The 72,089-nt window shown below is 34.1% G+C and overlaps 1 pseudogene; it reads right to left on the bottom strand.

The window, feature by feature from the left end:
* Positions 1-14,627: 14,627 nt before the first annotated feature.
* LOC149545597 (protein CTR9 homolog pseudogene) lies at positions 14,628-29,532 on the bottom strand (annotated as a pseudogene).
* Positions 29,533-72,089: the final 42,557 nt, after the last annotated feature.

Here is a 72,089-nt window from a genome sequence, read left to right as displayed (position 1 = left end):
CCTTGTGGTGAATCAAAAATCTTGACCCTTGAGAGTGGATCCAATCTGTGGTAGTAATCCTTTAGAAGGCTTCCTCTCAGACAACCTAAGTGGAATGACCCAAGTGGGGACAAAAAAATTACCTACATCTTCTAACCCACTATAAATTCAAGGCTATCAAGAACAAAAAACCTTGGTATACATAGTGTTTTTCTTTACTTAGTGTGATCACTTATGGGATGTCGACCATAAGGAGATTACTAGGAAAGAATGCTTAAGGTGCTCTTGTGACCACGAGCTTTGTTACCTAGCACAAGGTGGGGTGTCCCTTAATTGAGTGCAAGAGGAAAATTATGAATGAAATCCCTTTCTAAACATCCTAGGTTAGTATCTACCCTATTTTGCTGCTCAAGTTCTTGGTGCAAGGATCAATCGTAGTGGACTACCTAGATCATCCAAAGATTTTACACTCACCATATGTGTTCCTTTGGTTGTGCTTATGGAACTTCAATGACAAAGCCAATATCTCTTGTCGGAAACCACTTGGTGTGAGCTAAACGAGCATCAAGTGTGGGCCAAGTGTTTGAGTAATGAACTGTCACTTTTAGGTAGATATTTCTTAATGTGTTCTCGAATGTTTTAGACCTATGGAAATCTTTTGAACATACACATGACAATAGTTCTAGGGCTTTATTTTAAGACCTCACATGTGCTTGTATCATGCAAGATTATTTTGTCTCTTGCTTGATTGTTTGAAGACTACTCCATGTGTCACTATCTTGCTTGGAAAGAAATTTCTTTTGAACATTAAACTTGCTATGCTATCAACTATTGTCGAAGTTTGTCAACCAAGTGAAAGTGTCAAGTCTTAACATTCTTCTTTTGTTTCTTTCTAAGGGGAGTTGCATCATTTTATTTTATTTTTCTATGTCTCTAGTGCTTGAACATGCTTAAAGTGGCTCTTTGGTCTTAGTTCTCTTGGTCTTTCTATCTTCATGGTCTATGTCCTCTTGCTAGTTATCTTTTTGCTGAAATGGTTACCTTGATTTCTTGAGTATATTCTTGGGTTGGTAAAGTTGTTCACTTCTCACCCCACTTGCTCTATATACTTGACTATTTGGCTTCTTGCCTAGATCTTGACTTGAGCCACTAGTGTTGTAAGTTTCTTGGACACTTTCTTGACAAGTCAATTTACTCTGTCTTTGCTATTTTTGCAAGTGAACACTCTACCTCTCTAGTTTTGACATCAAGTTATCTTGTTTCACCTTCTTAGCTTGCTCTAGTCTCCTTCATGCTTGATTATCTACCTACCAGTATGGCATTCAAATCTTGTGCTACCAAACCTTAACCAAATCTAGATTATCATGATATCCTCCATGTCACTAAAGAGTTTCAAGATCTATATGCATAATAAAAAGAACTAGAAGAGACAAATGATCTTTCTTACCTTCATTTCTCTAAGCATATGATAGAAATGAAGTCTAAACTTGAGAAAAGATTAGAGGAGAATATGTTATTATTAAATGAATCTCCCTTGAGACATTTATGTACACATGGTTCATATTCTTCAACGTCTACATATTCTACTCCAAGACATCATTTGTCTTCATCTTCTAGATCTAAAGACCTCCTTAGAGAGAAAGAAAATGATACTTCCTTTAAGCCTATTCCAAGCTATCATGATGGACCTATCTTTGACCAAGACAATGATGAAGACATGGATGGATACTATTCACTTGAGAAACAACAAAAGGAATCTAGACATACTTTTGATAGAATTTTTGATCCCTTGGAAGATTCTTATGATGACACTTTACAAGCACTTCTTGGCACCAAGCTCATCATGTTACCTAAGTCTAGCTCATATGGAAACCCATTCTTGGATATCTATTGTGCTTATCATTGACATAATGAGAATAGTACTTCAGATTGCATTGAGCTAAAACATAAAATCAAAGGTATTATTGATAATGGGATTATTGGTACCTCCAATGACTCATGTAATGAGGATACTTTTCTTGAGAAAGATTATACTAATGAACCAATGTCTAGTGATGGTTTCCTTGATACCTCCACTTCTTCCAACACTCATTCACCTCCCAACACATCAAATATTTTCAACATGCCTCTATCAAATAAAGAAACTAATGCTTTTCACATACACTATTCTTATCCTCAAGGGCTACCTCTAAAAGAAAATCAAGCTAACCTTCACTTGGCTGCTATATTTTTCCATGATACCAATCCTAAAGATCAAAGCAATACTCCATTCACTCTTCATTCTCCCTTGTCATTAGAAGTGGCTCCATGTCAAGAGGACTCCTAAAAAGAAAAACTATAAATGTAAAGAAAGATCAAGATCAAGCACCCTTTCATCTCCTTTGAAATTTCACCCCTCTATATCCTATGTCTTTTCCATCCCACAAGTATGATGAGGATAACACTTCCATTATCTCCCTTGAGCTTACTGAAAATTATGAGAAAAGTTCTCTTCCTATGCTATCCAAAGCTACTTGTCAAGATAAAAGTGTCCCCTCATGTTTTACTTCTCCATATCCACTTCAAAAAAATTCTCAAGCTTTAAGTGATCCTATTAAAAATGTTGTTCCTATCAAAGCTACTCATGAGTCTATTGATGGCTTTCACTATGTTGCTCACTCTAAAGATGTTGATATCCCTTTTCACTATCCATTTGTATATACAAAGTATATCTTTGGTCCTTATCCATCAAAGCTAAAGCCATCAAACCTTTCATCTATACTGGGACCTTATGTTTCTTCATATCCTATATTTTCCACTCCTAGCTCTCCCATCATACCTGAATATCAACAAAGATACTCATCCTTGATGAATTTTCACCCATCTATCCATCTAAACCAGTCATATAAACCTTATTCATCCACAAATCCCAAGTCTTTTGGAAGTGAGAATAAACATAAGAATCCATTGAAAAATGAATATCACTATGTCCCATCTAAATGACATGTGAATGCTAAGAAGGAAAATGCGCAAAAGAGACCACAAAGGTTCACTATTAAAACATATAAATCAAAGAAAGTATGGGTTCCTAAGCCCATTATTGAAGAAATATGCTCTAAATTATCCAAAGAAAAATCTAAAGCTATATGGATTCTCGAGTCTCTTTTGAAAGACTAGAATATTGAAAATACTTCAAAGTTGACATTAAAGCTTCCAAAGCCTTCCATTCCATCTTCTTCCAAAAATCTTCCTAAAAATATTCCAAAGCCTTCCACTCCACTTTTTTCCAAATATCTTTTACCACCTCAACATATTGCATCGATGATTATTCCATCATTCTAATACTCTTCAAGGTGTGTGTCAATGTTGATCTTGTCCAATATTCCAGCTACCCTCATGAAATCCTCTAAAGCTTACGCTTACTTTCTATTTACAAACTCTTATCCTCCATATACTCTTCCTACTACCATTTCTCTTTCATCACCCTATTGACATCTTTGAGCATACCTTTCTATGGTCTTGGCTTATCATGACTTCTCTTTCCTATAGGAGCACTATCTACATTCAAACAACTTGAGCTTTTTCTAAAAATTCAAAAAAAGAGAAGATAAACATTTTTTTTTTAAAGGTGTCCTTGTGAAAACCATGGTGAAAACAACTTCTTGTGGCACCCTGGTAGCAAAAGTAAAAAGAAATAAATTCATCCTAGGATGAAAATCACTTCTTGCGGCACCTTGGATAAGTACCATGATGAAAACTTGGTAAACATGCATCATGCATAATTCTTCCATCATCCATCTATCTCCTTTTCTCTCTTCTTCTTTGATCTTGACATTGTTGAGCTATCCTTGTGTATTGGATATCTTATCCATGAGATTCTCTATTATGATTTCTCATTCATTCATATCCTTCATATCTAGCTTTAATCTTATTGCTCTATTGCATTGCCATCTTATCTAGTTGACCCCTTGGTCTTGATCACAATGGAGAAAAAAATGGTTCTCATAGGTCTCTTGGCATGCCTCTTTTAGACTACAAACTTCATGCTATCTCACTTATTGGATTCCATTACTTATCCCATGTATTATCTTAGTTAGTGGCTTCCATTGCTTATCCTATATTTTATCTTGCTCATTGCTTTTATTGCTATCCAAAACCTTATTCATTCGGCTATCTTTTCCTAGCTTTGGTACTCTTGAGGATCACTATCACTCACTTCATATTCATTGCCTATCCATCTCTATCTATCCACTAGCTTCCTACTCCATATTATACACTTTGCTAGACATTGGGAGAAAATGATGTGATCTTTTTTTAGAACTAGTAATCTCTAAATCATTCTAAAAAGTCCAAACACTTCATATATGATGTTGAAAAAAATCCTAAAAATCAAAAAATGTCCTTAAGAAATAATCATCTTAGTGAAAACCTAGCAATAGGTACTTTTATATATCACCCAAAAAATAAAAAATATCTTTAAAAAAAAAAAAAGGAAAAGTCTTGAAAAAAATTTGCCAAGTGGTGAAAACCTAGAAATAGGCACTACTTGAGACCCTTGCACCTATGTCTATTAGTCTCAATCACCCATTTGCTACACACTTCCTAGCTTGGGATTGTTTCTTGTCCTCATCTTGGGGGCACAACTATTTAGCCTATTTGAGGTCTCCTTGTGCATTAGGGTTTCTTTGGCAACTCACAAATTAGTTTTTCTCAACACTACTCCCCCAACATGACATCAAGTGTTTCTCAATACTTAACTTAGATGATTTACCTATAGTCTCTGACATTGCAATATTTCTCATTATTAGAATCAAGTCTTGAAGAAATGGTCAAGTGACTTATACACATGCACTTAAACACTTAAATGACTAAGCTATGGTAATCCTTATCTACTTTTTGTAATGTCTATGATGATATGTTCCCTCCCTAATAGTCTTTCAAGGATGTCATTGACTAGAATACTGGGGGCATGGGGCATGTTTTCTTGATGTATGCTTGTGGGTATACTTTATTTGTCTATAGTGTTTTAAGCATTCATGCTTGTCCTATTTGACATGTTGACTTATAAATGTATCATCCTTGACTATTTTGCAAGACCACACTTAGGGGTTATCCTAGTACTTATGCCTTGATACAAGTGTAATCTTGCTTTATTAAACTTAGGGAGTCTAATTGCATTACCCATCTTGACCTATATGTCTTTGATGCTTAAGTTGGATTCCCACATCTCTATCTGACATAGATCATATCCATATCCTCATAGATTTCATTCTAGGTTCATTCTAGCTTATCTTTGAATTTTGCATGTTGAGAAAGCTCTCTTCTTTATCTTTCATGGACTTGTATGCTAACTACATTCATCCTTCTCTTGTGTCTTCTTGATCTTATCTCTTCTTTCCAATTTCTCTCTTCTTTTCCATTTTACTTTATCATCTATGCTTTTGACCTATACTTTTTAATCTTGACATCTTGGATCAATTTTTGAGATTGAAAGAAAAATTTGAGCTCATCTTGCTAGTCAAAATTTCTTCTTGCTTTTATGTAGTTGGCTGACCTATTGAGGCTTAATCTTTGAATCTTTTTGGGGCAATCACCATTTCTTCATTTCTTCATCATTTCTACACTCTTCCACTCTTTACTTCATTTCTATTTCATCTTATTTCATCTGTCTTCTTTCTTTGACCTAATTCTTATGCTTTATCTTTCTTGGTCAAAGTTAGTCAAACTGGGGCATACCTTCATTTCTTGGTGGTCACTCTTTGGTCTTAATCTCTTATCTATCATCATGAACTTTTTTTATTCTAAATTGATCAAATCTCTCTTATTTATGCATCTCCTCTATCTCATTTTTATTTCAATTTTGAGGGGGCATGAATATTCTATCATTGGTGCAAATTGCTTTCATCTACAACTATCTATTTTCTCTTGATCTATCTTCTTTTCTTCATGTTAGTACTCTTCTTGAGTTCTGATATTGTCTCTATCCTAGTGTTTAGAACTATCACTATCATACTTGCTATCTCTTTTTTGATTTCATTCTTCATAATTAGATCTCTCTATGTTTTGATGCCTACTTGGATTATATATTCTTTGACATCATGTGTTCCTAGATTGATCACACATTAGTCAAAGAGGGGAAAATATAATCATCTAGACTATAAGCCCCCTTTCTAGCAATTTTCCATAATTTATCTAATGGTTATTTTTGATCAAATCCTCAAAAATATATTTATTCGATTATAACCTATGGTATGACAACTTTATCCCACATTCATATTCAATTAAAAGAATATTTCCACCTTTTAATTAAATAAAATCCTCCACTCATCTCTTATCCTAATTGTGCACACATAAAGTATTATTCCTATTTTAGAAATAAATAAAAAATGCATTTTTGTCTACACATGAATGCACAATTTTCTATGTGACATGAATCTTTTATTTTTAAAATAGCTTTAATTGTCCTCCACACATTTCAAACCCTCTTAAAAGTCAACCATTAATTATGATTGGTTGAGATGCTTGTGCACATGGATCACTCAAGATGTATTATGCTCCCTTTATTATTCCTCTTTTGCCTCTTAATCTCTACTATCCATTTTTCTTTAAAAGGGAGGGCTCTCTCCTCATTCAAAAAATCTTAGTCTCTCATACTATTATTATGCTATAGGTTTTCTTGGTGATTTTGGAGAATTGGAGCATTCTTACATTTTAGTTTAGCTCTCATTCTACTTATAGTATGGCATACTTTTTAGCTTAGTTTCATTTATTCTTTAGCTTAGTTCTCTTTGTTAGCTTGCATTTCATTTAGAATAGCCTGCATTCACATTGTATTTTATTCTAAATTCCTTGATATTGGCACTTTTGTCTCTACTCTTTGAATCTCTCATTCTATGGTGCACCTGGCAAGGGTTCCATAGTTTGGTTCTTTTGAGAGCCACCATCTCATAGCCTTTGCATGTCATAGATAGAGCATTATAAGTCAACTCTTGAGATTCCATCTTCCATGGGTTCTCTCAACAATAATGGTTTATAGAAGTGTGACACTTTTATGCACACAATGCTCTGTCAACATCCAAGTTGTTGGGCCACATCACCACTGTGACATGACAACACTCCAACTAGGCACTGCCACATCTGCAGACCTCCACACTAGGAAAGACACATTGATCATCCACATGTACATTTTGTATGCCCAAGAAGGGGCCACCAAGCCTATCCTTACTACTAATGTCACCTACTGATGTCAAAATCCATATTGCCATTTCACCCATGGAGGCCTTTTTCCGCTAACATCATCCAATCACATGATTAAATTTGATGGCCATTGACTGCCACTAGTACGCTAGATTGCAATTGCACAAAAATCATTTGGATGTCAAATTTAACCTCACAATTTGCTGATTAGACCCTTCTCTAGATTCAATTTTGATTTGACAAGCTAACTTTGGGAGGCCATATCTTAGTCATCCAGACTCCAAATTAGGTGCAATTTTTTTAAATTTTGGCTATAATTTCCTATATTTTTTAATGGTATTATTATTTTCTAGTTTTGGTGCAAGAATTTGTCAAAAATTTCAATGTTTGGTGATTGTACCTATCTAATCCTACATTTTGCAACTTCAAATACTTTGTACATGCTCATATGGACACATAAAGAGGTTCCATTTTTTTTGAAAGTGAATAAATTTTTTGTCTACTTTCTAGATCTACAATCAGATTATAGGCTTGTGTGGACAAAAAAACCACTTTTAGAAATAGGTCCTTTCTTTGCATTGTTATTCTTGAAAATTGTTGTATTTCTGAGCTACATTGTTTAGTTCCAAATTTGAACTATAAAAGAAGGTTGTAAATAGGAAAATTTGAAGTCCACTTTTGTCCATTTTGACAAGTGGCCTATTGTAATCGCACTAAGTATATAGTGCCAAATCATGCATTAGGGGGGTGCATAGATGTATTGAACTCATGGAGTTTTGTTTCACATGTTAGTTTTGTGTTTGATCAAGGTTGACAGAGAGGAACTATTAGAAATGGAGTGTCTTGATAATTGATCATCTAAGAAGAGAGCATAAGGAAGTACTTCCTTATCTATGTTCAAAAGAACTACCCTCTGATGATCAAATACCAATAAAAATAATTATGTTAGTCATTTATTTTAGTATCAATGCTTATTGCTTTAATGTCATTAACAAGTTTGCTGATCCTTATGACATTTGGATGGCTCTTTGAAAATCATATGGAGATCCAATAGTTCCTTCATTTTTAGAGGACATTCTACCTCCAATCACTTCAGTTATGGTACCTTCAACTCCAGATGAGATCCTATCTCCTAATGCTCCTATTGCTTCTACTAATCTAGTTCTAGCCACAGATGCTCTAGATTTAGTGTAGTAGAATATTCCATGTATTTCTACTTTAGCTTCATGGGATGACTTCCTTCTAAACCTTCTAGGGCTTTTTGTGGAGTCTTACACTGAAGATGTGAGAGAAATCATTGATGACATCAATCTTCTCTTTGTTGTAGAGACTTCTTCTTCACTTGTTGCAAGGGTACACTCTGACCCTCAACTACTTAAGCTTTCTTTTGAGAATGACATGATTTTGGATAGCTCTTTACAAAAATTAGAGGATAACTCTTTCACTTTAGAGGAGACATCCTAGTCTTTGGAGATTGTATTTCAGTTTCCTCAAATATCATATCTTTCGAGGATTCTTCCTACTAGTTGGGGAGTATTCTCTACTAAACTTATGGAACTATTTCTCCCTACAAGGAGGAAAATCATTCAACTTTCATTGTGTAGCTTCTTCAATCATCAAGGAGCTTCTATCATGGGTGTGCATACATTATTGAGGGAAGGCAACATTGCTTCTCTTCCTATATCTTCCTATCAAGATACCTCATCATTTTGGAAGTTGATTCAGTTTCATACGTGGACATGTTACCTTGCTTGTCATCTTATTTTGGGCATCCACCAGATTGGTTTGTGGCATCTTCATTCATCAAGGACTTGTCAACATATGAGAAGACTTTAGAGGCAACATTCCTATCCATAGTGGGAATCATATTTGCACCTATACTTGGTGTATCTTCTTCGTAAAGGGAAAAATGTTTTTTTGTAGACATTGGATTGTCTTTTGTCTTCAAGTACTTATCATTATGAGATCCTTCACTAAGGGGGGGATTTCATCAAGGGATTCTCTATTGTATATGAATTATGTATGTCATAATGGGGGGTGGGGTGGGTCTTGATTACTCCATCCATACATGCATCTTTATTTATTGTACTTATCTCTCTTTTTGGGGGAGCATTTTTCCCATGAGGTTTTCCCTCTTTCTCTATTTTTAGAGAGATTGTATTACATTACATTTGTACTTGGGTACCTAACATGGCCTAATAGTTGGGACCCATTATGCATTTCATCATAGCTTTTGTGAGCTTTTCATTCCCCTAAGCTGCACTTAAGTGTTGGAATATTCAAATGTGGAAAGAGTACTTATGGGGGGGGGGGGTGAATTAGAAGTACTAAAATTTTTCCTATAAAACTTTTATGTGGAAATAAATTGCATGCATGTAAATACATTAAGTAAACATGAAACTAACACATTCATCAATAACATATAACACTTGAAATTGGTAACCCAGAAACCCTCCAGGAATAAGAAGGTAAAACTAGGGTGGGGATGATACCCACAAAAATTACTATAGCAATATTGTTTAACCACCTCTGATGGTTTTCTCTGTTAAAGGCCTGCCCTGTTAAAGGCTTTACACTGTGTCAATAGTGACCTGGTTAGAGGATTTACAAACACTTAACATGAAGTGTCACCCTGTTAAAGGATTTAATCACCTATCTCTAGGATCAATGAAATAGCTGTTAAGCTAACCTATCACCATAGGATTTCCATGCTAATACAATGGCTAAAAAGTATTAGGTAAAATGAACCTGATAGTTTACAATCCTTGATTGCTAAATGCTAGCTCTGTTCTGCTTCATCTGATCTTGATCCTTTGTGATCTGATATCTTTCACTTCTGAAAATAGTATATCAACCACTCTATATCTTCTCCTCTATATCATCATCTTCATCATCTCCTTCTCTATCATATCATCTGTATGAGATATCATCTTCCTTATAAATACATTTGAGGATTTAGGGTTAGGTCTGGATCTACGATCCATATTCAATCTTCATTTCCGCTTAATACTTATCTTTTGCTGATTGGTTGCATGCCTTTATCATTTTTCTTATTGGCTGCATGCAAATTACATAGGAAATATAAAAGATTCGATCTAATCATTAAATCCTTCGAGATTTCCTTATGTCGGCTGTAAAGACTATTTTCATCATAGTTTGTGCGATTCCAAACTCTTATGCTGATATCCTAGATTAGTCAGCTCCTGAAATATTTCTGTTGCTCGGCACATGCTGTTCTATTGAGTTACTCGGCACTTACACAAAACTGTGTTACTTGGCATCTAAACTTTACTCAGCACTTACACTTTACTCGGCACCTACACTTTACTCGGCATTTACACTTTACTTGGCACCTACACTTTACTCGGCACCTGAAGATCACTCGGCATATATTGCACTCGGCACCTATTCTTGATCTTGGTTAAGTGTATTGACACTCAGTTGTCAAATTTATTCTTTAAGCTAACAATCTCCCCCTTTGACATGAGTGGCAAAAACACTTAACCCATGTGACTCAGTAATTAATCCTTCATTCAAACTTTGCTTCCCAAAATTTGCTTTCTCCCCCAAAATTCCAAAATTTGCTTATCTCTGCTATCTCCCTGTCAAAATTTCAAAATTGGCTATCTCTGCTATCTCCCCTTTTATTATACTTACTCCCCCTTTTATTATACTTATCATTTCATTCCTGTACTCAACTTCTTTCTTTAATTACTTATTCTCCCCCTTTTTTGACACTTATGTCAAGGGTCTTTACAATGAAATGCCATATTTGGCCAAAAATGTGCTATTTACTTCAAGGAGTATCTTCAGAGCTGCATCCCAATTTGCTAATGCGACATCTAATGTCTTATGTTGGATGGCAATCTTTGCTGCTAGGTGTACAAGTCCATCAAATGAAGAAAGATTGGGGTCTTTCCTGAGGACTATCTCTACATTTATTTGTTCCTTATGAAGTAATCCCAAATGAGGAGTAATTGATGATTTCATTTGTATCAATTTGGCTTTTGTGGTCGCCTCCTCTGCTGCCAAAATGGCTAGCTCTCTTTGTGTGTGAAGCGATTGGAAAAAATGCTTCTCACTCTGAGCTGGATCTGTAGGGAGTTGCATACTAGAATTTTTCAGATTGCTTTCCAAACTCATTATTTTCTGGCTAGTGTCTTGTGTGAATGTTGAAAAATCACACAACTTTTTGTACAAGGAAAAGATGTTTCCTAGCACAATTTTAACTGTTGTAACTTTCTTTGCCAGTTCTTCTTGTGCTAGTGCTATATCACTGGATATTTTACTGTTTACTTTTCCTTGGAACTTCTTTTTTGACCATTCAAGTAATTTTACATTTGTTTCCTGGTCTTCATTAGTCACCTGGTCAACTATATCAGAAAGTTGTTCCATGATTAGTCTTGACTCATCTGGAGATTGTAAGAAAAAATGTTCCGTGAATATGTCCTTAATTTCATTCAATATACGCTTATGCTTGTATTCCTTTCTTAGTGCTTCTTTTCTCCTTCTTTTGTTTAGTGCACTTTGAATTTTGTTAATCTTTTCTTCTGTAAGAGTGCTAGATTCATAATATGGGATTTTAATTTCTTCATCAAGCTCAAGAACTCCATAGTGAAGTCTCCTGACTACTTTTGATGAACTTGAGCCTGGTGTTCTGATTTTTAGCTGTAATCCATCTGTGTTTGAGATCCTTGTCAATTAGTACATTTTTCTTCAAGTCTATTTGCAAGATTCCTTTTGTCATTTTCCATCATGACCTTATCATCAACTACTCTTTTCTTTTGTTTTGTAATTTCACATATCATTATGGCCTATGATTCATGTTCCATCTTGAGAGATCTAATCTCTTCTGCTTGAATTTTGTTTTTCTCCATCAGTTCTGCTATTGCTGCATCAAACTCTTTGGTATCTCCGTTGGAAAATATGTTGGTGGTATCAATTTTCTTGTAGTGTATATCATTCTCAGCTATGGCCAGATCTTTCCTTTTTTTTAATGAGTTTCTCAAATTGATCCTAAATTCCTCCAAGCTATGCAGAGCAAGTTACACATCTATCACCTGATTTTCAATGATCTTTCCAAGTTTGAAAGCTTCCATCTCTAGATCTTTTCCTCCAAGATGTTAAACTTTTTCTTATGAGAACCTAGTAACGCTCTGATACCAATTGTTGGAATATTCAAATGTGGAAAGAGTACTTATGAGAGGGGGGGGGGTGAATCAGAAGAACTAAAATTTGTCCTATAAAACTTTTATGTGGAAATAAATTGCATTCATGTAAATACATTAAGTAAACATGAAACTAACACATGCATCAATAACACATAAAACCTGAAATTGGTAACCCAGAAAACCTCCAGGAATAAGAAGGTAAAACTAGGGTGCGGATGATACCCACAAAAATTACTGCAGCAATATTGTTTAACCACCTCTGATGGTTTGCCCTATTAAAGGCCTGCCCTATTAAAGGCTTTACACTGTGTCAATAGTGACCTGGTTAGAGGATTTACAAACACTTAACATGAAGTGTCACCCTGTTAAACGATTTAATCACCTATCTCTAGGATCAATGAAATAGCTGATAAGCTAGCCTATCACCATAGGATTTCCATGCTAATACAATGGCTAGAAAGTATTAGGTAAAATGAACCTGATAGTTTACAATCCTTGATTGCTGAATGCTGGCTCTGTTCTACTTTGTCTGATCTTGATCCTTTGTGATCTGATATCTTTCACTTCTGAAAATAGTATATCAACCACTCTATATCTTCTCCTCTATATCATCATCTTCATCATCTCCTTCTCTATCATATCATCTCTATGAGATATCGTCTTCCTTATAAAGACATTCGAGGATTTAGGGTTAGGTCTGGATCTACGATCCATATTCAATCTTCATTTTTGCTTAATACTTATCTTTTGCTGATTGGTTGCATGCCTTTATCATTTTTCTTATTGGTTGCATGCAAATTACATAGGAAATATAAAAGATTCGATCTGATCATTAAATCCTTCGAGATTTCCTTATGTCGGCCGTAAAGACTGTTTTCATCATAGTTTGTGCAATTCCAAACTCTTATGCTAATATCCTAGATTAGTCAGCTCCTGAAATATTTCTATTGCTCAGCACATGCTGTTCAACTGAGTTACTCGGCACTTACACAAAACTATGTTACTCGGCATCTAAACTTTACTCGACACTTACACTTTACTCAGCACCTACACTTTACTCGACATTTACACTTTACTTGGCACCTACACTTTACTTGGCACTTGAAGATCACTCGGCATCTATTGCACTCGGCACCTATTCTTGATCTTGGTTAAGTGTATTGACACTCAGTTGTCAAATTTATTCTTTAAGCTAACATTAAGTAGGGGTGTTAGTGCAAACAATCAATTAAAATTTACACTTTACTTAACTTAGGATAAATGAATTATTTTATTAGTTAGACACCTAGTAGTATGTGTACTCATATGAGTTTTCATGTTGACAACACAAAAGTTAGCAACTCTATTTTAGCAGATGGTGTCTATAACACAAGAGTTTGCATAATCAACTAAGTTTTCATGTAGATAATGTTAGAGTAAATAATTAATTATTAATTATTTATTCTATTTACTTAAGCTTACTTAGGTAAATGCATTTATTTAATATTTAGTATTTAATGCATGTAGTGGTTAGTTGATGACAACACGGGAGTTTGTTCCCTTCTAGCATGTTCCACCTTTTTATGGATATGTGCGGAGTTGTCATCCTTATCTTCTACCACCTTTCAGCTTGTTCTACAGGCTTCCATGAGGTCTTTATAAGTGACCTCTCCCTATTTGTATTTTCATAACATTATCACTTCTTATTGTAAATACATTTTCATTGTGTTTGCATTCATGTGGTCTCTCATGTCCGTTTAGGGTTTTTCGCTTGCTCCATGCTCTTTCTCTCTTTGGCTTGTCTTTGACAGGTTTTTGTATGCAGGTGATCTTGGGTGTCTTCAGAGTTGGCTTTTCTCAACTCCAACATGGTATCAGAGCCTTCCTACTGCTGCTTCATTGAAGAAATTTTGAAGCCGTGATTTGGAGTCAAAAACCCTAGTTTGTTTGTGCAATTTTTCTTCAAATCGAAGGATCAGCATTTTTTTGGAGCACTTTGGGCCCAAATGGACATCACCATTAGATCCGGAAGGCCGTTTGTAGTCAAAATTCATATAAAACTTGCATTTTTGGAGACAGAGCTCTGGGAGGGAAAAATTTTTTTGGTTGCAGGCACTTCTGTATGGATGTACGGATGATTTGGCATTTTAAAAAATAATTTTTTTTTATAAGGCTACCCATTGAGTAGCCACCGTCATGCCACCATGGCTTAGCCCCCATGCCATCCGCAGCCCATTGTAGAGCGCCGTTAGTAGACCTGCAGTGCTCGACCTCCGCTTTGACCGGGCAGAACCACTGTTTGCCGCTGCTGGTAACCGCAGCTCAATCTTCGCCTGACAGCGCCAGCTCCACCGCTGCCGTAGGTTCTTGAACCTTGGCCTCAGATGCTGCGCCACTCACCACCAGTGGCACCTCCTCCTCCCGGTGGCACATCTTTAGATCTCTGTCTGCCGCTCTACTTTGCGTTAGCGCCACTCGCGTCAGCAACAGTTCAGTCATCCAGTCAGTGCCTGTCTAGCTTAGCCCGCCAACTCTGCCTTCTAATCAATGTCTGACACATGGATCAACATCCCTGTCAGTTTTTCTACACCTCGTGCCCAGTCAGCAGTCTCCAGCAGGTGCCTCGTCAGCGCCAGTCTATGCATGACACGTGGCATGGGCGCCACGTGGCACATTGCCACGTGGCCCTGCCACATCATCTGCCTGCCACATGGCCTCTATTTTTTTTGCGATGGCTGATGAGCTATCAAATTTAATGGCATGGATTGCTGATGTCATCATGACATCATCCTACATCAGCACCTTCTTGCACCTCTCCTAGGATTATTTTGGACCTACCTTCAATTTTTTGGCCATAACTTTTGCATACGGAGGTATTTTTCTGATCCAAAAGAAGCACCAAAAAGCTGGTTCCGAGACGAATATTTTTTTGTAGGTATTTTTAGTTTTTGATGCTTTTTAATTGCCTTTTGTTCTATTGAAATCTGAAGTCCTATTTTTGACTCCGGCATGCATATCTTTTGCATCCCATGTCAGTTTTTTGAAAACTTTATATTTTTGGAAAGCTAGTTCTATCACCTTTTTAGAAATGTAGTCCTTGTCCTTAGTTTTTGTCCTTTGCTCTATCTATCATAGTTTTGGTGTTTTAGCTCTATGGTGGATATTTTGAGTGTTTTAGGCCGGAGGATCATTTTTCTGGCATGGATTCTCTTGTTTTTTGCTATACTTTCTTTTATTGCAGCTCTTTTTCAGTTCTAGTCATTGTAGCTATCATTTTGAAGCACTTTTTTGTTTTACACTGAGATAAAGTGCCACTTTTGCATTTTGAGGATCATGAACGTTGTTTTGAGTCAGTTGTACTTGCACTATTTTCATAAAGCACCATGGGGGGATTATTGTTTGCTGTTGTCATCATTATCTTCTACCACCTTCTAGCTTGTTCTACAAGCTTCCATGAGGTCTTTATAAGTGACATCTCCCTCTTTGTATTTTCATAACATTATCACTTCTTATTGTAAATACATTTTCATTGTGTTTGCATTCATGTGGTCTCTCATGTCCGTTTAGGGTTTTTCCCTTGCTCCATGCTCTTTCTCTCTTTGGCTTCTCTTTGACAGGTTTTCGCATGTAGGTGATCTTGGGCGTCTTCAGAGTTGGCTTTTCTCAACTCCAACAGATAACATATTTGTTTGCACTCTAATTAAGAACATGGTGTCTACAACATAATTTTATGTGACACACCTATGTAGGCTTATTCTCTCATCATCACACTAACTCCTATTCTCAATGGAGGATAATCCACTCTTGGTAGACATGTGCTTAGTTGTGAGGCTTATCATTTTTCTAACTCTTAATCATTCTAGAGGCCTTAGGCCTTTATGAATAGGAACTTCTAGTATACTTGTACATCAATCAATACACCAATTCATCTATTATTGAATGGTCTAATATCCAGAGATAATTAGATACTCATTCTCATATTGTTATTCTAATCATACATTATTTGGTCCATAATGTGCTAGTCTTGTGCTTCTTGATCTTGGCTTCATTTTTCTCTAAGGAAAATTCTTCATCGTATCATAGCTATACCAAATCCTTACAATTTGGACCTATTTTTTGATGCTTGTCCATCAAAATTATGACTCCAAAATATCAAAAACTAATGTCAAAAGTTCAATGAACAAGATGGGTGTCGATATATTGATGACACAATCTGTCCAAAATTATTTCCATCATTGTCACATGGTGGTATCACACAACTAGTTTAGAAGATCAAACTATCAATGACCATGAGAGATTGTTTGATGGGTATTCCACATCATCAACGATCGCATGCATCAAACTATTCAAAACCTAGAGAGATGCTTAGATAGGTTTGTCATACTCCCAATAGTAGGATGTTTCAGAATAGAGATTACTTATAGAGATGCTTTGGCGGGTTTCTTATACTGTCAACAACTTTAAATGTGAAAATAGCAACGATACTTAGAGTTTTAAAAAAAAATAGTGCAACAGCAAGAAGAATTAGACATCATTTTTTAATCATGGCTTGTATATTTAGTTTAAGCACATTGGTTTTTCCATTTATGAAGAGCTTCTATTGATAAATGAAAGGTTGCATGAAGAAGAGTTGTAACCCAAAATCATACTCCATCTAGAAATATTAAAGGACAATGTTAATCATTCCAAAGAATCATTGATTACTTAGACCTTCTTATACATCCAATACTGAATAGTTTTGAACACATTTTCAATGTAGAATGTCAATCATCAATATATGTGAACAATGCACATGCTAGCAATAAATTACAAGATTGAGTTAGAGAACTATGACAACATGTGTCCATTTATATCAAATCATATCAAAGAGGGCTTTGAATATGAAAGCATTTTTAAAAAATGATAGTGGCAAGTTACTTCTTAGGGTCATTCCATGACAAATAATCATATGTTTTCATGACATAGAACATGACCATTGTGGAAAATAGAAAAGAAACATCATTATATATCACTTCCATTGGTTATGACAATTACTACAATAAATTAATGATGCACACTTTTTGCATACTAACAAAGGCATACTATTTTCTTCACAACCTGTAGAATTCTTGACCTTTTTCTCTCAATATGGACATGACTTTTTCTATGACAAACTTTAAGGAGCTTGGAGAGAATAGGGATCTCAAGGTTTCTGTTTAATTTTTGGTAAAATAAGGATGGTAATAATCAAAACTTGGAAGAAACTCTTGGTATCAAATAAATAAACTGTATGGTCTATGGTGCCTATGCTCTCATACCCCTCCAATCTTGAAGTCATCTTTCATCCTATGATCTACATTCATTCACCTTCATTTGACTTATACAGATTCATAGCTTGTACTTGTAGAGAGTCTCATAAGATATTGACGATAACAAAGATAGTATAAGAAACCTGAAGCCATTAAACTTAGAAGATTAATATACCTTAATATTGACAATGAAATACTTTCTCATCCTTGGTGGATAAGTGCGATACACAATCTCTTGTGAGAGTACCTCCATGTCTGCATACAACTTATAAAGAAAGCAACATGTTGTAATTCATAGTACTTATGTTAAAGCCATTTTAAGGCATTCACTTGGAAACTTCTATGTTCACCCACTTAAATTAAGTATCATGTTGGAGATTTCAAAGTTTGAGCATCCCCATGATCTAAAATAATGACAATTTCAAGAATCCTTTCATATTCTCTACTTAAGAAGGCCAACCACGTGAAGGTGGAAGCTCATTTGGCCTACCCCAACGCCCCCCCCCCCCCCTATAATCACTCTAAATTCCCCATTAACAACTAAGTAAATTATAATCACATAACATATATTAACATGACATACAATTAATTAATATATATAAACATTCACCAATAATTTGTGAACACATCAATCATTATATTCACATAACATTCATTAACATGACATATAATTCATTAATGCCTATAAACATTCATCAATAATTCATGAACACATCAAGCATTATAATCACATAACAATATTCAATAAAGTGGCATAAAATTCATCAACATTCATCATCATAAAAATCCATTAATAAGAAACATTCATAAATATCCATCAACACATACATCATCAAACAAGGTTTTTAACATTCATTTCTTCTTTTCTTTTTTCTTTCTTTGAAGATAAAGGCTAATAGGCACATCCTGACTATCTTCGGCATCTTGTGGCTCTTGTGGTTTTGATCTTATTGTCGGTGTTTTGAAAAGCTATAGGTTTCAAATTATGCTGATGAGAAGCTAACTCCCATCTTTAACATATCATTTCATACATAGGGCCAACTATAACGCTTGACCCTTCATCTACTTTAGGCTCTACAAAAACTAGGTGGGTGGACCTAGGATTCAATTAATATGGTACCGGTACAAAACATATCCCTCAATCTATTAAGTAGATTTAACCCTTATATCTCCTAATACTTCTGTAATAACACAGATTTGCAGTAGGAAATTGCAATTCTATGATATTCACAAGCTAAGTGAGGGTATTCTACTATAGCTCTTGAACATAAAATATAAAGATGATTTGAATTTGATTTGATTTTTTTTGGGTGGGGAAAGTAGATGAAAACCAATTATAGACAACAAGCTAATGATCTTGTAGCTAATTAGTGCTTGATCCATTGGGCAAATCCATAAATCTCTCTTATGCATTTTGGATATCCTAGGCACATATCCTATGCCAAGACTCTAGATCTATCCATTTACCTTGTAAATGGATATCAATGTATATTCTAAATCTCATTCTTACTTGAAATACTTCTCAATAAACCTGCAACCCTATTGATTTCCCTAACACATTTACATAACTCCTTGCATTATAAGAAATAAGGAAATAACATATAGCCTTTGGGGACTGCAATTATGACCTAGGCTCTTTGTTTAAAGATCATAAAACATTGCAAATCACTGATAAAGGAGACAAGATCTAAAATGAATCTCAACACCTATTGTTCTTTGTATTGATTTCCTTAAAATAATACATGAAAATGCATGAAATTGACTAACAAGATACCTAATGAATAAGACTGTACAATAACATATGTTGTCATACAAGAGATAAAATAGTTGAAATGAGAAATTGATGGAATGGGAAGGGGGTATCGTAGCCAAAGAAAAGCTTCATGGTCTAGAACTAGCACATCCCATATCTTCCCATTCAGACTTCATCAATTCCAGAACCAATTCTGCTAAATGTTTTTGTTCTAGAATTTTCAATATTTTCCAACCCTTTACAATGGATGAGAGAAATAAGATATAGACAAGGGGTGAATTCCAAGATCTAATCTGAAGAAAAAATGTGTCCATTTCAAATTCCATCCCTTGTAGTAAAAAGAATCTCTCTAATCTCTCTCCCCTTTGATCAAATTTGGTTTTCATTAGTATTCTATAACTGATCCGAAAAATGTCTCTGTTGAATGATGAAAATTTTTGTCACCAAAATTTGAACTACATAATAAAATGCTAGTAAAAATTTGGCTTTAAACTGAATGAATGTGATCAAAATTGACCCCAACTACATTCTTACCACGTTTTACCAATCCTATAACTGCATTTTCAATTTTAGCTCATTTCATTGAGAAGGCCCCAAATTTTACTTTTATGCCTATAACTTGAACTAGTGAGCACCTATGCAAAAACTAACCTCATAATTGGAAAGTTCGTCTTCTATGAATTCTAGCGATATATAATATTTCTATATTTACCTCTTGGAAACCCCAAGTTGATCTGAAAAAATATCCCCTACTATATGGCTCAGGGCTGCACTTCTAAATTTTTAAAAAACTTAAAAATTCTAAAATTTTAACTTTAGAAAATAATCCTTTTGCAATTAAAAATTTTTGTAAATGATTTTCTAATAAAATGATTAAAAATCATTTTTAAATCATCTTTATTTTTGCTTCACTTTGAATTTTGGGTTGGAACCTAGTTTGATTGGATGCCATGTGTTGCTTTGTGATTGGTTGACCTCTGTTAGACTACCATGTCACCTCTTGCATGCACCCACCACATCATCATCTTTCATGACCCACTACCATGTTGCAGCTTGGCTCTTGCCTACATTTTTGAATGTCTGTGCATCTTAGTAATGTAGGAAAGCACCCACCCTAGCATGCACCACGTGGTATAACCTGATGCATCTGATCATTTGAGCTTCCATTGATCTCATGCTGCCACTTGTCAATATTTGATTCACTGCCAAGTTCCACATCACTTTACTATGTAGGTATGCCATGTCACCTTTGAGTAGGGCTTGCTGACATGTGTCATCGAGGCACTTTCTCGCATTATTTAAACCTCGCACAACTTTTTTTTGTGGGAATGTACCTAGCACTCAATCTTCCACATGGTAGAATCCTATGCCTTAGCATTTTTCCTTGCCACATCATCACGTGCATTGGGTTGTTCAAAATTTTGCTATGGTGGTCTCCATTTGGCATCCATCTATGCACTTTGTTATTGGGCCCCACACATGAGCTTGGCTTTCACAAAAGCTCCTTGTCTTTAAGACATGTTATGATGCATGTTGAATAGTATTTAAAGAAAAAACAATCCCTATATGAGCAATGTGGGACATATGGTTTATGTGGTTTCCCTCTTCCTCTGGCTGATTTTTTTTTCTTCTCGCTGTGGAGATTGTGGGTGTTTTTCTTTGATTCCAATCCCTATAACTCCTCTCCGCATGGTCCTGAGTGTAAAGGAAACTCATGAAAGGATTCAACACAAGGTTTTTTTTCAAATTGGAGATGTATATTCCCACATAAGGAAGTAAAAAATGGCAACAATCACTATGATTTATTTACTTGTAGAGCTTAACTATTGTGAGAATTTGAAGGATGATGTGGAAGCTGCATATTCAAATGAGAATAATCATGTGAAGAATGCTTTAATGATTTCTATGGAAGCTTATAGGGGGGGAGCGAAAGATTTATTGGCCTTTGCAAACTTCCTTGGTAACATAATAGTGAGCCCCATTAATTTATTTCATTCAGGCAATAACTAAGCCTATCAAATGAGTCTAGAAGCTGAATATCAAGTTCTATCAATATTGGACTGGCCCATATTTCTAGAAGTGTATTGTTTTCCCTATTTTTTGTTGTGCATTGCTTTCCCCAGAGTAGTTGCATCCCCTTGCACAACTTCCACAACTTGGCGTGAGTTTCTTTTGGCCTACAACTTTCACCCTCTACATCAAAAGTTTCTTCCAATTCATCATCAGAAACATCCTCATCTCTGAACTCTTATTCTAGCAACTTTAGCTAAGCTCTTAACTATATTAGAGAGGAAAAGAGATAAGGAAAAGGTGGAACCCTTAGGCATGTGCCAAATGCATTTTCTTTTGAGCTGTCTTGTAACTTCAGGAGTGCATTTGCTTCAGCTAGGATCTTAGATGCAAAACAAAATAACAATAATTGTGGCTTCCAAATCTGCCCATTTGGTAAAACTCTTTGCCCTACCCTGCATGAAGTTCCTTTTAATTGTTGTTTTCCCCTTTCCTAATGTGGATGTAGATGCTCCTTTTGTTCTTGACTTTGAATGCCACTTTGAATGCTCAAAAATCTTCCTTTAGCACTACCTAAACTATACAAAATTAAAAACACTAAGGAATTATCCATATATGTCAGAATAGAAATATTTTACCATATGTAATGCTGAATGATTATTAAACTTAGTTCTCTCAAGTCTAACTTTAAATCTCCCACATGTCAATCACTATTCCTTTGCATGAAATTTTCTCCATTTTTCCATGTTTGCTTTATTCATACCTCTACATTTGGTGTGGGCCTTTAGGTGAACACATTCTTTACTGAGAAAATTTAAAACATCCTCCATAATTGTGATTTTCTTACTGATTTCTTTTCCATTTCCTTAAAAACAACTTCATGCACCTCAATCTCTTAGCAAAGTTGTTGCATATGTAATAGCATTCCTAGGCATCCCTTGGGTAGTTATTGCAAGCTCTAACCTGCTATGTAAGGTTCATGAGTAGGTTATATTATGAAGATACTGGAAAAGACCATAATGAACACCTATAGCATGATTGATAAAAAAGGAAGAACTCTACTTTTTGTTTCTATCAAACCATTTTTCTTTAACATTCAATGTATATATAACCTCTATATATACTTGCTTGATTCACTCTAAAGAAATTAGTTGGGCCTAAATGTGGGTCTAACCAAAAAAAATTTTGCTTCCAAATAATTGATCTGTCAAGTTGGCCTACTAATGATCTGGTACTAACTAAAATCAACTTAGATCATTGATTCAAATTTCAAAACTCATTTTCACATCTTTATGCAAACTATCAATTTCATGCTAGGAGGTCCTTTGACTAGTCTTAAAAACTGACCAAAACATTTGATTGGGCTTTGGAATTGAACACATGGATTCTCTGTTTCGTACACTCTTACCATGTGGAATCTCATCTCATGATAAATTCTTAGTCAAAAGATATTAAATATCAAAGTTTCCCTCTCAAAACTATTTGGATGAAAACATGTTAGAAAACAATAAATCATGTTCGGATTTGACTTTGAAAATTGGGCAGATTCATACTTAGGAAAAAAAAATAGGGCATAGGTTCACTATCATGAGGACAAACTAAATATGGGATTAGGGATCATGATGAATAATTGGGCACATTTGGCAAGCGGTCAAAGTGAGCTACTCAGAATTTGCAGACTACAAGCACTGACAGAAAAGCATTTTTTGCAAATGGAATTGACCTAGGAAAGTGTCTAGACAGATTCGTCAAGACTTCAAAATTGGCATACTTAAAGTATTTTTAGAGTAAAACATAGTGGTATAATCCATTTGATCTCACTTATCACAAATTTCAAGTTATGACATCACAAATAGGGGTACTAATCAATCTGCATTTCTAGATACTAGTAAAAAGTTACAAATTACATTTGGAATTGCATTTGAAAACTGATCAAACAGATTCATCATAAGCTCAAACTTGAAACATAGGAAGTCTCTAACCTCTAAAATGAAATTCAAAAGGAATGTTCTCATTTTTTTCAGCTAGGTCAAAATTATAACACATCAAATAGGGCTTCTCAGAATTCAAAACAATTTGCATCAGCATGACATCAATAAATGACCAACTTTGAGGGAATGAAAACATAGTTAAATGGATTTGAAATGACTCAAAATCTGAAATATAGGTTCTCTTGTATGGACAATAGACACTCCCAAAGTGGTGAGTCATGGAACATTATTGGGTGCAAGATATTCAAATGTAAACACAACCTCCCATCGTTGCTTGACACTAAAAATGAGACTTCATGAAATGGATTGGAATGGAAATTTATCTTCATGGAAGTCACACTAAATGCAAGGTGTTAGAAACATTAAACACCTAATGGGCCTCAAATGGATAGCTGGGTACATATGCATCAAAAAGCATTTATAGGGCTTAATCTTTCAATGGTACTCAAAATCAAAGGTTTGATTTTGAGTCCCAACAGCGGCTCTATTTGGGGATACATGTCCCTTGCGGGTGGGAAGGATTCAAACATTTGGAAGAAGTAGACCATTCCTAAAACAAAAAAAAAATTCTCTCTTATAGCTTTGTTGAAAGCAATGATACTACTCCTACTATGCACAAACAATGGCCCCGGGCCATTGAACTTCAGCAAAAACTTTTACCTTTGTCAAATACCTAATTTTTATTCACTAGTGCATTTCACCCTAAATTGCGACCAAAAAGTGTGACCAAGTTTTTTAAATGGGTTGGTTGGTCGCATTATAAAGCAAATTTTTGTTTTTTTTAATAACATGCCCATGTTGGTCGCAATTGCAACAAATTAATTTTGTCAGAATTGTGACACACACGACAGCATAAAACAAAAAAAAAAAGGCAAAAATGTAATTCACATTTCATTTGGTGAAGTTGCGAGTCTGGTCTCCATCAACATTGATGTGAGGGAAGCTGCGAGTCCGGTCTCCATCAACATTGGCACAAGGGAAGAAAAAAAGTTTGGTCTCCATCAACATTGGCACGAGGGAAGCAAAAAAGTCTGGTCTCCATCAAAAAGAGCACAAGGGCATGTCTGCTATAGATCATTGACGGGTGCATTTGATTGTAGAACATTGTAATAAAACTTTGTTGTGACTTATTGCTATGATTGTAGACTTCCATTTGTGCTTTCTTGAATGTCATCACCCTTTTGTTTTAGCTCTTATTCTTGCCACCTCCTTCATGCTCCGATCACATGGTATTTTAAATTTTTTTTTGGGGTTTTTTTTTCCACTTTTTATGATATACAATGTATCATCTCATTAGATTCTTCACTCATACTATGCGACTTTCCATGAACTGCCTATTTGGATTATGTTCATGATCTCAACTACTAGGGGAAACTCTGCACACTTTGTCTTCTCTCGACTGTGTAGGGTTCTAGAATTTTGAATGCTTTCGATCTCCTTAGGGCTTGAAGAGCCTTATCTTTATTAGATCTTCTTCCTTTAAAATGGATGTCATCTAAATTGACACTGAGTTTCTTATCAAATGCAATTGGCTACTTTGCATAATTCACACTAATAGAAACAACAACACCAACTACTTGTTACTCTGCAAGGAAAAAGTGAGCATCTTCTGCACCCCTTTCACAACTTTCATGAAATCTTTTGTGTCTGTTACAAAGTGCACTCCACATTTAATGATCCATCTTGATAGAAGTCCTCTCCTTGGAAAATAACAAGCTTTTTCATTCTTGAATAGGGCTTGACTACTATTCTATTTATCCTAGGAATGCCATGTAAAACTCTCTTCCATATACTGACATATTCAGGGTGTATTGTGTTTTTTAATGGACACTTTTAATGGATTTCTACCAAGCCACTACTTTAAGAATATGCTCTCTTTCATCAAGATTACTTTCTAGGATAGTTACTAAACTTTTTATGTCAATACTTCAATTAGAAATATGCTTTCTTGTTCAGCAACACAAAATCTGCCTTCTCTTCATAATTTTGTAAAGTTCTATGATGCTCATCTTGCAAAATCAACCTTGACATTTTTAAAAATTCATTGAAACTTAGTGCATATTCCTTGTTTCTTGTATCATATTTCATTGTTCCAAAAAAATTTTCTCATGATCAAATCATACAATTACATAGCCTGACAGTTCCTTAAATCAAATTAGCATACATATAGAAAAAATGCACGAAGATGGCAGGTTGTGAAAGCAATCATATAGGGCTGCAACATGGGTGGCCTGTATTAATCCTTGAAACCTACCATGTGTATGAGGGCTTGGCACTACTGACAATTGGCTAAACACATGGAGCACATTCTTTAATTCAGACACTGCTTGAGGAACCTCATCAGCAGTACGTTTTTGTTTTTGAAGTGTTGAAGTTGAAAACTTCTGCATAGCAACACCAACATCAAAGCGTAACATGTAATTTGAAGGTGCCAAATGTACTAATTTTAATTATGTTCTTTTACAATCTTGCCACTGTTCTGCTTCATAATGTGATTGAGCTAAATATAATAAAATTTGGGTGTCAATGCCAAAATAGAATTTCCTCAAACAATTTTGATACATTTTCACTGCAAGCCCAAACTGTCCTTGTGCAAAGTAAACATGTGCTAGATTTACCCACACATCAGGCATCTGAACAAAGATGTTTCCTGTTGCAGCTTCTTGAACCTGTGTGAAAATTTCCTTTGCAATATCAAAATGACCCCTTTCGACTAGCACAATGCCTGCCCCATTTGCAGCATAGACATTTCCAGGTCTCTGAGCCAACACTTTACAATATAGTTCCCTAGCCTTATCAAGATGTATTCCCTCTGCATTTGGATCCTTCTTCTCATTGTGTGAAGCTGCAAAATAATTCCAGTTTCCAAGAGAAATGTCAGCATAAGAATCCTTACCATCTGATACATTTTGTGCAGTTTTAGGTGTTTGTTTTTCTTTAAGCGAGTCATCTATTTTCAGTTCTAGGTTGCCAAGGATGGTAATCGCATTTACTAAGGTTTTATCCACCTTAAGTACCTCCCCAAACAATTCTAGGCTTATTTGGATCTCATTTCAAGCCTGGGCCATGGCTGCAAGTCGTAGATATGCCTCCACATAATCAGGAAACTTGAACAATATTAGCCTATACAAAAGATTTTCTTTTTCAGTGTCATGTAGCTGTTCAAACAGCCTGGCAAGATTAAATAGTATGGTATATGAAATATTTTACATATTCAACAATGGATGATCTATATTCCAAGAGATCTTTTTTAGTCAAAATAAAAGTTTGAAAATTATTGAAAATCTAGTATAAGTTTATGTTCAAAATGGTTCTAATCTTTTTAATTGAATTCACCAAATAAAGTAATTTGAGAAGATGTTTTGTAGTCAATATAGAAGTTTGAAACATTGGAAAATTTTATTTGTTTTTTATTTGTTTCACAGAAAGATTTTGAAGTCAACAAAAGGAAAATCAAATGATGAAATTTTGTTCCTCTTATGTTCAATGATATAGCTCTATTATCTTTTATTTTTTTATTTTTTTTATTCAATATATATATATCTTAAAATTATTTTAAATAAATCTTAGGTTCAAATTTATTCAATATTTGATTTATTTTTCAAAAATAAGAAATTGTAACCCACTTGAAGATTTTTGTGACATATGACTTCTAAATGATCGATGAGAATTTAACTTATATCTTGAAAATATTCTAGATTGATTTGATTTACATTATTACATATATACATATATGTTTCTAGAGATATTTAGTTTATCTAAATATGTTGCTGCTTCTGATCTATCTACTGTGTAGGTAAAATACTAAAGGTTCACCACACAAAGATTCTTTTTGATGAAATGATGTATTCACCAAATAAGAAGTATTACCAATGTAGGATGGAATGAATTATTTATTATATCATCCCAAAAATACCTCAATAGGAGACAAGAGGTAGTTGAATCATGAGCTTTCCATTGAGTTTGAAGATATTTTTAGAAAAAAAAATGTATTTTTGGAGAATGATTAACACTATAAAAGACAAGTTATCTAAATAGATTATTGAATTTTTTGTTAGAAAATATCAACTAGGATAAGATTATAAATCAAGGATAACAACATGATTTGGTATCCTATTTCCAAGATAAAACAGGCTACAAAGAAAGAAAAGTGGTTCACTCATAATATTCTAAAATGCTAATTTGGGTATAAATTGTGTCTTGTTGTCTTTATGGGCTTCATTTGGCTGGTCATTAGCTGAAAAACTAGGAATATAAAAAGATCAATTAAATAGGGATAATCATTTATAGTTTTTGTATGAACACATTTAGACTATTTTAAATTAAATATATTGATTTTCCTTTGCATTGAGTTGCTATAATAATTTTGTTTGCTTCAAATCCATATAGTAGATTAAATAAAATGTCTCATTATTTCTATATTCACCACTACTTATAGGTGAAAAAAGAACATTCAAGCATTCAAGGACTATTGTGGTATTTTTTATGCAAGCTCACAATGTCCAATAGACTTTCAAACAACCAGAATGCTTCATCCCATGTATGAAAGTTTTCATTTATAAAATAGTTATTCTGTGGTATATGAAATATTTTATATATTCAACAATGAATGATCTATCATTCTCTTGTAACATTTAGCAAATAGTTTAAATACTTGACTTTCTATAATATTTTGTTACTTGTATGCACATTTTTGGGGAGCCAAATGACAAAGATGAGCTTGAAATATTTGAATACATTCCTTTTCATATGAGTGATTATGAACATATGTCAAGATAGATTGAAATATACATATATATTTTTATCGCACACTTATGTAGTGCACACATTTAGATATGTGTAGTTACTTTTAAACATGTTAATCTAGTGTAACTTATAAAATGTCTAATATAAGTTTAGGTTGAAAAAGGTTATAATTTTTTAATGGAATTAGTCAAATAAAGTTATTTCAGCAGATGTTTTTTAGTCAACATAGAAGTTTGAAACATAGAAAATGTTAGTTATTATTTTATTTGCTTCATAGAAAGATCATGAAGTCAACAAAAGGAAAATTAGGTGATAAAATTTTGTTCTTGGGTAGGGCCACAATAATGGTTCCCACTTTCCATAATGAAGAAATTAGATGGAAAGTGGGGAAACTAACTTTTAGGGGCTTCAAATGAAGCCAAATCTTTGAATTAACGTCCCAAGGGGCTTCACTCGAAGCCTCCATGCTGATATTGGTGTGGGGGCTTTGAATGAATCTTAGGGCTTCATTCAAATCTGACATGCAAACCTCATTCATACTCCTAATAACTGATCGAAAAAGCTTTTAAATCCAACATTTTTTTCTTTTTTGTCCCATGGTTTCATGTATGAGTTGGTGGACTAGGGCACTAAGAGGGAAGTCAGTAACATCATACCTTGCATCAACATCTCCTTCTATGATGCAAGAGCACCTATTCACTGGATTTCTCATGGATAAATTCATATTTTAAATTATATTTAAATAGTATTTAAAAAGAAATTCAATTTAAATAGTGTTGTCACTTTATCCCATGAAAACTCAAGTGAAACACCTTCTTCTTCTAGTCGATGGAAGAATTCCATATCCTTTAAACACACAGGAGAAACTTCATAATTGATACTAGGGCTTTTATTGATGAATTCAACCCAAACACCATTTCCTAATGCCTCCATGAAAGTTTGTTGAGCCAACTCTAGTTCATCATGTTCAAAATCAAGAACCCCAATGTTGTTTAACAATTCAATGGGTACATCTTCTCTACTCTTTTTCAGAAGAGACTTTGCTATGTTAAGAGAATCTAAGGCTGCACTGGGGTCTGATTATATCAATAACTCACCCATCTTAATAAAGGAATGAGCATCACGTGGATCTATGTGAGTTTCCTTTCTTATAATTTCCAAAGCCTTCTCTCGCTACCCTTGTTGAGCATATATATGGCCTATAGCTTTCAAGCTCTCATAGTTCTCAGGGTGAACCTCCAGAACCTTTTCAAAATTTGAGAGAGAACTCTTAAGATCTCCCAATTTCATTTAACCTGTCCCAACCCAAAGTATGGAAACACAAAATCCTATGGCTTCTGGCTTTCCTTGACTGATGCCATGTAGTAGCAGCTAGCAATTTCATAATCACCTTTTCTATGATAAGTTCGTGCAAGATTATAATATGAATGAGATTTCATGAGAGGGTGGTCTGTCGAAACAAGAGCTATCTCAGTCAACTATTCATTTGGATCTCCACATTGCTAATCACTTGGATCAATGCTTTTCTCTTTCTTCACAAAATAGGTTTGGTCCCAGAGTTTAGCAACTCAAGAAAGTGAACCGTTTAGGTTAGTGTCTCCCCTCCCAAATGATTTCCTCAAAATCAATATAGATGGGTTTTCAAGGAGTAATCCACATCCAACAGGAATGGGTGGTACTAGTAGTGGAACTTTTAGCCCTGTTTAGTTTTTCTTTTCTACTTCCTTAAGTAATCATTCTAAAAATTAGATGGAAGCTTGGGCTATTCTCTATACTCTTGAGAAAGCCTGTTTATCGGTCTGGAAAATGATTTTTGCAAGATGGACTATGATTCTTGTCAACCTTCTAAATAGTGGAAATTTTCTAGATTGGTCTTGGAGGCTAGCCCTGATGGCTATGCTGATGTACAATTTAATATGTTTGAGAATGAATATGAACCTTTTTGTTAATATGATTCTATATGTTAAGTAGTTAGCTATGATGCACCCTTATGTGTGATCTTTTTTCTTAAATCAATATAAAAAGGTGTGGCCCCTCAGGCCACAATTTACGTGGAAATGAAAAATGTAAAATAAACATAGATATGAGATAAGAAAAATAATAAACAATGGAATAATAACAAAAGAAATAGCCATTGCTAAAGTCTACTGTTCTCATACTTTTTCACTTGCATAAGATAAAAAGAAGAGATGCTATAAGCCCTAGAAAAGACATAGCTGTTGAACCTAGGAATTCTCATAAAACTTTTCAATGTGGAAATCGTTTCTCATCATGCATCTGAAAAATAAGTCTCGCCGTAGATTTTTCTTAAAATCATAGTCAATGAATTTAAGGCTATAAGAATAAACATGCCTACCAAATATGACACTTTGGGTTTTTACGTTGAAACTAAAATGCATCAACGTACATTGGACAAAACAATTTAAACAAATAGAAATGGAGTACCCAAATCAGGAATTGCTAAATGTCCTAATCAACCAATTTTTACGCTCTGCAGTAACGACCTAGTATTTATACCAATTATGCTAATTTTTGTGGAATATGTATCATAAATATTGCCTCAAATCCTTAGCCTAACCTATGGGCCCAAAACTTGTCCAGTTTGCAAGTACTAACTAGAATTCAAAACCAATATCTTGATGTATTTGATAGATCATTATCAATTGTCTGATTTTTCTTTATTATCATTTCTTGAAGGATTGATGGGTGGATTCTTAACCAATTGATGTCATAATTATAAATATTTAAATGATTGGATGCTAGAATGGTTGATACTCGAATAGTTGATATTTTCCTATATAAGTGACTGATTGTTTGCTTGCTGGTCTGATTGTTTGGTTATTTTGATATTTGATTCCCAATTGATGATAGGTGGACAATTGAATGGTTTACTTTGATGGATTCAGGATTGGTGATTTAACAAATGTTGATAGTGATGATTTAATGAATGCTGATTTGATATATTTGTGTGTAATGATTTCATAAATTGATTCTTGAATGGGTTTCTGATTTTGTATCTAGTTGAATGAAATGACATTTGATGGTGAATTTCTATTGATCTTCCCTTTATATTTTATTTATAAAAGAATTGCCACCCTTCAAAAGGAATTGAGTCACCACCCTTCATTGTTGCCTCATGAAATAATAATTTATTTTCAAATGATTGTTTGCTTCCTTCATGTTCTCTTCTCATAGAATGGTCTCTCCTTTATATCTTAATCCTTCAATACTCATAATTGTTTATTAAATTCATATTGTTGCCTCATGAAATAATAATTTATTTTCAAATGATTGTTTGCTTCCTTCATGTTCTCTTCTCATAGAATGGTCTCTCCTTTATATCTTAATCCTTCAATACTCATAATTGTTTATTTAATTCATTTTGATCATTCACTAAACTTAATTAAATTATAATTATATTACATTTTATTTTAATTTTTTATATTTCTACTTTTTATTTTTATTATTGAATGTCATGTCAAAAAGGGGACATTATAATGAGATGCATTACAATATAGAAAAATAACAAGAACATTATTGAAACAAACTGATACAATATTCAGATACTACTAACATGTTGATAACACATTGATATTGCCATCACACATGTCAAATTAGACTTATACACACTAAAAGCCACCCCAATCAATTGTAGCTAACATCTGGATGCACACTTATAATTGATGTCAATCAGAATACTGAAGGTCTGGAATAGGGCATAGTGGCTGCTGATACAGCAGGTACAAACTCGTAGAAAGCTCACCAGATTCGCCAATGTCTACATAACTAAGACTTAGCATCAAAGGTTCTCCCTAGGCACCTCGAAACCACCAAATATTGGCCCCAAAATAGGAGCCCTTCATCTTCAAGCTCTCACATACTTACTCCACTTGGTACAACACCCCATAAAGGTCATCTATTCACTTTCAACTTGGATAGCCTACAATATGGTCTTTGTATACAATTCATTTTTTGTCATTTCATTATATGGTTTGAACAAGTGTGGAAAAAAATCAGATTTTTATTATGAATTTTCTGTTCACCAATTTATGTTAAACTAATTAGCAAGGTCACTTTTCTAATACTTTATGAACTGGATTCTATTCGCAAGGTTAGTTTCCTAATACTCACTATAGTACTTGCTATTAAATTGAGATAGACACGACTCATTAGTTTGTTTGTATTCTCTTTGGATTTTGTTAAAGAAGATAGCTAAATGCTATATGATGAACTAAAAGTTCTATGGTGTCAATAGGCTTGTGCATCTCTTGAGCCAAATTACCAGCCCCAGTGACATTTGTTGTTCAAAAGCGACACCATACTAGACTATTTGTAAACAACCATGCAGATAGGCATTCTATAGATAAACTTGAGAACATCTTGCCAAGTCTTCAGTACATAATAAAGCAACTGAATTTTATAAAAAAATATTTGATAGTTGATTTGTTTAAATATTGCCCATCAAAAATTACTTAGTACATCTCATCTTTTTTCTGCACAGAAGCTTGCAGTTCTGAAGAATCTGATAGCGAAGAATTTGAAGAAGATATTGTAGCAAAGGTATATTTGGTGTTCTTTTTTAAGTGAAAATGTGAATGGAAATTTTTTTAATTGTCATATTTTACTTGCAGAAAGGTCAAATTGTAAATAGAGGTGAAGTTGTATGGATTTAAGTTTCTTCTTTATTATTTATAATGCTCTTGATTCCTCCTTTGTAGCTATAAAAATACTTGTTTATTTTCACCTTTCCAGATACCCTTTACCAGGTTCTTCAAGATTCCAAAATATCTTGGGCTGACCCCACTCCAGCGTGTCCTAACTCCTACTTGGTTCAGAGACCTAACACCTTTTTATGTGTCTTCCTCTTACTACTCCATTTGTAGGTTGTAAAAAAATCATCCTTCTTCCACCAACGAGTCATTCCATTCAAGAAAGACCATGTCTGACGATATCAACACATAAAAAAATAGGGAGACAATTTCTAGACTCTGGTCTAACTTAAAAAGAAAAGGTGATGGAAAATGTTATTGTCCTTGCAAAATGTGTAAGGGCTTAAAGACTCGAAGATATCTAATCACAATAGCTAAGCAACATTGTAGACAACATGATCACATTGAAGGGGGAAACAAGTATCGCCCATTGGTATGTATTTTAATAGTTTATAAATTACATAAGACAAGATTTGATGATGACATCATGGTCATGGTTAATATAAGGTCATCATTTTCATATAGGTCAACATCCTTGAGTTTCATGTTATGGACCATGACAATTCAGAGAATGCGGATTTCCAAATGAGGGAACATGCAGGTGTGAATATTGAAGTAGAAGGTAATGATACCATGGAAGAAGATCAGGATGATGAAGATCACAATGATCAAAATGATCACGATGATCAAGATGATAATGATGATGATGATGATGGTGATGATGATGCAGAGTTTGATGTACCTTTACTTGAGAAGGCACACCAGTCCCTATATGAAGGCTCCAAAACAACTCTTCTAGCCATTGTATTGCTATTGGTGAACTTGAAGGTTATGAATGGTTTATCCAATGTAGCAATGACACGTATGTTAAGGTATGCCATCTTCTTTCATTATTTTACTCATAGTTCCCTTACAATTAACATTGGGTTCATGTAGCAATTAATATTCTTTAAATTAAGAAATTATATTTTTGGTCGTAGGTTGATAGGTGAGTGTTTGTTACCACCATCAAACATTCTACCTCGCTCGTACTGAGAATTATCTGCCATCATGAAAGATATTGGAATGGAGTATCAAACAATATATGCATGTCCAAATGATCATATTATATATCATAAACAATATGAATTTGCAACATAATGCCCTACTTATCATATTATTAGATATCAATCAGATCGATTAACAAAAAAGGTGCCTTGCAAGGTTCTTCGGCATATTCCCATTATTCCACGTCTGCAACGATTATTCAAGTGCAATAGCTTGGCACAATTTATGGATTACCATGCACCCAATAGAAGTCAAGATGACATTATGCAAATGCCTACAGATGGTTTGGCATCTAAGGAAATAGAGGAAAAATGGCCACACTTTAAAGAAGAACCTCATAATCTCAAGCTTTCATTGGCAACAGATGGTGTCAATCCTTATGGAGAGATGAGATCTACTTACTCAGTGTGGCCTGTTTTTGTTATCAACAATAGCATACCTCCTTGGTTGTCCATAAAGAGAGAGCACATAATGTTGACACTAATTGTTCTTGGTTATTTTTGATTTAGTGGTTATCTAAATTAATTTATTATTACTAATCCATCAAATGGTCAAAATAATTATGTAATGCTTTTTCTCATTCAACTAGCTAAGTACCAAGTCAAAGATATCAACGTATATATTGAACCCCTTATCGACGAGTTGGTGGTGTTATGGAATGGGGTTACTATGTATGAAATTTTTAGACCAATAGGACAAAGACAATTTCAATTTCATGCAATGCTTGTATGGACAATACACGATGCCCCTAGGCTAACACATTTTTGTGGTATGTTCTCTTCTTGACACCTCTTTTCTAGTATGTCAAAGTTAACACATTTAATCCAATTATACACGATCTTGTAGGTCTTTAGACAAAGGGTAAATTTGCATGTCCAGTTTGTGGTCCAAAGACGAAATCTCATCATTCAAAAAGTTTAAGAAAGCAGGTGTTTGATGAGAATAGACACTTTCTGCATAGAAATCATAAGTACCCAATTACTAAAAAACATCTTTTCAATGGCCTAGAAGAGACTACGTCAAAGCCACAAAGAATGACACCTCACCTATGGAAGTTGGAATACAATAAAATAAATCATCGAGGTAATGTCATTCCATTTGATGCTTTTTGTTTCAAATTTACATTTCGATATTATGTTTTGTTTACTGATGATGTGATTGATGGTTGTGAAGGTCATCAAGACATTAATGTCCAACTTCCAAAAGGACTAAAAATTTATCCTACGCAATTTACTAGGTTGTTTTACTAAGAGAAACTCCCAATTGTGCATTTGTTTGATCCTATGCATATTGGAAATAATGTAGCAGAGACATTATGGAAAATCTTGGATGGAAGGTGTGACAAAGATCAAATTATCAAAACTTGTAGTGACATTGAAGAATCCAACCATGCAATGAAAAATGGTATTTGACCAAATAACAATGGAGACTGGATTGATACAAGTGCCTTTAGTTTGTTATTGTCAGAGCAGCAGAGCAATGCTATAAAAGAAGTCATAAAAAAATACAATTTCTCATAGGATTTTCTATGAACATAAACAATGTCATATCAAACAAAAGTGAATTTGGGTCATGGCTGAAAACACATGATTGGCATACATTTATTAAGGTAATTCATGTTATTTTGTATTCACTTTATATTTATATACTACATGTAGTTTCAATTGCATTCTTTTATAAAATATTGACAAGATCATTTTACAAATATTGCAATACGTTCTACCTCTATCTCTCCCACACCACTTTGCCAGCAATGTCAAATAGGTTATATATGATCTTGGAAAATACATGAGGTGGTTGTCATCTAAAGAAATCAATAAAGAAGATATAAAATATTGGAAGAGAAAAATTCCTCTTCTGATGTGTGAAATGCAAAAGTGTCTACCTCCAAGTTTTTTCAATGCACAAGAACACTACCTCATACATCAAGTTGAGGAGATTGAATTGTGTGGACTTGTACCAACCATGTCAATGTGGATGGTTGAGAGGCACTTGAAATTTTTGAAAGGCTTGGTTCGACAGAGAGCATATCCTAAGGGTTCTATGGTGGAGGGATATATGGTATACTAGACCATGGTGTACATTACTGAATATCTTCCTAAGTGTGCAACAAACATCCATGTAGATCATATTTGGGATCCCAACTCAATTAAAAAATTCAAAGGGGAGTACTTGATGGGAAAAGGTAGATCGAGGAAAGTGAGAGGTAAATCTAAGATGTTATTGTAGTTAATTAATTCGTATAAATCTTCAATATAAGTTATTTTTAATTGGTGTATTTTTTTCAAACAGGTGGTCAAGAGTGGGATGCAATACATTTGTATATTGTGAACAATCTTGATTGGATGATAGAATGAATTGAACGATATCAACAAAATGGTTGCTCATTAACATGGAAAGGTGTTGCTTCATTGGTTATAAAATCTCATCGTAATGGAGATTCCAATGTTATGCCGATGGTAGTTGATCTAGTAAAGGGTTTAAGAGGTGGAGAGGTACGTAGAAATTTATTAATGATCATAACTCAACTTATGTTTCGTATCAACTCATGATGCAAATAATTTACACACACTTCAAAAAATTTAGGTCAACCACCACAAAGCTATTTACTATCATGGCCACAAATTCTGCATAAAAAGGTTGGATGACACAAACAAAACTTGTGATTCTGGGATAACTGCAGTTTTTGAGGTCACCAATATATCATCTAGAAATGACATATATCCTCAACAATCTTAAAATCAATACTATGGCATCTTGGATGATATAATTGAGTGTGAATTTAACACCTTCAAATTAGTTCTATTCGTTGTGAAATGGTATAGGTTATGACTAAATCAAAATGATCCAGATAGAGTGATTATTCAACATGATAATGGATTTACAATGATCAATACAAGGTCATTTGAGCCATTTGGAGATGAGCCCCATGTTCTTCAAAGCCAATGTGAGCAAGTGTTTTAATTAGAGGTTCCAAATAAATAGGGTTGGTCATTTGTTGTTAGACATGATCCAAGAGGAAGGCCGATAAAGTATAATGTTATGGAAGAAGAAGATATTGAAGATGATAAAGAAGTAGATGATGAAGATCAAGATGATGGTAATGACAATGATGGTGATGGTGATGATGATGATGATGGTGATGGTGATGATGATGATGATGGCGATGGTGATGATGGTGATGATGATGGTGATGATGCCAATGATGATGGTGATGATGATGGTGATGATGATGATGATGATGATGATGATGATGATGATGAAGATAATCAATGACTACAAACATCATCACCCCTTCTGTTGACGATCTTGCATTCCATATATAAGGTAAATTTTTTCATGTTTACGATGTTGCATATTTTTCATGTCATCTTCTAAGTTATTTGTAGCATACACGTATCATGTAATTTTTAGCAAACTTAAGATAAATGATTAACATATGCAAGAAATTTGATTACATATTTATTGTGTTCATTTCTAATGATTACAACATATGTTATTTATAGTTACCAATGTTTATGTTGTGTCTGATTATGACCCTTTTTGCAAATAGTCAATTGACTATAGGTACATCATCACCCCTTCTGTTGACGATCTTGCATTCCATATATAAGGGAATTTTGTTCATGTTTGCGATGTTTCCTATTGTTCATGTTGTCTTCTAAGTTATTTGTAGCAAATGTGTATCATGTAATTTTTAGCTAACTTAAGGTAAATGATTAACATATTCAAGAAATTTGATTACATATTTATTGTGTTCATTTCTAATGATTACAACATATGTTATTTATAATTACCAATGTTTATATTGTGTCTGATTGTCACCCATTTTGCAAACAGTCAATTGACTACAGGAGATTTGACCCGTTTGGCGTGGATTGTGTACAGTGACATGGATCAGCAGGTATAAGTCAATAAATAGACATAATTTTCTTATATTCTTCTTGTTTATCATTGAGCACGTATGTTATAAATAGACATATTATATAATCATATAATGTATATATAGACAAAGAAGGTTCGTATAGAAATATAATTATAGAAATATAATTGTATAATCACTTTCAACTTACTACATTTTATATATGTCACTTTCACTTTCCATTTGATGGATTGCAGGACCCACCAAATAGGTACTTGTCAGATCTATCTACATCGAATGAGGGAAATGAGGAAATGGTAGATGAAAGCTCTACATGTAGTACAGCTAAAAAGAGGGAGATCAACTAGAGGTCAAAAGAATAGAAAAGAATTTGATAAACACATGCAATTTTTCCTTGCTAATGGGGGGTCATGTTCTTATGATAATGAGACCAAAGGCGACATCAAGGTGCCCTTTCAGTACTCACACATTGAGAAAGAATGGATACCCAATGAGCTACCTCCAATTAACACAAATTTTTGTGTTAATGAGAGGATATATCACATTGCTCCATCCTCATTACATGGTTTGGGCCTATTTTCCATGGATGGGATAAAGGCATGTTACAACAAAGTTGTCAAATTGTTCAAGTATGTCGGTCCATGTTACAATTACAATGATTGGATGCAGATTGTTCGATATAAAAAAAGTATGCATAGGTATGGGGTATCAGCTAATTATATACAATGGAAAGAAAATGATCAAAGTAAAAGATTTACTATGTACATTAATGGGAGACCAAAAGCAATAGGTAATATTGCAGGTTTTATAAATAGTATGCGACCTTCTTCAACTAGTAAGCAACCTAATTGCATATTTGAGGCATGTGAGGGGAATGAAGTTTTTGTTTGTGCAATAAAATCAATAAGTGCAGGGGAAGAACTGCTAATTGATTACCATTTAAATCACATAGATACAAACAAAGTTACTATCATGAGGGCTATAAGTACTATTTACCATTTTGTTAATAATTTTTTTTTGGCTGTCTATTGCTTTCAGTTAACTAAATTTTTTATGTTTAATCTTTGTGATAGGATGATATGGATCTGATAGATGATAGAGGTCACCGGGATGCTACTCCCACCCCTTCTTCAGCGAGCATAAACCTTTTTGAAATTGTACAAATTAGATAGTTGAAAACTATGATATTATTACATTATTTTATTTACGATTTTTGAGTTTTTATGATAGTTGTACTGATATTTCTCTCACAATTTGATGTTCAGGATAAGGGTAAAGCAGCAGCTGTAAGCACCGAGCCACTAGCTATGCATTCTAATGGGAATATTGCTGATACTCCCAATTTCATAAAAATGTTGAAGAAAAAAATTAGAAAAATTAATATAGAAGCAATGAAAATTTTGGATGAGGAAAATATGGAACCCAGGGAGATGATGAAGAAGCTATCAGATTTGAAAGTGCAAGCTTAGCATTATGAAGTAAGCTCCAATGAATATTTAGTTATAAAAAAATTTCAATAAAGATTTATATTTTATAATCTTTTATGTTGTGAAGTAAAATATGTAATATGTGCAAAAATACTTTATTGATGCAATTTTTTTAAAGAGTTGTAAGAAACTTTAACTACTAAAATCTTGTTATATAGGAATTTTTTGCAATTGATCCACAACCTGGTCAAGGAAAACGCGGTGAGGCCGGTAGTAGCAGAGCTCCACCTACTACTGGTTAAATAATCTTTTAGTTGACAAGTTAGAATGAATTTTTTATTTCGAACATTCAAAACTTATTAACTCTTACTTTTATTATTTTAGAATGTCTTTGCTAACAATGTATTATTCAAGTCATCTAGTGCAGGAGACTCCTACGAGGTTGATGAACGCCCATACTAGATTGCTGACTGTAATGTTGGCAACAAGGGGACATCTAGCTGGTAAATTCTTTTTTTTCTATATTTGGTTTTGTGTTAATTATGAGTTGATAATATGTACTTTAATCTTGGGATGCATCACATAGTGTATTGTTTTTTTTGTGGTAGGAGATGCATTGTCTGGTACACTGCCAAATGTGGATCATAGTGCATCCATTGGTGATAATTCACCATCATTTCCTGGAGCTACCTGTGTTTCTAGCAAGGGATCTATGGAGACATCGTTGTTGATTGACGGTAATGAATCAATGCCTTTGAAATGTCCTAAGATTCCAGGTACTTTAAATAATTATTTTTTATATTGTAATAAGGATTTTCTTGTAAGATGTAAACATGATAGGAAGTGGTGAATGCAAGGGCTTTTGATGTGGAGTGATGCCTCATGACCTTCTTTAGTGTGTCGTATTGTGCAAGTTGTTTAATTATTTTGGAATTCCTTTTTATTAGGGGTTTGTTAGGATCATCTAAATAATCAATGACCTTTTGTCTATACCAGTAATTCTCTAGTTTATTAATTTGGTAGATTGCAATTTTATGCTTTTAGTAGAAGATACTAACCAATTTTTCTACAGAGAACCAAAAGTGGGAGTCTTCTTTAATATGATTCATTTTAATGGTTTTTACTATTAATTATCCCATGACATTTGTTGCAGGAAACAATACATTTTATAGGAGGCTTTATGACCTCACACTGAGAAGATTCGAGCCCACCATACGTACTAGGTTGTTGTACATCATAACTGAACTAATTTTATCCCACTATTTTTTTTCATATTATTAATTGGTGCAACCTTTTTCCTTTCATTTGGGTCTTTTCTTATACTATCTATATCTAACAATTTTTTGTTTTTTCTTAAAAGGTGGAACTACCAATCTCAAAAATTAAAAGATGAGCTCATCAAAGATATAGAGCATGAGTTTGGTAGTAATATTTTTTATTGTAAGAAATTGTTACAAAAAGTTGCCAGATATCTTAAGGTTGTGAGGGACACATATAGAAAGAGCCTCGTCCTAAACTCGAAGTACAAGCGTCCTCCCTTTGTTTCAGTGAGGGACTAGAATGAGTTCATTTTGGATGCAAAGGAGAAAGGGCAATGTCCAAAAGAAAGTACACCAGCAAATCCAAAAAGGTATGCAATGTATTAACTACTAGTACATTAATGAGCAAATTTAGGGTTCAACTTCAGTATCAACAATTTCAACTAGCTCAATTTAATCTATCTATTGATGAAAGGTATGTAATTCATATGCTAACACAATTGCTTATAAATATCAATCTCAATCTGGGCATAAATCCTACATAAGATATATTGACAAAATGAAGCCCTTTATTCATATTTAGTGACAAATTTTAGAGTGTATGTCTCCTATGGGTTCTTTTCTCAAATTTTATCTTCGCTGAACTCAAACTCGAATTCAACTAAGAAATTCCTACTCAAAGTTGTGACAACCGAATCTTGTGATATGATGTACCATGTTAGATTTTGAGTCATAAAAATAGGCTATGCCTTGACCACTATACTTGTTGACTTTCCCTTTCTTTTGCAATAATTGCTTACTATCTTGAGTTTCCTATCCCCTATTTTCTTTTGCGTCATGTGTGCATCAAATCTACACTTAATCTACATGTAAATCCTGATGAAATCCATCATTGAAGATATCAAATCCCATATTCTGTAGTATTTTGTTAACTATGATAATAGTATATAATGTTGTCGTTAGTGATATCAAATCCCATATAAGTCTCAATTGCAATCTACATCACAATATACAACATTAGTAACCAAATGAGAATACCTTCAAAAGTACACAAAATAAATGCATTAAAACTTAGACAATTTCAATAAATGGTGATGCAAAGTAGAACATGTCTAGACTCTAGTATGATAAATAGCATGAACTCCATGGATAAATAGCATGATTACACATGTCAATTAAAGGTATGATGCTATACTTTTTTCCCCTTTTTCATATTTTTGGTGGAACATGCTACTTTATGCTAAAACCTTCATACCAATATATAATAATCCACTATTTAGTAATTATCTTTATATCTATATCATCTAACATATTTCAAACTTTTCATAGGTTGCAGGACACATCAAAGGCAACAAAGGCGAGGTTGGAAAAGGTTGGCCAGCACAGACTTGGCTCTAGGGGATATTCAAAAATCAAAGCACGCGTTGTAAGTAGCAATAAATGAATTACAAAGAAAATTATTTATAAAATGAAAATAATTTTGTTAATTAATAAAAAAATGCAAGGCGCTGATTTTAATTTGGAGGCCACAGAAGAACACACAAAAATTGACTTCAAGCAAGGCTATGCAGCGGTGGTTGAACGCCTACGGCAAGCTTCCATTGCCCCAACCGAGCAGTCTCTTGCATCATGTGCACAGGTAAATATACCAAAAAATATATTAGAAATTGTATACTTGAGCAACAATTTATTTGATAATAATGTGCATGACATTGCAATGCAGCCTGTTAATCCTGACACATATCATACGCAACATCATGAAGCCCCTGATGTGCATCGTACTGTCAATGGGGGTTCTCATTTGTTATTTAAAACTAATTATGTAATTATTAATACAATTTAACATCTTTAATTGAACTTGGTGTAATATTTTTGTGTTGAGGATATAGAATCATGTCGTGTTGAATGAGTGCCGGAGGATGTTCAGATTGATCAGCAGGTAAATCATGTGGCACATTCAGGTAAAGAAAATCTATGTCTTGTTCTTTTAAATTAATTTTTTCATTTATAGTTCTTTTACTTAAATAAAAAATCATAATTCACTAATATAAAATGGTGGGAATTTAACCTCATGAAGTACTTGTTATTGCAGCGGACCCCCCTTTGGTGCAGCGGCCTCATGATGTTCCTGAACGGATGAGGAGGAGACATGTGTTAGAACCAGTAGAGGAGGGGGATCCTGACGAGGACATTGATATTCCTCTTAGAAATTATATGGAAAAAATAAATGGCAAGAAAGAAAAAAAGACATGATTATTCATGAATGACTTACTCTTGAATATTGTTAATGAATATTGCGTTAATGAATTATTCATGAATGACTTACTCTTGAATGTTGTGTGTTAATGAATTTTGTGTTAATGAATTATTCGTGAATGTTGTGTGTTTATGAATTTTATGTGTTAATGAATGTTATCATGTGATTATAATGATTGAATGTTATATTTCAAAAATGGATGAATTGAATGTTATTAAATGTTAATGGGGATGACGAGGACATTGATATTCCTCTTAGAAATTTTATGAGAAAAAGAAACGGCAAGAAAGCAAAAAAGATATGATTATTCATGAATGACTTACTCTTGAATATTGTTAATTAATATTGTGTTAATGAATATTATTCATTAATGTTGGGTGTTAATGAATATTTTGTTAATGAATTATTCTTGAATGACTTACTCTTGAATGTTGCGTGTTAATGAATTATTCATGAATGTTGTGTGTTTACGAATTTTATGTGTTAATGAATGTTATCATGTGATTATAATGATTGAATGTTCTATTTAAAAAATGGATGAATTGAATGTTATTAAATGTTAATGGGGAATTTAGAGTGATGTTGGGGGGGGGGGGGGGGGGGGGGGGGGGGGGGAGGGGAGGTGCCAAATGAGCTTCCACCTTCACGTGGTTGGCCCTGTTACGTAGAGAATATTTAACTATTCTAGAAACCAAGTGAAGCTCAAACTTTAAAGATAAGCTTATAGTTAATAGTGAAAACCAATTAGCAAGTCCAAATGAAGTTCTTCGTTATAGGTACCTTTTTAGTTTTTAAAGCACGATATCATGTTTTAATATTGTATAGTTTTTTTCTCTTAAGTTAAAGTATTCTTTTACTATAACAACATAATTTATGACCATTTTAGTAACTATTCTAACATCGCTTTATGATAAATCTTGTTTTGGAAAAGATGGCGAGACGTGGTGGTATCTATTCCTTGGGAGATTGGATTGCACAAGTCTGTATCTCAACATCAACATGGCAAATGGTGTGAAATTGCACTTTCCTTACTCAAATTCAATAGTTTAAGAATATTCAAATTCAAAATTAAGAAATGATAGTCCCTCCTCATACAATTGAATTTTAATAGGAATGTTGAGAAAACAATAAAAATGTTGCTTCATGAAAAAATTTGTTGTCTTGCAGAACGTGACAAGCAATAAGGGGTGTACGTATTAAAAAACATGACAATTACTGAAGCAGGTCAGACAAACTCTTTGTGCATTCACAAAATTCTTTCTGGATTTGTTCTTGAAACCCAAGGTGTTTTTCTTCCCCTGTTTTTACTTCCTTTCTTTAATCTTTACATTATATTGCAAAGCCCCTTCTTGGAGATGAAACCAACATTCATAATGACAAGCTGGCTGTTGAAGACACTCTTAATGACTTGGTTTTGGATGGTGGCTTTGTGACACTAGAAAGTAACACATTTGGCCATGCTTTCAAGTGATATATTTTTTTGCAATTTTCATGGCTAATTCATTTTGGATTAATCACAAATATCAAAAACATTATTCATATTGCACTATAATCTTTGATCCTTACAGAGATTATGAAAAGGAAAGCGAGAGGAAAAAAAGTGTTGAAGAGTTTTATAGAATTCAGCACATTAACCAGACTTATGATTTCGTATGTTTTATAACTTTCATAAAAACATTTTTTCTCAAACAAATGTTTTGAAAGATTAGAACTATACACTCAATATTGGAAAAAGATTTTGAGATCTCTTGTTTGTCATAAAAAAGAACAAAAAATTGGGTCTGCTTTACTAACTTATCCAATGCCTTAGGGCATTCAGTTAGAAACTTCAAAATTAGATTTTTAGAGACAACTCTTGAATTCAAATAGTAAAGCTTATATGATCAACATATTAAAAAGTATGAGATATTAAAAGTTTGTCGTCCTAAAATGTCTTATTACTCACTGCTAATATTTGGTAGCATCTTCTTATCTTCTTCATTTGTACAAATTGTTTCATTAAACTTTGTTTTATTATAAATGATTATCTATGCCAAGATGATTTGGGTTATAGAGTTCTTAAAAATGTGGTGTTTTTGGCAGGTTTGGCAAGATTTTTGCATCGCATGTGTTTGGACAGCCCACAATTGTATCTTGTGATTTCAATTTTAGTTTGTATGTTCTACAGAATAAGGATCGGTTGTTTCAAAGCAACTATCCCAAGTCAGTAAATAGTATTCTTGGTGAGTTTTCTGTGCTCATCACTATGGGTGATGCACACAAGAGAATGTGATCTCTGGTAGTTAATATGATCCATACTACTAAGAAAAGTGCTAGTTTTTTAGAAGATATTAAGTGGCATGCACTCTATGTCTTTGATCAATGGAACCATCAACAAGACATACTTTTCTCTAAGGAGGCTAGAAAGGTATGTTTTTCAGACTTCCAATTTGTGCTTTCCTTTAGAGGGGTCTTTTAGAGGATGAGTTACCAAAGAATACTCACCCCAGATCTTTTTGTTTCTATGGTAAGCAAGATCCTACTAGGTTTTCTAGCTAATAAATACTGGTATAAGCTTTCTCATGTCAATCATAGTTTATGCATATATTTGTTGTACTGTTTTTAGGCTAGAAGTAGTAATACTCTAATAAATTTATATTTTTACTATATTATAATCTTGTTCTCTATTACAATCGGTTATGGTAATTGCAAGGATGTTTGGAGAGGGAGAGGGAGAGGGAGTGTAGTAATGGTAGGTTTGAATTGTAGAGTTTGCTAACTGGTAAAATTACTTCCTCTCATTAATTGCTTTGAATTGAAATACATGTATTATGTATATTATTATTATTACATGGGGGAATCCCTTTGAAAGCCCACGATGGCTGGTAAAGTCAAGGATTCTTGAAGGATAGCCTGTACCAAAAGTTAAATTGTGCAACCATAATTTTAGTAAGAGATTTTTTCATTGAAATAGATGCAACATCTTTGACCTAGTTCTCATACAGAAGGAGGAGGATTATAAAATAGATGCATATTTAACTTAGTTCTCATGAAAGAGTTGGATTGTAACATAAAGTGGTAGTAGAAATTTTAAGCCTAATATTCTAATAGGTGAACTCTATTGAAATCAAGAATATCATAACTACTTATGCCATATAAGGAATAATATGCTCTTCACTATCTGTAGTATAGTATGACATGAACTAGCTCTCTTAGTCCTCCCAGAAAGCTCTAGTTAATCTCTAAAATAACCAATCAAAATGTTATTAAGCCATTTATTAAAACATTTAAGTTCAAAATAGTTCTCTAAGATCTAATGTCTTTTAACATTAAAAAAATAGTTTTGAAAGTTCATCTCCTGTTTCTAGCAAGGTTGCCATGATCATTATCTGCCATGTCTCCTTTGTTTGTGAAACTATATTTAAGAACCCAATCTCACCACAGGTAATGGATGGAGAAGTCTTTACAAAATTAAATAGAATATTCAGCTTGTAATGATCATTGATAAAATAATTTCTATGAAATATATATAGAGAGAGAGAGAGACAAATTGAAGCACTGCATCTTATTTGGATATTCATTTTGTGGCTGCGAATGCTTGGCTGGGAAGGCTTGTGGAAAGCAAAATTTTATGTTTGTTTTACATGAAACAAAGTGGGTTGTCTTAATTATCAATTATTTAGGGTAATAGGGTAAAATGTGCATCAAGTCTTGTCAAAGAGGCATCGCCGGCATAAGATATTTTGGTGTGAAGATAAGGGGAAGTCAGCTATCTCCACATCACACAAAAGGATTATATTGAAATTTGTAACAGGCCACTACCAAAACAAACTATGCACATCTTGGCAAGAGATTTCATGGAAATTTAGAAGTTTAGAATTGAAATTTGAAAACTGAATATTCTATGGAAGGATTCACATGACTAATAAGATGATAAAAAGAGAGCTTTTCTAGCAAGTTTATAGCTATACTAGAATTGCACATAATGGTTTATAAATACAATGGAGTCTTACATTTAATGTAGACTCATAGAGTAAATATTGTACAATCTTGTACAATGGAGCCTGGCATTAAAATCAGTCCAAGAAGAAAAGAATAGGGAGCTATAGAAGTGCAGCTCTTGGGATTGACAGTAACCTTCACAACAGTGCTATCAATAAAGAGCTAGGATAATCCAAGTTTATCATAGGAATCATTTACAACATTTCAACTCTTAGAAACTACCGAAAAGACATATAAGCAAAATGGATTCTTCACACAAAATGGTGGCATAAGATGTATGATGAATTGTGTACTTAAAATAAAACTAATATTATGCTCAGATGTACACAATTTATTTTTATATAGTGGTCTATGAAAATACCACCTTCAAACCAATATTAGGGGTTTAATCAAAATAAAATTACAACTACTCATAGACTAGTCATCGATAGATGCTAGATAGATAGGAATCTATCAGAGGTATTTAATTATGAAAAAGTAAAACTTACCTCATATTTGGTACTATGTAATAGGTTTTTTTGTAAAATGTGCACAGTTGATTCCATAAGCAAGTTTGCGGTTTCAACTATTTTAGAGTGTATGGATAACAATTTGTTGGTTTGAAATCAGCTTGACATATTTTACCTTTTATATATTGATTGAAGTCCAACTGCTCATTTGACCATGCTAAATAAAACATTAACATGGTTAGATGTGCATTGAAATGTGCTGCCATGTTTTATATCACAACTTTAGACTCCAGAAAGGGGAGGTGACTTCTGCCAGTCAAAACAATCGAAGATATGCCTCAAGCTCTGTCATTCAAGACAGTTTGGAAAGATGAGATTGTTTGTAATTACATCTTAAGAATAATGAAGCATAGTCTTCAAAGCATGTGACTATATGTTTCATCAGCTTCACTAGTGAATGCCATAAAAATGGAGTAGAAAAGAAGGCATAGGTTGCCACCGATACTACCCATACTATTCCATTGTTGTAAAGAGGAAATGCCATGAAAAGCAATGCTCCAAACACTACAATCCATACGGTAATAACAACCAAAATAGGGATATGGAATTTTTTCATCATGACAAGAAGAAGGGACAGAGAACCCAGTAAGTAAATCCCCCACCCTATTAATGGATAAATTGCTTTTGGAACAAAGACTAATGGAATCAAATAACTTGCAGCTATACAAAAATGAATTAGTTTCTTCAGTAACATTGAATGCAGAGAGTAGCTCAGTATAGATTTTAGGCAGCAAAGATTGGATGAAGAGAGTTGTGTCTTGAAGCTTTTACCACTAAATAGTGCTATTATGGTTGTTACCAGGTAGAACACCGACTATGCTACTGAATGGGTATCTCATCATCACAGCTATCACATAAGGAAATTATTCATTAGGGCAACATGATTTTGGATATTTTCTGATGATGTTTGTGATTGTGGTGTTTCTCAGATGTTGAGCATGGCTACAATTGTGCAATTGGCGTTTCTGAGTATTGGTGTGGTTTATGGGGACATAGGAACATCACCACTTGATGTGTATGCGAGTACTTTTCCTAATGGCATCAAACATCCTGATGACGTTCTTGGGGCTTTGTCTTTGATCATATATTCTCTCACTCTTTTGCCCCTCATTAAATACATCTTCATTGTATTGTGGTCCAATGATAATGGAGATGGTAAGATTATAATAGCTCTAGTTTCACTTTGTTTTTAGGTCAAAGTTTGAACTTTTTGATGTGAAAACATTTGTTCTAAGTTTAAAGGGACGGTTTCTTTTACAAGTGGAAAATTTTCTCTTTATTCTTTGATTTGCCACCATGCAAATGTCAGCATGATACCCAATCACTAGGAAGAAGATAGGAAACTCTCCTCATATACACTTGAAGTTGCAGGTAGACAGCCCAATATAGCCATTAGGATAAAGGAAGCTCTTGAACAAAGTAACTATGCCAAGAGATGTTTGTTAATACTAGCCCTTGTGGGGATGTGTATGGTTATAGGAGATGGCATCCTCACCCCTTGCATCTCTGGTACATATTATTTTTTTTACAATATGTAATGCTTTTTGTTGTTATTTTTCAATATATTGTATGCTTTTTATATCAATGTTTCAATAGTGTGATCTATTATCATATGTTAGAAATCAAATGATCTCGAAGTCTACTTAATTCACAATAAATCCCTTAGATTGTACAAAATTTGTTAACTTTTCCCTTTCATTTTTTCATGTAGTTTCACTAACACTTAATTTGTTGATATATTTTAGTTCTTTCAGCAGTGGAGGGAATCAAAAGGGTGGACAAGTCGCTCAACCAAGGTGAGTTTTCAGCATTTGCTCACATTATAATATTTGAGATGGGTAGGAAGAGTGGGTCATTTATTGAAATAGGAAGCACCCAACGTATAAATTTGGTGTATAAAAGTTAATTGTATATTGGTGCATCCTAGACATTAAACAAATTGGATAACAATTGCTCATACCTTCCAAAAGTATCTGAATTTACACAAAAAACTAAAATAGAGTCCATTTCATTGGTTGAAGTGATTTGAAGAACAAAATTTGTGGGGTTGCAGGGGAGGAGGAAATGAAGCTAAAATACAATTCCTTAACAAAAGAAAACCAAAATAGAGTACATTTTATTCGTAGAAGTGAATTGAAAAATAAAATTTGGTAGGTTGCAGGGGAAGAGAAAAATGAAGCTAAAACACAATTCCTTAACAAAAGAAGATCAATGATATGAATTTGTGCGAGAGTATGAATGGAAAATCAAAAAATTGTTGACCCATTGATCTGATCAGTTGCTTTAAAGGTCACTAGTGCTCTTGAATATTTTCCACATTATGAACAACACTAGAGTTCAAGAAAAATGACTTATTCCCCAAGCTTTGGAATGGCCAAATTAGACACTTCAATGCCTCAACCTGAGCGAAGAAATAAATAAATAAGCTATGCTTAAGCTTTTACTATTTCAAACATAGATTACAATATAGACAATTAATTTTGTTCTCATTGAGATTTTTCCTAACTATTTCAATAGTATTCTACACATGTTTCTATCTTTATTTCACAATATCTCATTCATCGCTTTTAGGGGCAGTTGGTCTTGTCTACATTTTATACTAATTCTTCCATGCCCTACGTAGACAGCATCTAGATTAATAGCAATTGTAAACCTGACCTCCACCACATGAAAATATGATGAATACACTTTATTTTTTATTAATCAAAATGAGTTTTTGATCGGGTGATGTTTGAATATAACAATTATTTGACTATCTTAGAAAATAAACTTGACCTTACTTTAGGTTTGATAGGTACATTGAATTTAGAGGAATAATGTAGGATAATTTGTATGTGTACAAAGATTAAAAAATAGTCATTTAGAAGTTATCTTGGAGAATTACATATTGTTGTTCTAATAAAAGAATGATTACATAGAGGTGATGTTAGATAATTACTTTAGGTTGTTTCAACAATAGTTTCAATAGAGCCTCACAACTCTTTCAATTAGATTAGGTGAGCAAGGAGTGCAAGATTAATGAAACATGGGCTATCTCTTTCCATTATCAACATCTATGGATCTATATGTAATTAGTGGGCATACAAGTTATATTGGAGAATTACTTAATCTTGTTCCAATAAAAAAGTGATTACATAGATAAGATAAGATAAGGTAAGATAATTTTATTAATGTCAACAAAAGACCGCTATAGGTCTCAACAATAGTTCACTATAACTATTTCAAAAGTATGTACAATACATATTTTTCTAATATTAGATAATTACTTTAGGTTGTCTCAACAATAGTTCACTATAACTATCTTAAAGGTGTGTACAATACATATTTTTCTAATATTCAATACATTTTCTTCTAACAATTGTTATCAATACACTCAATACACAAGCACAAATGTCTTTACTTGCCTAGTACCAATAAGGCCTCACACAAGGAGTGCAAGATTATTGAAACATGGACTAACCCCTTCCACTATCAACATCTATAGACCTATATGTAATTAGTGGGCTTAAGCTTAAGGAACTCTATAGTTACACATGCTTTTATTGGAGTTGTATTCAGATTGGTGATCTCCCCAAAAAAAACCCAATACCTAATCTATCAACTTTCTGAATAATGCATCCACTAAATGTACCATTTATTCTCATAAGAGATGAATTTTTATGAATGACTACTAATAAAACATGCATCAATAAAATTCTCTCAAAAACTACTAGTTATATTCTGATATTAAGATTATAATTTATAAGCATTTTAACCTTTAATATTAAGTAGAATATTTCTATTTATTTCTAAATTCTAATATTATAATTTTAAGAAAGGTAACCTTTGTTGCTTAATGCAGTGTACACTCAATCTAATGCTAAAGCAACTGGTAAGTTTAATGCCAGGGAGTCTGCAATCATCTCAAATTTTTAGCGATTTAATGACATTCATGAATGGGCTAGTTGCATTTCCTCTCAACATCCCTGGTACAGATTATACAAAAGCTCTCAAGGTAATGTGCAAATGCTCTTTTTAGAGTGTTAAATGCATTAGGTCAAATCAATTTTTTTCAATTAGCAAGCTTGGTGTGGATTTAAATGCATTAAATTATCAATGTTTTTCAATTTGCAAGGTAAGTCAAGTGTTATAATGAATGTTCTTGTGAGATCTATTAGATTTCCACAATCCATGCTAATACTTTCAAATTTCTGGATTAGATTGTGATTAGAATGTTCTTGTTTCATGACAGTCAAGGTCTAGAATTCATGCTACTCTAAGAGTTATTATAAACCAAAGGAGAAATGGAAATGATGATGAGAGTGGAGATTTTCTAGATTCACTTATCAAAACTACAAATCTTTTGGATGAAGAGATATTGAATCTTATTATGGACCTTATCCTTGGTGGCTATGAAATGACATCTAACTTGATAGCATTAATTATGAAGTTTCTAACTGAATGCCCTAAGGCATTGGAGCATTATTAAAGAAAACATCAAGGGATAATATTTGAATTGTGGATATTTGTAAATTATGTTGGTTTTAGATAGTTATGGTTATAGTGATATATGAGCTCTTATGATGATGTGATTGGGACTGTAAGTTTTTTTGTCACATTTATTTGTTTAAAAAATAGATGAAATTATTGGCTTTCATTCCTGATAAACAATTATTTCCTAATTTTATTCTTCCCTGCAGGAACCAAAATTTAGACACTGTGCCAATTATTGCAAAGGCTTTGCTCTCATAGGAGCCTTCTAAACTCCACAAAATTTGAGTTGTAAAGCATAATTGCTCGGTGGAAACATGATATCGTGCACATTTCTTCCTCCTTCCCATTATTTTGTATAAAATAAATCATTTGATGAATGAAACAATGGTGTGGAGGTAGAAATGTGGATGATACCTTGACTCTCATGCATCAAGCAATTATGCTTTATAATCAAGTTTTGTGCAGTTTTGAAAGCTCCTATGAGAGCAAAGCTTTCAAAAAATAATGGGACAACGCATCTCAATTGTGACATATCTTGGTCTCAATTGTGCCACCAAACTGGCAAATTTTATGTAGCGAGTATGGCACTGGCGTAGATAACTAAGGGCTTGTGGTTGGAATTCAGATGCAAATTTGGGCAGGTTTATGTTGGAATTGAGATGACTTGCGCTCGCAAATGAGAAAATAACAGTTCAGGTTGGCTAGAGAAATTGACAAAATTCATGTCGGTAAGTCCACGTCTATGAAGTCAAAATTGTGACTCGTAATGAATGTGGTAGGAAACCGACCAAATTTGTCCAACAACAACTTTGGTGGCTTTAGCGACCTACTCTTGTCGAAATTGAGACCTTTTCGCATCGTAATTTAACCCTAAATTTACTAGTGATTTCATCTTCTTGAAATAAATAACAAATTTTATTTTCCGTTCTTTCACCCAACACATTAGCACTTTCAATCACTTCGTTAGGTAAAACAAAATTGTCATCATTCTCATAGTGCATATAAAACTCGAAGACTATTTCATCATCATCAAAACCTTTTACCTATGTCAAATACCTAATTTTTATTTACATCTTCTTGAGGTAAACTTAAAAATATATTTTCCTTTGTTTCACCCCACACATTAGCACTTTCAATCACTTCGTTGGGCAAAACAAAATTGTCATCATTCTCACAGTGCATATAAAACTTGAAGACTATTTCATCATCATGCTCACAATGAGAAAAAACATCAGCATGCTCATGATTACACAAACTAAATTGAGAATCAAAATCCAACAATGATTCATGCATGCTAATCAGAAACACAAAAACTTCATATTCTACACCATTCACCAAGTTGCATGTACCAAAAACTTGCAACTCACCTTGTGTCTCTGGTTGCAAAGAGTATTTGAAATCTAATTGTTGCCCACTTGCAGTCATGTCATTCACTAAAACCTCTTCACATTCTTCAAGCAATTGATTAGTTACCAAGCATGAAAACTCATTCTGAAAGTGCTGATCTAAACTATACTAATCACAATCATTTTCTTCATCTAACTTAATGTCAAAATAAACCTTGAACTTATCTTTACAAGACTTATTAGCATATAAGGAAAATCTATAATTTGATTGACAACTTTCATTGTTTTCCTCTTCATCACATGTAACATCAAAACAAATTTCAGCAAGATCAGTGTGAAAAGAACCTAAAATAGTATATATCTTCCCTTCACTAGCATCCCCCACATCCAACAAGTCATCATGTGCAAAGACATTTGAGGTACTGTCATCTACACCTCTAAAATCTAATAAAGATTGTTCAAATTATACATCTCTTTCTACATCAAACTTAGGGGAAGTAACTTGACTAAATGAAGAAATATTATGATAGAAAATATGAGCATCCTTAGAAATACTTACATGCTTTGCAAAATCACCAGCCAAAAAATCTAAAATTTCATCAAGGCTCAAGAAAACTGCCACAAAAATATTCTCCCAGTTTTGATTATCATTTGGATAACATGAAGAACTTACAACAACAAGACCATTAGTATAACAATCTGGAAAAGCAACATCATTATAATATTCATTCTTATCATTGCAATCACTACCTCTACTGCTGTTACGTAATTCCTCAACTTCATATTTACTATAACCAAGTTTATTTTCACTTTTATATCCATCTTCCTTATGTTGATTCCAATTATCTTATTCATTTGCATTTGAATCGACCTCTTCACATTCAGAACACAAATCATCTATATATATGGATTCATTATATTCATTGCTACCTTGAATTTTAGCACACTCATTATTATCATTTGAAGAAATAACATGAAATCTATAATTACCACTTTCCATCTCTTCAATGAATCTTTCAATTTGCAAAATTCTTTGTAATCTTATAGGTGCCAACCAATTGACTAAATCAGGCACTAGAACATCAAGGAAAACACTAGGCATGGAAGATTCCTCAGGTCTACAATGAAAAGACATCTTGTTGATTATTGATTTAAGCCTTGAATAGCATTTTTCATCATTTAAACCTTGAGTACTTCCTATTTGAATTCTTATAACACTGATAATTCTTTTATAGATCAATTTATTTAACATGGCAATGTTTTTAGCCATAGTCTCTAAACTTTCAAAATTTGGTAAACTAATTTTAGATCTGAGATCTAACTCCATCATTAATTTTAACTTCTACCTCTTCCTTCTAGTGCTAAAAATCACTGAATAAAGGCAACCACTATTTTTAACATTTGACTTCCATGAAACGAAAACATGAAAACCAAAATACCTCAACTGTTAAAGCTAAACTTTGACCTACTAATTTGGCACAGGTGTAAGACTGAAATTCCTTCACACTATTGGTTAGAACTTTGTAGAGCTTCCACCTCCTTACTAGAGGATGAACAAATTACTGCTATGATCTATGTTTTACAATTCACTTTATTATAAGAATAGATTGCAAACAACACTTTAAAACTTATCATAAATTTAAACTTCCTTTTCAAGAAACTAACAAAAGCTTCAAATTTTCCCATACAATTGAAAATGCTTCAATATATTGCAATGGAATCAACTAGGAACAAACTGGTACAAAGATTTGAGAGTCACCACTCACACTTTGTGAGAAATAAAATGTAATGTATCACTTGAAAAATCTGAACCAAATCTTCTAATGTAGGGGAAATTTATAAATCATTAACACCTTGAAAAGAAAATATACTTCATAAATCCATTCTTGACTTTGAATTTTCTCAACAGCACATGCAAAAACTGAATTGATTGAAGATAGACCTATAACAGTCATAGAACACAATTTACATCCAATTCTCACAACATACTACTATCTATGAACAAGGATACTGGGGTGCATGATATTTGAGTAAGAAAATTAGAAAAACCCATCAAAGAACTTACTCTTGCAACCTTTTCATGCACTTCTCCTATTGTATTGAATCTTCTTTTTAAATTCTCAAGGTTTGTCTATCATTCCAATTCAATAAAGTCTCCAACAGAGTCACCATTTTGTTGGTGACTTGAATGGGAAAAACCATACTAAAAATAAGAATGAAGTATTCAATTAACACCAGAGATTCTTTTCCTTGTAACAAGATGTATTGCCATCTTATCTCCCCAGTAGAGTTGCCATTTTTTTGGTATTTTGAAACACTATAGGTTTCAAATTACCCTGATGAGAATATGGTACATCTAGGGGCAGCTAACTCCCATCTTTAACATATCATTTCATACACTAGGCCAACTATAAGGATTGACCCTTCTTCTACTTTAGGCTCTACAAAACCTAGGTGGGTGGACCTCAAATTCAATTAATATGGTACCAGTGCAAAACATATCCCTAAATCTATTAGGTAGATTTAACCCTTATATCTCCTAATACTTCTACAATAACACATATCTATAGTAGAAAATTGCAATTCTATGATAGTCACAAGCTGAGTGAGGGCATTCTATTATAGCTCTTCAACATAAAATATAAAGATGACTTGAATTTGATTTGATTTTATGTGGATGGGGAAAGTAGATGAAAACCAAGTACAAACAACAAGCTAATGATCCTATAGTTAATCAGTGCCTGTTCCATTGGGCAAATTCATAAATTTTTTTAATGCATTTTGGATATCCTATGCCAAGACTCTAGATCTATCCATTTACCTTGTAAATGGATATCAATGTTCATTCTAAATCTCATTCTTACCTAATATCCTCCTCAATAAACCTTTAACCCTATTGATTTCCCCGAAGCATTTACATAACTCCTTGAATTATAAGAAATAAGGAAACAACATACACTCTTAAGGGATTGAAATTATGACCTAGGCTCTTTGTTTAAAGGTCATAAAACATTACAAATCACTAATAAAGGAGACAAGATCTAAAATGAAGCTCAACACCTATTTTTCTTTGTATGTATTTCCTTGAAATAATACATAAAAATGCATGAAATTGACTCATAAGATACCTAATAAATCAGACTGTACAATAACATATGTTGTCATACAAGAGAGAAAATGGTTGAAATGAGAAAGTGATGGGAGTATCATAGGCATAGAAAAGCTTCATGGTCTAGAACTAGCACATCCCAGATCTTTCCATTTAGACTTTATCAATTCCAGAGCCAATTCTGCTAAATATTTTCATTCTAGAATTTCCAATATTTTCCAACCCTTTACAATGGATGAGAAGAGTGAATTCACGGATCTAATATAAATATTGCATGTGTCCACTTGAAATTCTATCCCTTGTAGTAAGAATAATCTCTCTTGTGTTTGATCTAATTTGGTTTTCATTAGTATTTTGTAACTGATCCGAAAAATGTCTCTATTGAATGATGAAAATTTTTGTACCAAAATTTGAACTACATCATAAAATGCTGGTAAAAATTTGGCTTTAAACTAAATGAATGTGATCAAAATTGACACCAACTACATTCTTACCATGTTTTAAAAATCCTATAGTTGCATTTTCAATTTTAGCTCATTTCATTGAGAAGGCCCCAAATTTTGTATTTCTTCCTATAACTTGAACAAGTGAGCACCTATGCAAATACTAACCTCATAATCAAAAAGTGTGTCTTCTATTGATTCTGATAATATATAATATCACTATATTTTCCTCTCAAAAGCCCCCTGAATGTCAATTTGAAAAAAATACCCCCTGTTATATACCTCAAGTTTGCACTTCTAAATTTTTCAAAAACTTAAAAAATCTAAAGTTTGAACTTTAGAAAATAATCCTTTTGCAATTAAAAAATTTTGTACATGCATTTTCTAATAAAATGGTTAAAAATCATTTTTTAAATCATCTTTATTTTTTCTTCACCTTTAAATTTTGGGGTTAAACATAGTTTGACTAGATGCCATGTGTCATTTTGTGATTGGTCGACCTCTACCAGATTGCCATGTCACCCCTTGCACAGACCTACCACATCATCGTCTTTCATGATCCACTACCATGTAGCAACTTGGTGCTTGCTTACAATTCTTAATATTTACACATCTTTGTAATATAGGGAAGCACCCACCCTAGGATGTGCCACGTTGCACAATCTGATGTATTTGATCATTCAAGCTTCTATTAATCTCACACTGCTACTTGTCAATCTCTAATTTGCTGCCACATTCCACATCACCTTACTACATAGGTATGCCATGTCACCTTTGAGTGTTGCCCACTAACACATGTCAGTGAGGCACTTTCCTGTATTATTTAAACCTCGCACAACTTCATTTTGTAGGAATGCACCAACCACTTGATCTTCCACATGGAAAAATCCTATGCCTTTGTATTTTGATTTTCCACATCATCACATGCATTATTTTGTTCAAAATTTTGCTATGGTGGCCTTCATCTGGCATCCATATGTGTGCTTCGTTACTAGGCCCTGCACACAAGCTTGGCTTTCACAAAAGCTCCTTGTCATTAAGACATGTTATGTTGCATGTTGAATAGTATTTAAAGAACAAAAAACATCCCTATATAGACAATGTGGGATAAATTTTTTATATGGTTTCCCTCTTCCTCTAGCTGTGCTTTTTTCTTCTCACTGTGGAGACTGTGGTCATGTTTCTTTGATTCCATTCCCTATAAATCCTCTCCACATGGTCCTTAGTGTAAACCAAAGCCATGAAAGGATTCAAGATAGGGTTTCTAATCAGAGTGGAGATGTATATTTCCACATAGGGAAGTAGAAAATGCAAGCACTTGCTGTGATTTCTTTACTTGCAGAGCTTAACTTTTGTGAGAATTCAAGGATGATGTGGAAGCTACATATTCAAATGAGAGTAGTCATGTGAAGAATGCCTTAACGACTACTATGGAAGCTTATAGGGGGGGGAGCAAAAGATTTATTGGCCTTTGCAAACTTCCCTGGTAACATAACAGTGAGCCCCATTAATTTATTTCATTCAAACAACAATCGAGCCTATCAAATGAGTTTAGAAGCCAAATATCAAGTTCTATCAATATTAGACTAGCCCATATTTCCAAGAGTGCATTGTTTTCCTTGTTTGCTACTATGTGTGGCTTTCCCAAACTAGTTGCATCCCCCTGCATTGCTTCCTCCACATGGTGTAAGTTTCTTTTGACCTACAAATTTGATCCTCTACCTCAAAAGTTTCTTCCAATTCATCATCAAAAACATCCTCATCTCCGAGTTGTTATTCTAGTAGCTTCAGTTGAGCTCTTGACTGTAGCAAAGAAAAATGTAGATAAGGAAAAGGTAGAACCCTTGGGTGTGTGCCAAATGCCTTTCCTATTGAGTTGTCTTATAATTTTAGGAGTAAATTTTCTTTAGCTAAGATCTTAGATGTAAAACAAAATAACAATAATTGTGGCTTCCAAATCTTCCCATTTGGTAAAACTCTCTGCCTTTTCCTACATGGGGTTCCTTTTAATTATTATTTTCCCCTTTCTTAATGTGGATGTAGATGCTCCTTTTGTTCTTGACTTTGAATGCCACTTTGAATGCTCAAAAATCTTCCTTCAATGCTGCCAAAACTATACAAAATTAAAAACTCTAAGGTGTTATCCATATGTTAGAATAGAAATCTTTTGGCATATGTAATGTCGAATGATTATTAAACTTAGTTCTCTCAATTCTAACTTGAAATCCCCCACATGCCAATCACTATTCCTTTGAATGAAATTTTCTCCATTTTTCCATGTCTTCTTTATTCTTACCCCTACATCTAGTGTGGGCCTTTAGGTGAACACATTCTTTACCAAGAAAATTTAAAACATCCTCCATAATTGTGATAGTGTTACTAATTGCTTTTCCATTTCTATGAACACAACTTCATGCACCTCTCTCTCTGATTAATGTTGTTGCATATGTAATATAGTTCCCAGGCATCCCTTGAGTATTTATTGCAAGCTCTGACCTCCTATGTAAGGTTCACGAGTAGGTTATATAATGAAGAAACTAGAAAAGAGCATAATGAACACCTATAGCATGATTGATAAAAAAGGAAGAACTTTTCTTTTTCTTTTTGTCAAACCATTTATATTTAACATTTGTTGTATATATAACCTCTATATATAATTTCTTGATGCACTCTGACAAAATTAGTCAAGCCCAAAAGTGGGTCTGACTTAAAAAAAATTTGCTTCCAAACAACTGATCTATAAAGTTGGCCTACTAATAATTTGACACTAATTGAAATTAACTTACATCATTGATTCAACTTTCAAAACTCATTTTCACCTCTTTATGCAAACTTTCAATTTCATGCCAGGAGGTCATTTGACTTGCCTTAAAAATTGACTAAAACACCTAATCAGGCTCTGGAATTGAACACATGGATTCTCTATTCCACACACTCTTACCCCATCGAATCTCATCTCATGATGAATTCTTAGTTAAAAGATATTGACTATAAAATTTTCCCTCTCAGAACTATCTGGATGAAAACATGTTTGAAAAGAATAAATCATGTTTGGATTTGACTTTGAAAACTGGGCAGACTAATAGTTGGGAAAACAAAAACTAGGGCATACATTCACTATCATGAGGACAACATAAATCTGGGATTAGGGCTCATGAAAAATAACTAGGTGCATTTGACGAGTGGTCAAAGTGAGCTACTTAGAATTTGCAAACTGGAAACACTAACAGGAAAACATTTTTTGCAAATGGAATTGACCTAGGAAAGTGTGTAGATGGATTTTTCAAGAATTGAAAATTGGCACACTTAAAGTACTTTTAGAGTAAAACATAGTGGTAAAATCCATTTGATCTCACTTATCATGGATTTCAAGTTATAACATCAAGAATAGGAGTACTGATCAATCTACATTTCTAGACACCAGTAAAAAGTTACAAATTACATTTGGAATCACGTTTGAAAACTGATCAAACAAATTCATCATAAGCTCAAATGTGAAGCATAGGAATTATTTGACCTCTAAAATGTAATGAAAAATGAATTTTATTATTTTTATTAGCTAGTTCAAAATTATAACAACTCAAATAGGGTTTCCCAGAATTTAGAACAAATTGCATCAGCATGACATCAATAAATGGCCAACTTTGAGGGAAGCAAAACCTAGTTAAATAGATTCAAAATGACTCAAAATCTAAAACATAGGTTCTCTGGTATGGACACTAAACACTCCTAAAGTGGAGAGCCATGAAAAATTACTGGATGAAAGATATTCAAATGCAAACACATCATGTCATTGTTGTTTGACACTTAAGCAAAAAAAATTAATTGGACATAACTCAAAATGATACTTCATGAAATGGCTTAGAATGGAAATTTATCATCATGGAACACATAGGCACACTAAATTCAAGGTGTTAGAAATATTAAAGACCTTGTGGGCCTCAGGTGGGTAGTCAAGTACATATGCATCAAAAAGCATTTATAGGGCTTAATCTTTCAATGGTACTCAAAATCAAAGCTTCAATTTTGAGTCCCAACACTTACAACAAGAGGTTTCCTCTTCTTTCATCAAGGACAATGTTGATGCACCCCTACAATAAGAAATAAATGGGTTTAATTTTTTTTTATTTTCATAAGTATTTCATTAATCTAAAGAACATAATAGGGATTTTTCTTTACCTAATAGTGCTGCATCATCCACTATCACATTCTATTTAGCCCAAACCTCAACATGATCAACACTAACATCATGCTTTGCATACTCAAAAAATATCACATATAGGTTACACCAATTAAAATTTAAGATGTTAAATTTTAATAATAATTACATGATTAATTTTCAATAGAAATTGAATATGTACCTATATCATTGTGATGCACATTGAGGTCTTTGCTATGTGTAGGATTAGTGCCTTCATCATCATGAGTAAGATATGTCCTGGGAGTAGTAGGTTACACTAAAATTTCATGCACACATTGTTATCATTGTTTGAAATTAACATCAAATGGATTTTTTGTCATAAAGTTCTCAATTACTATTATTATTCATTTGGAATATTTACTTGTGTGTCAACTTGTTGGATACAACTAATTAATTATGTGTTATTTTTGATGTTACACAAATGTCATAATCATTATTAGTTAGTATATGCCAAGCTCACTCTAGAAGTGAAGATAGTTTTCAGTGTCTACCAAGCAGTTTTCAGTGTCTACCAAGCATTCATGTGTTTACCTAATTTAGAAGGGAGTATCTACCAAGTTCACTTGGGCATTGAAGGAAAAGTTGTAGAAAGCAAGTGTTAACTGAGCTCACTTGGGTAACGTAGGAAAGTTGGATGGAACTAGTGATAACCTACTCACTCAGTTTCCAAAGGATTTTTGTAAGTTTGCATTGTTAACTAATCTTCTATCAGTTAATGAAGGAAATCATTTTAGAGTTAGTTTCTATTGAGTAGAGTCGGCTAGCAAAAGATTTTATTATTTTATTGTATTGATTTTAATTAATCTATCTATTGATTTCAGCCAAATATGGTAATGAATATTGATTATTGTAAGTTGTATTTGAGCTAACTTGACAAAGTGGAAGTTATAAGTATAAGGTCAAGTTGTGATTTCAATGTGAGCAAGAAAGTGTGCAAGTGTAAGTGCAAGAGAATGTGTGAATTATGGTGATTGATTGAAGATCTATTGGTAAACTGAAGAAGAAAATTTCAAGGATAAGTGGAATATCCTTGTGGTGCATCAAAGTCATATTTGGTGAGGAAGGATTAAGTACAACCTAGAATAGAGATTTGAAATCAGTAACTAAGTTGCATTCAAATCAGGTCATTTTATTGTTACTCTCTAACCATTGTAGTAGTGAACTAAATCTCTTAATAGAGTTGGCTTAACAGCTATTTGCAAAATCCTCTAACAAGGTGGAAATTCTATTGAATTGTTCTCAAGACCTCTAACCAGGCCACTCCTAATGGGGTGATTAAATCCTTTAATAGGGTCACACTTAATAGTGTGTTTTGTAACCTTTAATAAGGTTGGCTCCTAACAAGGCTTACTTCAGAAGAGTAAAAATCTGCAACTAGTTGCTAGTGGTGGTTTTTCCCAAATTTAGTTTCCATATTAAATCTTAGTGTCAAATGTGTTCATGCTATTTTATTTATGTGTTTTTAGCTAATTTAAAGTCATGGTAATCACAAATAACATCTAATGTTTTATAAGTTAATCTTTTACCAAGCTAATCTAGTTACTATAGAGTTACAACACTGTATGTGTTTACTGAGCTTCAGCTATATTCAATTATTTGTTTGCATTTTGTACTGACATCAAAAGGGATTTGGGGTTTATTTTTGTAGTAACTAATTCACCCCTCCCCTCTCTTTTACTCCTCTTATATTTCCAACAATTGGTATAAACACTTTTGGTGCTTGTAGAGAAGGTTTCAAGGACCTAAGCTAAAGATTAGGATGTCTTACAAAAGAGAGATTCCCAAGCTGTATAGAGAAAAATTTGTAGCATGGCAAGGACTTATGACATTGTATCTCGCTGCCATTAGTGATTTAGGTTGCAAGTATCTTGATTCTAAATATAAGATTTCTACTAGAACATTATCAATTGAAAATATTGCTAAAAAGAAGAATCATAATATCCTGATAATTGATATTGCATTTGCTCTCAGTTATACTAAATTTGATGAGATAAAAGATTGCAAAACTACTTTTGCAATTTGGAACAAACTAAAGGATATCTATGGAGGATATGACAATGTAAGAAGAGCCAAAGCAGAAAGCCGTAGAGGACAATTTGATCATATGAGAATGGGAGAAGATGAAAACATTAAAAAATATGTGAAAAGAATCAAGGCCAGTGTAGGTGCAATCAAAGCATGTGGAGGAGACATCAAGGAGGAAACTATTGTGAGTAAAGTGCTTAGAACTCTTCTTCCCATTTGTGCAATTAGAGTATCTACTATTCAAGAAATGAGATGTGATCCAACTAATAAGATAGCATTGGATGCTCTAGTTGGAAGATTAACAACTTTTGAGTTAGACAATTATGATAACTATGTTCCTGCTTCAAAGAATATTGAATATGCATTTAAAGCTAAAATCTCACTCAAAAAAAGGGTAAAAAGTTAAAATCAAGTCAATTAGGAATTGAAGAAGATGGATCATCAGAAGAAAGTTCAGACAATGATCTTGAAGTTGTTGAAGCCCTGCTTGCAAGGAAGTATTCCAAAGGAATACGGAAGTACAAAGGTAAAGTTCCTCTTATTTGCTTTTCTTGTGAAGGAATTAGTCAAATTGCTGCTAGGTGTCCAAACAAGAAAATGAAGGATGAAAAGAAAAGCTACAAGCATAAAGGAAAGAAGGACTCCGAGAACTACAAGAACTTCAAGGACAAAGGTAAGAAATCTTGTTTCATAGCTAAATATTTTGATAACAATACAGATGAAATTGTTTATACTACTATGAAAGATGAATCTAATGATGAAGGAGATTAGATGGCACTTATCTTTCATGCTAGCGAAAATGATATACGGATTATTGACAGTGGCTATTCACATCATATGATTGGTGACAAAAAAAAATTTGAGCATATGGAATATTATGATGGAGGTAGTGTAAGATTTAGAAACAATGAACCTTGTAATATAAAAGGAAAAGGATGTATCTTGTTAACTAAAGAACTTGTGTGTTCTAATGCTTATTGGGTTGAAGGACTAAAGCATAATCTACTAAGTGTGGCATAACTAAATAACATTGGATTCAAGGTAGAATTCATGAATGGACAGGCCAAACTTCAGGATGGGAAAATAAATTTGGTTTGTTCTGGCAGGAAAACAAAAGGTAATCTATTTTATCTTGATCTTAGTAACTGTTCATGTTTTATTACTCAAGTAGAAGAAAGAGATAGTTATGGAAAAAAAGACTATGTCATGTGAACTTTGATAATTTGGTCAAGATAAACAAACATAAAAGAGTAGGAGTTATTTCTAGCTTGAAGAAGCCTGACATGGCTCTATGCAAGAATTATCAAATTGCAAGATGGGAAAGAAAAGCTTCAAAAGCAAAGACTATTAGTAAGAATAAGTCTTGAAAATTGTTCACATAGACTTATATGGACCTATTGGAATAGAAAGTTATAGTGGAGAAAAAAATTTCATTCTCTTTGTTGATGACTACTCTAGAATGGTGACAGTTATGTACCTAAAAGAAAAATTAGAATCTTTTCAAAAATTCAAGTGGTATTTGGCAAGAGTAGAAAAAGAAACTAGAAATAAGTTGAAATGCCTAAGATCAAATAGAGGCAATGAATTAATTTCCCATGAATTCAAAAATTTTCACATTGAAAGAGGAATCAAAAGAAAAGTATCTGCTTCAGTACACCACAATAGAATGGTATAGCAGAAAGAAGAAATAGATCTATCATGGATTGTGCAAGAACCCTAATGATTAAAAAGAATGTTGCTCTCAAATACTCAAAGTAAGCTATTAGTACTCTAGTATAGTTCATACCTTTAATAGAGTTTAGCTGAATAAAGATTCAAACAAGACACCTTATCAGCTATGGTATGGCTACAAACCTAATGTAAGTTACTTGAAAGTATTTGGTGGAAAATGTTACATATTTCTAGGATATGCCTTCAAAAGAAAAGCATACATATGTTTAAATTTATCTACTCACAAAATCATAGAAAGTTCACATGTCAAAATTGATGAATATGCAAAAAAAAGTGAAGAAGAAATCGACAAGGGACCTGAATATTACAATAGATTTATTTACTATGAATCTAATACCCTTCCTATTCCATCTAAAAGAAAAGATGTTTCAACTCTTAGGTCACCAAAAACTCCAACAACTACTGAGTTGTAGACAGTGCAACCCGAGCTACAAGGACTTGAGTCACAAATAGAGGCTACCAAGCTAGTTCAAACCGAGCCTAATGGACTCGAGTCACAAATAGAAGGACCCAAACTTGAAATTGAATTTCAAAAAGAAGATGATGGAACTCATTCAAAAACCAAGAAGCTTGTATTAGCAAGATATGTCAGAAGACATCATGCACCTGATTAGATCATTGGAGATAAATTAGATGGAACAATGACAAGAAGAAAATTAAAAGGTACATGTTTACTTGTTGAATTTGAGCCTACAAGTGTTAAAGATTCTCTACAAAATGAAAGTTGGATTGAAGCAATGAATAAAGGGAGAGAATAGATTAAAAAGAACAACACTTGGACTATTATTCCTAGAGCCAAGGATAAAAATGTAATTGGTAGAAAATGGGTATTTAGAAATAAGCTAAGTGAAGATGGAAAGGTATCAAGAAACAAGGAAATATTGGTATGCAAAGGTTACTCTCAAGAAGAAGATATTGACTATTGTGAAACTTTTTCTTCTATGTAATGAGCACCCCTGAATGTCCCAAAAAATTAAACCAATTTGCTGAAAGGAATTATGTCAAACAGTTTGCATTCAACCTCTTATTTCTCTATTTAATGTTTTAAACCTCTTATAACTCTGAAAATCAAATGTTTATTTGCTTTTTGTGTTTTGTGCATGGAATTGGTATCATACAACATAAACAAGAAAGAAACTACAATAATATGCAAAGTGGAAATGAACTGCTACCAATAAAATGTTATTTTTAGAATTCATAAAACCAAATACATGGCGGATTTACCAACTCACTAATTACTTCAGCATTATTGACATAATACTCCATGCCCATGCTTTTGAACTTGTTGCTACAGTGCTGTGTGAATAGTGTTGCGTGAATAGTGTCACATGAACAGTGTTGCTATAGTACTTTGTCCTTCAATCAGTCCACTACCTTTGTAATATCATTCCCTCAAAGCGGCATAAGCGTCAGACAAGTAGTGAAGAAGAGATGAGAAAAATACCAAATCTGCCTGTAGCTGGAAATGCAACTAAACTGCTTGATAATGAAGCCGATCACAAAGAATTCCAAAGGCCAAACGCCAAGGGAATGATGTCTAGAATGTTACAAGAGAGGATAAACATCCTCAAATGCCAAGAACAGAGCTGTAACTCACAAACCAATTTCTTCTCATACTCAACCTTCTAATGAAGCCACAAATGCTTCCCTTTATTCTATTTCCAAGGGTCTGCTCAACTCATATGAGCAATGTGGGATAAAATATGTGTAATATATAAAACATATATTAAAATACCCCTTATGTCTCCCTTGGGTACACATCCCCATAAAATAAATATTAAAGTAACAGTTTAATATTTTACAATTAAATTAGATGTTACTTTATTAAAACTTCAAGCATTAAAATGTATTAGCAATCAGACTCCGAATAATGTGAGTGATAGCTCATCGAAAAGCTCTCACCAAGGAGTATCAAATCCAATCACCAAAATTGACCTGCACTGTGTCCTGCTGACTTATTAAAAATAGTAAGTATGCCTAAAACTGAGTAAATCAACTTTGTTTTGGCCCAAACTGGAAATGACTAGGCCAAAACACTCCAAGATCCCATTAAACCCTTCGTTAGCCCTCAGGACCATGTAGAACAAGGCTAACAAGGCTAACACACACACACTTGGTCAACTACTAAAATGGGGACATTACAGTCCACCCCCCTTGAAATTGCTTGTCCTCAAGCAGTCTCGGTCTAGCCTACTGAATAACCTGCTCACTCTCGCGTGTAGAATCTTCCTCCGGCAAGTCTTTCCATCTGACCAAATACTCCTTCACTATCCTATTTCTAAGCTTCCTCTCTCTAGTCTCTAGAATAACCTCAGGTACTAACACAAGCTTCCCCTCCTCATCCAAAGGGACACTCTGACCAATGGCTTTCTTAAGCCTAGACACATGAAACACATTGTGCACTTGATTTCCCTCTGGAAGCTCAAGCTCATAGGCGACTTTTCCCACTTTTCGAATCACCCTGTAGGGACCATAAAATCTAGGTTTCAACTTTTTTAGCTCTACTCTTCTTGAGCGATGACTATCTATATGGTTGTAGCCTTAAGTAAACCATATCCCCTACCTCAAAGCTACACTCTATTTGGTGCTGATTAGCATACAATTTTTGTTGATTCTAGGCCTTTTGTATATTCTCTTTGAGCACTTTTAGGATGTCTTGACTATCCTACAATAAGTGTTTGGCTTTGGGCACTCTACTATCCCCCAAAACTAAATACATGAAGCTAGGTGCTTCATAACCATAAAGTGCCATGAAAGGAGTCATCTTGATGGACATATGATAAGTGGTGTTATAACAATACTCTCCCATATGCAACCATCTGATCCAAGCCTTTTGTTGTGTAGTTACATAGTTCCTCAAATATCCTTCCACCCATTTATTCACAATCTCTATCTGCCCATCTGTTTGTAGATGATAACTAGCGCTAGGTGTAAGATCTATACCACACAACCTAAACAACTTTTGCCAAAAAAAACTTATAAACTTACTATCTTGGTCACTGACAATGAATCTGGGCAGCCCATGTAACCTGAATATCTCTCTAAAGAAAAGATCTGCCACCTGTGTTGTTGTGTAAGTGGATGGAATAGCAAAGAAGTGAGCAAACTTTGTCAAGTGGTCCACCACCACATGGATGCAATCCCTTCCCTACACTCATGGTAAACCAGTGATGAAGTCCATCGAAATACTTTCCCATTTCCTATCAGGAATAGGCAAGGGCTATAATAAACCTGCAGGAAATGTGTGCTCTCCCTTATTCTATTGACAAACCATACACTCCCTGACATACCTCTGAACATCATCCTTGAGCCCTTTCCATGAAAACTACTCTCAGATCTGCCTGTAGGTCTTGAAGACCCCCAGATGTCCAACTGTGGGTGCATCATGAAATGCCTTCAATATTGCCCCTCTCAAATGTGATGATGAAATCAAATAAACCCTATCTTGAACTCTGATCAATCCATCTATCACCTCATAGAAATCATCCTGTATGGTACCTGAAATTAATCCAGAAGCCCAAGCATCTCCGACATACTCTACTATAATCCAATCTCTCCAATCTCCTAAAATCTCTACCAAAGCACGTAAGTGAGGTCTTCAAGATAAGGCATTAGCCACCACATTTTTCTTACCTTTGACAACTCTATGTCAAAGTCATAAGCCTGCAATTTAGTCACCCATTTTTGTTGCCAATCATTAAGATCACGCTGGCTCATGAAGTATTTAATACTGTTATGATTAGTCTTGATCACAAAATGTCCACCTACCAAATATGATCAAAATTTGGCCAATGCATGCATTATGGCCAACATCTCTCAGTCATAGACAGAATAACTCTTCTCAACTCTCTAGAGCTTCCTACTCTCGAATGCAATGGGATGCTTCTCCTGCATTAATACTGCTCCAATCCCATCACCTGATGCATCACAATGAAGCTCAAAAGGCTTCGTGAAATCCAATAGAGCTAGAACTGGACATGAAGACATTACCTACTTGAAATGCTTGAAACACCTCTATGTTGCCCCTGTCCACATGAAGGCTCCTTTCCTAGTAAGATCTGTCTAGGGTGTAGCAATCTATGAGAATCCCTTAAAAAACCTCCTATAAAAATGACATAAACTAAAGAAACCCTTAAGTTGTGTAAGGTTTGTGGGAGTAGGCCACTCTACAATAGCTCTAATCTTTTCAGGATCAACCCGAACACCATCTGCACTAATGATATGCCCAAGGTAAAGGAGCTCAGTCACGCCAAACTCACATTTAGATTCCTTTGCATACAATGACTCTCTCTCTAGAATAGATAACACCTCCTCCAGATGATGTAAGTGCTCCTCCCAGGTCTTATTGAAGACCAAGATGTCATCAAAGAAGATCAAGACAAATCTCCTCAGCTGCTTCCTGAATACCTAGTTCATACAACTCTGAAATGTGGCGGGTGCATTAGTTAGACCAAATGGCATAACCATGAACTCAAAGTGGCCATAGTGACATCGTAAGGCTATTTTCTCAATGTCCTTTGCTCTCATTCTGATCTGATGGTATCCGAATCGCAAATCATTTTTGGTGAAGAAGCATGCCCCATGCAACTCATCAATCAGCTCATCAATCCTAGGAATGGGATACCTATTTTTAACTATTTTTTTATTTAGTGCCCTATAATCGATGCACATGTGCATCATCCCATCCTTCTTCTTTACCACTACTACTGCTGAAGCAAAGGGGCTCTTCCTGGGCCTGATATGCCCCATCTCAAACAAATCCTTAATTGCCTTCTCTATCTCATCCTTGTGTTTCTTAGGATGATGATAGGGAGTAATCATAACTAGTTTGGCTCCCTCCTTGAGCTCAATAACATGTTCCATCCCTCTGTCAGGAGGAACCCCATGAGGAATATCACTAAATACTTTAGCGTGTCTATCAAGTATCTTCTGGATTTCTGGTGGATGACTCTTTTCTTGTGGCTCTGGTGAAGTTGGCATAATATAGCACTCTACCACCCACTCTATGTCATCATGACAAAAAAGTCTATGCATTCTCCTCAAGGACACTACTCTACAACCTCCATCTAAAAGTCCTCTAAGTACCACAGTTCTACCCTCATGCCAAAATCTCATCTCCAATTTTGCTAGGTTGAATGTGAACTCAACTAGTGAAGCCATCCATGTCATGCCGAGGATGACATCATAATATCCCATTTCCACAACACAGAACTCATCCTCCAACTCGTAGCCATCTCCAAACCTAATGCAAAGATTAGATATCTTTCGAGTGCATAATAATTTATCACTGTTAGCCACCATGACTCTAAACCCATCATGCTCCTCTGTCTGTAACCCTCTCCTGGCTACCAACTGTGCATCTATGAAGATATGTGTAGCCTAGTGTAATAAGAGATATCACTTTCTGCCCCTGGATAGTACCCCTGACCTTAAATGTGATTGCCTTTTGGGCCCCTGTCAAGCATACCAATGCTCTATCATCCTTAGGAATGCTTCTCTCCTCTATAGTGTTACCCTCATATGAATCAGAGTGCTGATCCTCCCCCTCTGACTCTAAATCTTCTGTTGAAAAATACTCCATTTGATTTGCCTTAGCCTTGAGAGAACATTTATGAGATAAGTCCCAAGGCTCTCTACAATGGAAGCACAGCTTCTTCTTTCAAAGTTCATTCAAGGTTTCATTGTCTAGTCCTTTTGATCCTTCTTTGGGTTTACTATACTCTTTCTGAAATGGTTTTTTGTCTTTGTCCTTGCGGTAGGAAGAATATGTTGAATGGTTTTTTCCTTTGTATACTGAAGGGGCTAAATCTTGTGCCTTTTTAGTTGCTTTAGCTAAGGTGAGTGGATCATGTCCCTTCACCCAACCTCGTAATGGATCAGCAAGACCATCACAAAATAACACCACCAATCTCCTAGGAGAGATATCAGTAACAAGTAGAGACAAGTGCTGAAACTCAGCAATGTAAGCATCCACAAAACCTAACTATTTTAACTGTGCTAGCTCCTTGAAATGTAACTCGGGATCCCTAGTGTCAAATCTCTCAATCAATGTTTTAGTGAATTCCTCATAGGATGTAATCTGATTATGCCCCAAAGTCACCATGCCATGATGCCACCATTCATGTGCAACGCCATCCAAGTGCATAGCCACATACTTGATAGCCTCCTCCTCATGCATAGGATTTAGCTGCAAGTATGTATCTACCTTCTACACCCAAGCTCGTGCAGTCATCTTCCCTGAAGCATCATAATAAGGTAAAGAAATTTTTCCAACTTTCTTTCTCAGCTCAAAGTTTTGATTCCTCCATCCTACTCTAGGCATGTATCTCATCCTTAAGTCCATATAATCTCTGAGGGAAATATCCGCCTAAAACTCTAGTCCACTAGCCTCCCAGTCCCTCCTAAACTGATCTTGTAACTCAGTAATCTGTGGTTTGTTTACTGGTTGAATCGGATCTCTGGGTGGGAAAGTGGGTAGAAGAGGTCTCGAGCTCACAGTCCGTGCTGGGCGTGCAACGTGTCTCAAGTTATTAGCCTCATTCCCATTGTTGTCGTGTCCATTATTATCATTAATGTTATTCTCAGGACCATTATTGTTGCCTTGGCCTCCATGGTTATTGTTTTCCTCATTGTTATTGTTTCCCTCATTGTTATTGTTTCTGTTGTTGGAATCACCTGGATTAATATTGACACCCATCTGTCTAGCCATGAGCTACAACATCATGTTCATTTGCCTATTCTACTCCTGCTACATACGCTGCCCCTACTCTAATGTATCCAGTAACTATCTGAACATTACCTCCCCCTGATCTGGACCAACATTCCCACCTCTGCCTAATCCTGTATTCTTGTCATCTCAATCACCCATATTGTTGTCCTGATCAAAGAATATCTCCTCTATGTCTGTATGGCTAGATTTAATGTCCACCTGCACGGATGTACTAGACTATTTGCTTTGCAAGTCTGAAATCCTATTTTGTCTTGCTCTAGTATCACGGAAATTATAAGGCCCCTATCGCATGCTCAATAATAAATGCTTATCCTGTGTTTATTTATTTATTTATTTCTAATTTTAGTGTTTTGACATTTTGTCAAACACCTTTCCCTCTATCCGGCTGTTCCAAATTCCCTATAAGACCTCCACAGGATGGCAAGACTTATAGCTCTGATACCACTGTAATGGGCACCCCTGAATGTCCCAAAAAACTAAACCAACTTGCTGAAAGGAATTATGTCAAATAGTTTGCATTCAACCTCTTATTTCTCTATTTAATGTTTTAAACCCTTTATAACTCCAAAAATCAAGTGTTTATTTGCTTGTTGTGTTTTGTGCATGGAATTGGTATCATACAACATAAACAAGAAAGAAACTACAATAATATGCAAAGTGGAAATGAACTACTACCAATAAAATGTTATTTTCAGAATTCATAAGACCAAATACATGGCAGATTTATCAACTCACTAATTACTTCAGCATTATTGACATAATACTCCATGCCCATGCTTTCGAACTTGCTACTACAGTGCCGCGTGAATAGTGTTGCATGAATAGTGCCACATGAATAGTGCTGCTATAGTACTTTGACCTTCAAT

The sequence above is a fragment of the Cupressus sempervirens genome, chromosome 7 (genome assembly GCF_028749045.1).
Source record: "Cupressus sempervirens isolate cs-2001-9-10 chromosome 7, ASM2874904v1, whole genome shotgun sequence".
Taxonomy (NCBI): domain Eukaryota; kingdom Viridiplantae; phylum Streptophyta; class Pinopsida; order Cupressales; family Cupressaceae; genus Cupressus; species Cupressus sempervirens.
This window is presented reverse-complemented; position numbering and strand designations above follow the sequence as displayed.